The sequence below is a fragment of the Passer domesticus genome, chromosome 7 (genome assembly GCF_036417665.1).
Source record: "Passer domesticus isolate bPasDom1 chromosome 7, bPasDom1.hap1, whole genome shotgun sequence".
Classification (NCBI taxonomy): Eukaryota; Metazoa; Chordata; class Aves; order Passeriformes; family Passeridae; genus Passer; species Passer domesticus.
The window spans coordinates 6699713-6760660 of NC_087480.1; the positions used below are offsets into that span (position 1 = coordinate 6699713).

Genomic DNA, 60948 nt, shown 5'->3' on the forward strand with positions numbered 1-60948 from the left:
TGCCCACTGAAACCTCCCAGTGCCCACTGAAACCTCCCAGCCAAGCAGAGCCCGGCGCTGAGCGTGGCAGAGCATTTTGAAAGAAAGGTTACACACTTCGAACAAAGATCAGGTTCCCACCAGGTTGTGGCCAGGTGTAATTTAGCCCCCTGACAAGAAGCCATCACCCCTGAGCTGAGCCATCCCTTGGGCTGCACTCAGAGCACGTAGGCACTGCAGGTCTGCCATGGAAATCCAGGTTAGCCAGCAATTCTCCTACCAGTGCCAAAGGAAATCTGGGAACTTCGTTGCTGCCCTTGTCCCCACTGACATTTTCATGACTTCCAATAAGGAGATTATGTGTGAGAGCTGGTTATTGCATGGGGGGGAAAAAAAGCAAAGTCATTTAAAATAAATTTTGTTGTGTTTGCATTTCAGAATAAATGTAAATTTGCACCAGAATTGATGTGGAATGAGACTTACAAATGTGTTGGTACAAGGCTGCACATGAGGTAGTCACAGATGATTGATACAATGACTGATACCATAATTTAGCTTTTTATGCAGTTTAAATGAGCACTCAATTCTGTACCCTTTAATCACAAAGTGGCATTTCATCTCAGGAGTAGCCAGCTGTAGTTCAATAAAAGAAAGGCTGCCCAACAGGAATAGCCAAAGTAGGCTGAGGCCTCCAAAAGAACCAAGATCAAAAACATTATTTGAAAAATGAAATATTAATATGGGCAAGATTTCCAACTAAATGTTTCCTTTGGTATTTGTTCAAGTGAATGTTATACCTCTAGTGGCAGCAGAAGTGAATTATTTAGCATAATGACGATGGAAAATTCAGGCTACAGTTAAGGAGTTTCTACATCTTGGCTATAGGTGTGTACATAGAAAAATGTGTGTCATTTTTGAAAAATGAACCTTAAATCCCCCTGTCAATAATTCACATTGCTCAGAGCCTGAAAGTGGAGCAAGAGAGGATGAGCAAGCCTTTCCAAGTTAAATATGGTGATTTGTCCAAGTAAAATGACAGAACTGAGGCTTCCACACAGAGTTGGGATGGACCCGTGGCTGGGCTGAAGTGACGGGGTCTGGCCATTACCTCCCCTCAAAGGAGAGCTTGTTATAAAAATGCTAATGTGCAGTCCCTGCAGGCAGGAGGGAAGGCAAAGGGCACACTCCAGCTGTTCTGAGAGGGAGGCACACACGGCAGGCCTGGGTGAGGCTGTGACAGTGCTGGGAGTCAGGCTGTGGACACGTGTCCCCTCCCAAATGCAGCTCTGTTGACAGCACAGTCCTCCCCCAGTGTGCCCAGAGGCTGGTGAGCATTGCCCAGCAATGGGTTACCACCCCTCTGATCTGGATATACTTGTTTGAACACACCTTAACCTATTTCAGAAAAAAAAATCAGCTGGCCAGCAAGCCCTTATTACTTAAGTTGTTAGGCCATGGTTGCACACACATTTTTTCTTCCCTGCAAAGCAAGCTCCATCCATTTCTACTCCCTTTCTTTGGATTTGCTTTAGCTCTGCATTCCCCACCACAGGTCTATACACTATATTGTCTATTTCTGTAAACCTGAGTTGTTGGAGTTTTTTTAAGTTTGATTCCCCCAACACTCCTCATTCACTTAAATAAATGTTACAGTCTGTGCCAACACATCAGAGGGGTTGGAAAAAATCACCAGAAGGTTCCCTACATCATCTTTTTATTCAGAATAAATGTCTTGAGGAAACCATGATCTAACACTCCCTAACCCTCTTTTGGGTTTGGCCTTTGGTAAACGATGTGACTCTGGTTATTTTACAATCACAGAAACAAGGATCTTAACCTCTTCTTAGTGTGACCTCCTCCAGGTCCACCAAACTTGGCAGAATCTCCACAAAGGGGGTTTTGGCCTGGGCCTTCACGTAAGCAGTTCAGGCTGTTCACAAGTGATACCCTCCCATGCACAGTTTGGAACATGCCCAAGGCAGATTGCTTCTGATGCCTGGAGGCAAAGGGGTCACTGTAATACCTGATGGAGAAATAAACCCTAACCAGTGTGTGTGCAAATCAGGCACAGGTAGGATCTGCATGTCCTCTTTGAGCCAGAGCAGGTAGATTATCTGCACTCTAAGCTTCTCAGTCGTTGGTGGCAGCAAAGCCCAAATCCAGAAGCATTTTGAATTCCAGGTCAGAGATCAACTCCAGCCCGGTTGCCTCCTGGTCTCTTTGCTGCAGCATGTTTGGAACATGTCAAAAGCTGCACAAACTAAACACAAGACCATCTGCTTAGCAGCAACAGCAGCTCCTTGTCCTCGACTTCTAGCCTTAGAAAATCCCTTGTCTTGGTCCTGCTGACCACACTAAAGAACGAGTTCAGCAGGAAGGACAAGTGCTCTCCAGAGCAATTCCCAGCAGAACTCCACGAGGAAGCCTGGAGCCTGCCTTGGCGCCATGCTCCAGAAACAGAGCGTGCAGTGTGGAGAGCCCTTCAGAGAGCAGGCAGGATCAGAGAGGGAAGGACAAATGGTACCTGCAGCAGCTTTTAGCAGCAAATCCAAATATCAGGGCAGGCGTTTGCTGAGGCGATAGCAAAGCTGCTGGTGAGGCTGCCCTGCCTCCCCTCCCTTCAGCTGCACAAAGACTCAGTAAGTCACACACAGAGAAGGCTTGAGCAGTGGAGGTGCAAAATGGAGCGTATTAACTGAAGCTTTTAATAAGATTTTGATAACAATGATTTTTATGTTAATCTCTAAGGAGTTTGCTTTTGTAACATATAAGTGATAAGCATATAATCTAGTTTTAATTTAATCTCTGCAGGTGTTTCCCGATGGTAAATGTTAAATTTTTATTGCTTCCTTAGGCAGTAATAATAGGAGAAATGTCTGTAGGGCTCCCACCATCCATTTGTATGCAGATAGCATCATATTTTATAATAGCTGTAAATCTGACAGGATAGACTCTTACTGTTGAGATGATATTATAAATATGTGTCAACACTGAATAAACATCTTTGAAAGGAAAATAAAATAGAGATGTTATTAGAGGTCTAATGAAACAACCATAAGTGCTTATTTATAAGAGATGTATGCGCACATCCTTGGAAAAAAGTAGAGCCCATGCTGGGTTTGCAGCTTTCTGATGAGCAGGACATGGAGATTCTCAGCAGGGTCCTGCAGACAATGCAGAAATAGATCCTACACTTCATAAAGATGATGACTGTCTATAAACCTCTAAATGTTTGTTCTCTCTGAGGTTTCAAAATGATTATAAATACCACGGTGTCTAAGACTCAATTATGGCTTCTTTCATAGAGCTTAGGAGCACAGCACGTCAGGAGCTCCCACATGAAGAACCCTGAGACACCAAGTACAAGGAAGTGAACCCTGATGCCTGTCTGAAGCGTAATGCAAACACATTTTGGGCAAAATTCACTCAGTATGAGATCTGAAAGGGACTTGATCCCTTAGATCTTACACTTAGCCTTATTCACTGAGCATGCATGAAACCTGCCCTTGTTTACACGGAGTATTTTAAACACAGCGACACTTTAGGATGTATTTTCCTCAAATAATTTTATCTGTTCTGTAGCAAATGTGGCTCTCTGGCATGCTGTGCTCACCGTGTCCATAGGCACATCCCAGGGACCCAGCAGCACAGGCAGAGAGCTGAGCCAAAAGATTCCCAAGACGGAACTGGCTTGGCTCCAGCCAGTGGAGAGCATGGGCAGAGAGAGCTTTGAGCTGTCTTTAACTTTCCTGTATAGGCATGCCCTAGAAAGGATTACAGTTTAACAGAAGTCTAGATATTTCCTCAACGGTGCTGTGATATGTGGCTCCCAAGGTCCACATCATTAGTCATAAAAACAAACAGTCTAACCTCTGAAACAAAAAATACACACCAGCTCGTCTAAGGCCCCAGGGACAGGCAATGGGAATACAGCTCGCTGCCACTGGAGGGGGGAAATTTGAAAACCTGCCACATAAGCAAGTCAAAAAAAACCAAAACACTTTTGCTGGTGAATTAAAGTTACAACAAAAGCTTGGGCAATTTAGGTTAAACAATCCTTGCTTCTTTTGTAAGTCAGAGCATGTATGCTGCTTTAAGGTGCTAGTTTAAATGCAGTATTATTTCTTCTGCTGGTCTTTAAGAGTGAAAAAAATATTTGTTATGGAGACATTTTAATTAATTGGTAGTAATTAGAAAGAAAACTCCAATCATTTTCTACAGAAAGACAAAGTGAGTACAAATGGAAAGGCAGACAAGTCACTCCCTTTCCTGAGTTAATTCAAAGCCAAAGAGGATCTGCCACATTGTGCCATGGAGAAGGGAACTGTCAAAAAAAACCAACCATCACATTAAGAATATTGATTAGTAAGAACTAAATGCATTACGAGCTATAGGTAAGACTCAGATATGTAAAGTGTTTAGCTCTCTCCTATCTGCTCGCTTGTTGTTTTCACATCAGATTTTGTAAACATACAATTTAATCTGTGTGACTTCTTCAGACTGAGGATTCATTAAAGGAGGCCCCTCATGAAGTGTTTGCAGTCAGCCTCTGCAAGTGCACAGTGCCAATGCTCCAGGCCCACTGGGCTGGTGGTGAATACAGAACCCAAGCGTGGTTGGGTTCTGTATTCTGTTAGAAATTCTACACCATGTCCTTATGCCATGACAGATAAAGTGGAATATTTTGCTAATCAAGTGTGCAAAATTACAGGAATCAGGCATAATGCTGAGTTTCTCACAACTTAGAAAAACCTTTTCCGTGATAAATGAGTTGTGAATCTCCCATATGAAGTATTTAAACAGATGGATAATCACCACAGCAACCAAAACCACCAAAGTCATTCAGGAGCATTTCATCTCTGCACACTCCACTGTCAGGTTCCATGCTATAAGGAGGCAGTGTTTTATGTAACAGAAGACTAGCCAATGTTTTTAGCTACCTCACAGCAGTTTCTAAGGTAGGTAAAAAATCAGAGGACCAATTACAAGCTGCAGGAACAGCATTGTTTTGCACCTTGGTTCATGCTCAAGGGTCCTCCCAAGGGCACATCCCTGCACAGCGGTCAGGGACGCGGCTTTGGGCTCGCCGGGACAGAACATTCTCATTTAATTGCAGTTAAAACTGGGCTTTTAAAAATCACAAACCAACCTGGACACTAGTGATCGATGGTGGGAGAGGAAGGACGCCGGCCCGATTCCTGATTTTCAACAGGTGAATGCAAACCTTAGCAAATGTGTGACAGAAAAAAGCTGGATCCTGGGAAGCTTACAGAGCTTCCCTGCTTTTAGAGAGTCTGAACTTCCTTTGTAAATGGACTGGATGAACTGGAAAATACCAATTTCTCTAATTAATGTGCTTTTAAGTCTAGCCATTTGAGATTATGTTTTTATTTGATCATTCTTTTGTTATTAATTTGAATATCTCTGAAGCATGTTTATGTCTGCTGCTTCTTCTGAGACAGATTTCCAAAATGAGGAGCACTCTCCACTGAGTTAGTACTCAGTAAAATCATAACAATTTTCTGAAATCCTGAAAGGCTGAAGTCTGATAATATTTTTAAAAACAAGAATTCCAGTTTATTTTTAAACATTAAAAATCTGAATTGATTTACACTCATCAAGAAACAAAATATTTCGTCAGTTTTCACTGCATACATTTTCAGAAATTCTGACAAGATTACAGTTTCTCTATAAAATAATTTAACAATATAATGTAATTTGTGGCTGACAGACTGAACTTCTTAATGAACATTAGATCTGCAGAAAAAGGTGAGTGCTACAACACACACCTTGCCTAAGTTGGAAAATATATTTTTTAGATTTTATTTAATGTCTTCCATGATTTTAAATATGTTACTTCCTGTTCTGGATTGTTTCATTGTGTTATTGTGAAACACTCCTGGCTGCTGTGTTTATTTCACCGCGGATGTGTGTTCATTTCACTGAGGGGTAAAGCTTGGTAATGGGTAAAAGATTTTGCAATCCTGTACTGGGTGGCTCAATATAAACCTTAATTATCCACCTGACTTGCAACAAAAACATTTTGCTGTACTGAAGATCCTGAAGGTTAGGATGATACTGGGGGGTGATTACACTTGGATTTCTTTGTATTATACAGGGGGGATGTTGGGGGGAAAAACCAAGGGAAGATGATATAGTGGATAACGCAAAGTAGGAGCTGAAGTCCACAAACAGCCTAACTGAATGAAAGCGCATGAAGTGAATAAGAGGAATAAAGAACAAAGGTAACAGCACTGGAGTGTTTACAGGGACAGTGTGTCCCGTTTAAGCAGGCGGTCACGGATGCTCGGCTCTAACCCTTCTGTTCCGGGGGTGACGCTCGCCCACCCTTCAGCGGGAGCCGGCGGTGAGCCCGAGCTGCTCAGCTTCCCGCAGGGCAGAGCACACGAGCGGGGCCAGACCCGGAGAACCGCGCGATGAGGCGAAGCCTTATTAAAAACACCTCCCCGCAGGTGAGGGGCGCCGGGCCGGCGCTGCCCGGGGAGCCGCCGGTGCCGCGGCGCTGCCGGGCGGGGGAAGCAGCGCGGTACGGAGACCTCCCGAGCCCGGAGCGCCGCGGGGCCGAGGCCGCCGGAGCTCCGCGGGCCGGGGCAGCCCCGACATGGCGGCGGGGGCGGGCGGCGGGCGGGGCGGTGACGCGGCGGCGGCCGGTCGGTCCCAGCAGCCCCAGCGCTGCCCGCAGTGACGGGCGGACAAAGGGGCGCCGCGCCAGCCCGCACCAGCGGCCCCGGGCGGGTGAGTCGGGGCGGGGGGCGACAGCGGGCACGGGGCGGGCGGGCGCAGCGGCAGCCGCGGCCCGGCCTGGCCCGTCCCGGGCCGCGCGGCCCCGCGGGCCGGGCCCGCCGCCCCTGCCTCCGCAGGCCCTGCGGGACGGGCAGCGGGGCGGCGGCCGCGCTCTGAGGCCGCGGCCCGGCGCCGCTGCCCCGCGGGGCCGGGGCTCGCTGCGGGGCCGGGGGTCGCTCCGAGGGGCGGCGGGGCCGGGCCGGGGGCGGCGGGGCCGGGCCGGCTGCGGGAGGCGCCGTTATCGCGCAGCTGCCTCAGCCCGTATCGCTGCTGCTCCTCGCCGGAGAACAAAGAGGATCAATTAAGAGTGTGCAATTACCGCCGTGCCCTGCCGGCAGCAGGCACGGCTCGGAACGCCTTTCCTGCCGCCGCTCTCCCAGGGAGGAGTGCTCCCCTCTGTTAATCCCAGGCGGTTTGGGGCCGCGCAGCGCTAATGAGCACAACACGCGTTTAAAAATCAGCCGGTTTAGTGCATTAAACACGAACTTAGAGTGGGGAAATAGAGACTAAAGCACATGTGCCCTTGAACGTCTTGTCTAGGATACTTGCGAGCCTGTAGCAGAATGGATCAGAAGCAATGCACAGCTGTTACTTAATGTTTCACCGCTTTTCATGCCTTTTAGTTGCATTTGAATATATCCTTTTGTTAGTCACCTTTTCAGCATTTAAAACAATAATGTGTTCCTAATAAACTTTGCTGTCAGTGTCAGCATGATTTATGCGTGTGGTCATCCATGCTATTAGTTAATGCTCTGAGACTGTTTCATTTTACAGCATCCTGGAGACAGTTACTGGTGACATTTCTCATCATCCTGTGAAGGGCTAAACAGTAGCAGTTTTGCAAAGTCTCAGAGCAGTTCTGCGGGTTCAAAGGGGACCTTCCGCCTACTGAAATACTTTGTAGAACGTGTGTGCCTTCATAGATCAGCAAATTGAGGTGAGGTTAACCAACTTGCTCAAGGTCATGGAGTGTCAGTGACAGAGTTAGCAATAATGGAATCCGGCCATCCTGGCTGCTGGCTCTGTGCTCGCATCACTGGGTGACGCTCCCAAATAATTGCAGGTAGTTTAAACATTGGTTTGCGTAAGTGCACGTTGAGGCCTTCAAAACATTTTGGAGAAACAAAATGTTTATGGTGCGCATCAGATCCCGTGCTGCATTTGTATGTAGCTTAAAGTGATTGCTCAGCTTGGCATAGGAGGGAGTTTCGAAGAAGATTTTGTGGTTTATTTGGTAAATATGTGCTCAAAAAGCATTAGTTTTACTGGGTATATAGTGTAGAAAGACTTGTGTAGGTTTAGGGGGTAGATCATGAGATGTAACAAAAGTAGATTACACTGTAATTAGGCAACTTTTAAAGCAGCAGTGTGGAGGCATGACTGTAAAGAGGTTTTCTTCTGAATGAAGTGTTTACCCGATGACATTCTGTAGAGTTATTTGCAGTTGTTATGAAGAAAAACAACCAACAAATGCTCTGGGAAGCCATGGTGATGAGGCTGTTGGAAGTTAAAATGGGAACAAAAAAGTTCCTCAGTTGATTTATTTATTGAACAGATACTTGTTAAGTAAAAACAAATCACAATGGATGTTATTTCTGACCCTGGAGAGAAGTTACGTTTCACTTTATGTTTTGCTCTGTCAAGTTAAATTTATGAAGAAAGGGATTTCAAAGGAAACACTGGCAGATCTGTGCTATTGTGACACCAGCAGTATATATTTAGTAACTTTACAGAGGAAAGATCCCTATTGTGCTGAAAAAATACCAGTGACAATTGTTTGTCAGGACTTCAAAGGGCGCTGGGAAGTGAGCTGGCACTGTTCAGGTGTTGCAGCTGGCCCTGGTGAGTGTTACCTGTGACAGATCCCTGCTCCTGGGGGAATTCCATCCTGGGAGAAGCCCATCTGTGCCCTGCAGATCACAGGCCTGAGACCACAGATCCTGGGTTGGGACAGATTTGGTGTACTTATCTTGATGTGCTGCAAGTAATCGTGGTAACTGTTGACCACAAAATGTAGTGGTGGTGGTGCAGTGGAGATGCAGAAGGGCAGCAGCTGAGTTTCTGTTCATGAACTGTCTGGGGTACATGACTTTATTCTCACCATTAGAGCTGCTGTGGGGTTAATCTGGGCAAAAAAATTGTGGTGATGCAAACTTCCTCTGTAAAAGTGTTGGCAGTTTCTCACTGATGGGAAAGGTGTGCTGTTTTCAGGAGTATCACTACTAAACCATCACATCTCCCTGTCATATCTGTGGTTTATCCATCAGTCTTTGGGAAAAGTGCTTTTACTGCTGTCACCTGGTGAGATGTCCCAGCAAGGTGACTTGTGAGCTAAAACTATTGTCTCAAAAAGGATGCTGGTTTGCTTGCTTAGGAATACAGAAATTTATACCCTGAATGACAGTGCTGTGTCAGCAGATGTGTCTGCTATAGGTCAGCCAGACGTTACTTTTGCAAGTTTGGGCGGTAGCTCCTCATCCAGCCAAGTTAAATAGGAAAAGGAAGCAATAATGGGATATTCTTTTTTAAGACTGGTGCCTTTCCACATGCAGGTTGTGGAATCCTGGGAGGTTTGCACGCTGTTTTCCACAGATGTGTAACAAAAATGAGCCTGTTGGTAGGCATAGTGATCCATACCTCCTCTGATCCTGGGAATTGTGGGGTTGTGGACACTGAACACTTGCCACGGACTGAGCTGAAGAAACTGAAGATGTAGAATGAAGCCAGGAATTAGAATGAAACCATGTGCAGCGTTAAAATAAAAAAACTAGAGCATCAAAACAATACTGATTATTATAAATAATACTTGAAAATTTTATTAAGCATAGTCCATTAAGTTGTGTAGCAGTAACTTGCTGTTGGCTTAATTGTAGCTTAAAACATTTATTTGAAAAAAAATCCCTATTGTTAAAGGTCAAAATTTGCTTGTATTTCTGTTTCATATGATGTGCAGAGTGTAGATAGATATGAGAACCAAAAATTCCAACATATTCTTACTGCATACTGCATTGAGCTAACTTTGGTAAAAGACATTTAAATAAATTATTCTTAATCTTCTGCCTATGACAAGCATCAAAAGGTATTTTGTATTCCTGTGTGCTGGCAGTTTTTCCACATTAGCTTTTCATATAGTCTTAGTATGTTTGACTAGAGCAATGAAACTCACTTTGCAATAGTGCATGAAGTTGTTCAAGAAATAATACACTTGCTGTACAAAGTCATTCCAGAGTTTGTTGATTCTTCTGAAACAAAAGGGATTCACCATAATTCCAAGAAGCATTCAGAACCCAAATTGCCACTTAGCCATTTCTTTTTCTAGACTCTTCTTAATAAGGTAACAGAACATCAGCTTGGAACACTGTCATTGGGGATTTGTTTTCAGAATATTATTAGTAGCATTTCAGTGAAGTGGAAACAAACCTGTGCTCTGAAAAGGAACTGGATCATGGGGAAAGACATTCCAGTGAGATCCATGAACTTGAATTCTATGGGATAATCTGCTATTTTAATAAATAAATAAAATTGAAAGGTTAGTTTGTAAGTAAGAATCAGAACCTGTAAAGCTGATGGTGTGACAGATATACTTTTGTAAACACATGAACGTGTGTCATGTTTCAAGTATGGAATATGTATCTGGTGCTTGGAAGTGTGATCGTTGTGAAGTTTAGAATGCGGAAACAAGCGTTTGTTTTTGATTGTTCATAATGTTTGGGTTATTTGCTGCTAGAAATTTCAGAAGCTAAAGTCTTTAAGGTGCAACTATCCAGTGTATTGAGCTGGAGAACAGGTAAAATGTACCTTATTTTAAAAAGCTCTGTGGGAAGTGGAAATGACATCTAATGAGTCAGTAGGAAGTTTTGTTGTTTCAATATTTTTTGCTGTAAAGTTAGACCTCAAAGGACACCTTCAGTTTGATAATTAATCTATAGAAGCTGCAGTAAAATATGACCTTCTTTGGGGGAGGAGAAAGACTTTGTTCTCTCTGTCATGTGTTGAGTCAATGGTATGTGTGCTGAGGAGTCTGGCCTTAATTTTATTTTATGAATTACATTTGGGATTGTTTCTTGGTTGGGTCATTGGTCCTGGTTTTAGTTCTGGAATGTCACTCAAAATAAAACAGAACTGTGGGGGGGTGGCAGAGGGAAAATTGTGATGATTGTAGTTTGGTTAGAGGTAGTGCTGGAGAAACCTGTCATCTCTTAATAAAATAGTGAATCCCAAATCTGTTTGCTGTTACTCATTGTCATTTTTCCATTCATTACCTGTAACTGCAGTTGGAACAGGGAGTTTGTTTTAAACAAGGCATGCAGGTGTTCCCCATTCCATTGTTCTGAATCCCTGGGATTTGACATACCTGGGTGCCTAGGTGAGGAGATTCCTGACGTGTTATACCTCATCCAGGGAGGTCATCCCCACGGAAAGGTTCCTGCCCAAACAGTGACTCCTGCTGCCTCAGTGTCCTTGTGTTTCCTCCTTTCTGCCCTCGTGTTTCTGATGTGTTGCTGTCCTGAGGCAAGGATGGGATTTCTTTCTGCTGTCATTGTTTGGTTTGTGTTGCAAAGACCCAGCATAAGCAGCCCTAGTCATGGGCTGGGCCCCCAAATGCCACTGGAGAGGTGCTTATCCATTTATTTTGTAGCAGCTTGTTAAATAGATGGAAACCCAGTGCAAGTATTTTTTCTATTTCAGTATTTTTGAAGTAGCATAAGTAGAGCATAATCAAGCATCATGTTTTATATTTTGCACCTTTATTAACTGCCTCAGTTTAGTATAGACTTATGGAAATAATCTTCTTGCCTTTTCTCTTTTTTTTCCCCTTTTTTTCCTTTAGAATTGCCAAAATGCTTTGGAATTCTTAAACGATTCAAAAGCTGAAGTCTCTGAGGATACAAAAGCATAAGAACACAAGAAGCAGCAAGGAGGATTCAGTGCCAATGCAGCAACAAAAAAGACAGCCAGAGTTAGTGGAAGGAAATCTTCCTGTTTTTGTTTTTCCTACAGAACTTATATTTTATGCAGATGACCAGTCAACACACAAGCAGGTGTTGACTCTATATAACCCCTATGAGTTTGCCTTAAAATTCAAAGGTGGGTTTCTTAGGTTAAGTTCTATTTAAGGGCTAGTTGATGATCTTGAACAGTCCAATTATAATTCGTGTAACAAATCATATCTGTGACAAAACCAAACTCGTCTCTACATGTATCTGTTGATGAAGCTGGTGATGTATTAGTTCATGATTTGTTACCACTCCTGTCCTTCTCCTTGCAGTTCTTTGTACAACTCCAAATAAATATTCGGTGGTGGATGCTACAGGTGCAGTGAAGCCTCAGTGCTGTGTTGATATGTAAGTAGAAGTTGGTTGGGCTATTTCCTGATATACAACATTGTATTACCTTAATTTCTTTTATTATTTAAGAGGTTGTAAATGACAGCATGCATGTTATAATATGTAAGTTGGATAAAGATATGTTTTCCTAATCTCCTGTATATACTTGTGGTTCTGATTTTTGCTGTTCTTTCCCTCCAGAGCAGAGGTATTACAATATTGGAGATATATCCTTCTTGAATTTTGCCTTTGGGCATAAATGATATGCCAGTAAATGCATCTTGTAATGTAGTTTGTAAACCAGGAGCGAGAGTAATATGAGCCTTCTCTGAGCACCTTTTTGTTAGAAATAACAAGAAAAGCAAAACCCCCAGGGTTGAAATTTGTTTGTGAGAAATGCTTGTTTGCAGATTGGGAAAATGGAAATGCGTGCAGTTCTACTGGGCACATTTTTCTGGGCTGTGTTTACAAAGGTAGTTTTGCCTGCCTTTCACTCTGACCACCCATCTCATTCTCAGGTCTCTGTGTCTGCTCTTTTTCTCTCCTGTCAGGTGTCAGCCCAGTAACTCAGAGCAGAAGGAGGCTGCCTAAGTGACCACTGTAATGTACAGGGTCTGTGGGCTGCTGAAAGCTGAAACAGAGTAGGTGTAAAAGCTAAAACAGACCAACCCTTTTTATCTTCTATTTGCCTCATTACTTCTGTGCTGATGTACAGATACAGCTGAAGAAAATCTGGAGTACCTCAAAGAGCAGACTGAACTTTTTGAATAGACATTTTCCAAACTAAAACACCACATGGAATCTCTGTCTAACAAATGGCCATATAGAGAAATCCTTTGTCAGATAAATAATAACTGTTCTAGGGGAATGGTTATTCCTATAGACTGTTTTCCTTAGGTGCAATTTGAAAAATTCCAAGGACTCACTAAATAGAAAGAAAGTTTAGAACATGAAAGTGGAAGGTTTCAGTAAGCAGGGACAACAATGCTAAAAATGGAACTAAACAGGTCAGACTATACCAGTGTACCAGTGAGCTAATCCATTCTTCAGAAGACATTTACACAAGCTTGATTACATTTGGTTAAACAAATGTGTTTTATTAAATAAAGGAAAATAAGACAGACACATGTTCCAAGGGGATTTTTCTGTGTAGCAAACCCCCCCATCCCATTCCAGTGGTTGCTGTCTAAGGACAGTGTTTACTGCTAGGATATGAGCAGTACTATGCAAGTGTGGCCATTTGCCAGATAAACAGATATTCTACAGAGCTTCCAATTATGCAATGATCTCTAAAAAGAAACAGGAGAATGTGTCTGTTTATAAGGGTCTGCAGAAAATATCTCCTTGCTTGGCAGCAGATACATGTTCTCCTAGCACAGTGTTATGTAAAGATTCTGTTTAGGTTGGTAGTTGGTACCATGGTACTAGGAGTAGGAGCACCAATTTAAAAGGAAGTGTTAAAGGAAGAAATCAGAGTTGATCTGCTGTGTTGATATGCTGAGAGCTGGATGAATTAGGGTTGTGGGGGTGAAAAGGTTTTGTTTTAGTGAAGGCAGTTGCCCAGCCAACACTCCACTTGCTGGAAGCCTGTCATAGGCACCCTCCTTTGCCTCTGAAGTGACGTAAAACATCACTGCAGCCTCTTGCTGAGGGGATGACTTGGTCTCTGTTTCTGTGCTGAATAGTCTATTCAAACCAGATACCAGTTGCAAGCACTGGCTACGTGCTAATGCTTGTAAGATATCTTGGTGTGGTATAGGTCCTTTAAATAAGGACTGAAAAATAAAAATCCATTTCTTGCAGCATTTTAATGTAATTGGTTTCTTGAAGCAATTTTAAGGCTACTGTTATGTGTTACTAAGGGTACAGTAATTTTTTTCCCCTCATGAGATGGCAACCTTCTTCTTTGTATGTATGTTCTTCAGATCAGCTGCTGTTATCTTGGAAACTTGGAATAACCTTTAACAAAAAACATCTGGAAAAATAGTTGAAATCCTTATTTACCCTAAGAGCTGATACCACTTCAAAACCTAAATGTTGTAGCTTTTCAATGCTAGATATGTATTCTCATGATGAATCACAAATGCAGGGAGGAGGCAGTTGAGCACAGCACTGCTCAGAGGTCTGTTTTGCTGTTGATCAGTGCTATTTTAAAGCTGTGCTTTTTATAGGTTCCAAACATGCTCTCAGTGGTGGGTTTCTGATTTTGAAAATCCCTAGCTGACTCTTGTCTATAGAGGGAATGAGTTTTGCTTCTGAGAAAGTAGAAGTGTAAAGCTTTGAGCCTGGTTTCCTCCAGGAGCTGGACTGTTGCTTGCCAAACACCTGTCCAACTCCTTTCCTTCCCTGGCCACTCCAGTCCCCTCAATCCTTCTAAAATCACTGGCCAGCATCAAACAGCTTTGATACAGGAGGAGGCATCTTTCAGATAATTGATGTTTCATCAATTGGCAGCAGGACCTCAGATTGAGGCAAAGATGGGCTTGAGATAAAGACTTAACTGTCCTGTTTGGCCAGGAGCATTTTTATTTGAGAATTAAGCAAACATAAGGAGGGGAGAGAGGAGGTAAGATCTGGGCTTCCAGAACATTGAGTGGTGGAAGAGGCCTGGATTATTCCAGTTTATCTGGAGGAGGGGGACAGAGGGCAGACTTAGTGATATATAGAATGTAATTCTACAACAGGCATGCTTCTTACTAGTTCATCTGTTTGAAAATGTTGTTTTTCTGCAGTGTGATTCGTCACAGAGACGTTCGGGCTTCTTACTATGGTGTCATAGATAAATTCCGTCTCCAAGTGTCTGAGCAGAGCCAGAGGAAAGCATTAGGGAAAAAGGAGATTATTGCTACTCTGCTTCCATCTGCAAAGGAACAACAACAACAAAAGGAAGAGGAGGAAAAACGAATAAAAGAACACCTGGCTGAAAGTGTCTTTTTTGAGCAGACTTTGTGTCAACCAGGTAGCTGAAATCTTTTTCCCCTCCTCTGTTCTGAATCGGTTTTGAATAGCTCAAGTGACTAGACTTAAAACATTTTTAAAATATAAACAGAAATACATTTTTAAATATTTCATTTTGCTTGCCTGTAAGACTGCTGTCTTTATCACTTGAGGATGACAGTATTCAAGAACCCAACCTGTGACTCTTCTGTTGATGCTGTCTTGATCAATCAAGACCTTTGCTGCCCTGTGTTTGCATGTCATACCTTGGAGAGTGCATCCACTGTTCCTCTGGAGCAGGAGTTCTCATACAGACAATGGGAATTTATCTGTGAAAGGATGCTAGTTATTTTTTTCCCTTGGGCTCTTTCAAAACATATGCCCCTTGTGAGTTTGTTCCAAACCCTTAATCCCCCATTTCCTGATGAGCAGGAAATATTGCCAGAACATCTTCTGAAGTGCTCCTTGTTCTGTGCCCTGTCCTTTGTCTGTCCCACAAGAACAGAAGAGCACAGTTGGTGGCTGAAAACTCTGTGTGTTTCATACACACAGTGAGGAAGTGAATCAACAGGCTTGAAAACCTGGGCCACACAGTTAAATTGAAGGGATAAGTGTCAAGTTGTACCTGAAATGAATCTAAACTGATTCTTGATGGTCTACATTCTTCTTTTACTGATTCATACTGAAATGTTCTTGTCACTTATATTTTTCAGGACAACAAAAACCAATACCAGAAAATAGATGAACCTCTTTGACAGTATTCATGCTGTTAAAATGAATGTTTCACTGTTTATACTGAGTTTGTTGCTGGTGAAACACTTTTTATTTAAAAAAACCCCTCATAATAGATATTAGTAGGATACACAGTTAAAGCAAACCTACGAAGGTCTCTGGGGTCACAGGACAAAATGTTCCTGTGATAGTTGATCCAGGACAGAGGGCCTGAGCCATCCCAAACAATCTGATACTGGTCTTATTCCAAATGCTGTTTCTCTGCTCAAAAACCTCATTGACTATGGTATATTGCAGTAAAAGAAGAAGCAGTAAACAAAGAACTGCAGTTTACATGTAACCTGCAACCTGGAAACAAGAGATTTATGGAATTAAAATAGAGCACATATTGCTAGTCACTGAGGGTAGGAGAAGTTGATAAAAACATTGGCTATTTTCCAGTGGGTCTTAAGGATTTGGTTAGAGGTATTCAGCTAACATGGTAACAGCTCTTTTCAAAGATGACACAGTGGGCCTTTGAGTAGGTTCCAGCTATTAAAGTGCAGGACAATAAAGACTATGAAGGACTCTTTATTGTCTGTGGTTTGCATTTTCTTATTCTGATCATACTGGACTGTCAGAGCCGTTCACTCGCACAGTTTTTAAAGTAAGATTCAAATTTTCCTGATTTGTGGCATCTAAACTGACTGGCTCAGGTGTAGCCCTTGAACCCTGTAAAGAATGAAAGGGAGCTCATCTGGCCCAAGAACCTGTGCTCCTGCAGCAGGTTTTGTTCAGGAGGTGTGAGCAGTTACCTGCCTGTGCAGGTCTTTTGGGTGCTCTGACTGATTGATTACTGATCACCGAAGGAACATATCAAGGACTGGAGTCAGGATGCACAGGGAAACCTGAAGCACTGCTGAGACATCCAGCTGTCCTGAGTGTGTATATATAGCACTGGGCCTGGCAGGCTCTGTTCCTCCAGAAGGGAGTGGTTTGGGAAGTCATGTGAAAACAAGTTCCAGCATCAGAACAGGGAGCAGCCTCCCCCACTGCAGAATGCAGAAGGTTTAGAAGGGTGGGTTTAAGACTTGTCTTCCACCCCCTGCAAACCCCAGAGCAAAAAGGAAAATCCGAGGATATTTCAGCTCCTGTGTACTGCAGACATTTTTCCAAAATATTTAATGTTTATATTATTTAGATCTTCCTTACAATTGGTGCTGTTTTGCTGTTTCAGAAAACAGAACTGCCTCGTCGGGACCTAGTTTACTCACAGTCTTCCTTGGAGTGGTGTGTGTCGCAGCACTAATGCTACCTACATTGGGGGAAATGGAATCCCTGGTGCCTCTCTACCTCCACTTAAGTGTGAATCAAAAGTTAGTAGCTGCTTATGTTTTAGGTAAGTACTTTGGATTTTGTAAACATTTTCCTGCAAAATCTATGAGTTTGGAAAACTTCACCTGTCTTTGCCAGCGGCCTCAGGAAACTGGATGGAAACAAAGCACCACATTAGGTTTTGTTCTGCATCTCAGCTTACATCTTAATTTGTAGCCATGGTGATAGCAGGGTAAATTAGTTATTGTAAGTGTTTTAGACCAGATTTGAGTTGATACCTATTGTACACAGGCCCCTACATGCTAATTTCAGCTTTATTTGATGATGGGCCAGCAACAGTCATCTGCCACCACACCTGAACGGAATGTGCTGTTTCTTACTCCTGCATTGCAATAGTTACTCTATTGCAGAATGTAAAATGTGTTACTGTGTTTTTCTCCAGCCCCCTGTGAGCTGTTTTTTAAGGCTTGAGTCTCAGTACCTGTTTCATAAGGAGTTGATATGTGTAGCAGTAAGTTATAAACCCTGTCTGAGACCATTACCATCCACAGTTCTTCCTGATTGGTAACTTGCTCCTGCATTAGCTAGTATAGATGAGTTGCACATTTCATTTGTTATGACTATTTCTCTATAACTATTTCAGATTTGAAGAACAGTCACACTAAACTCAGTTCTCCTCTCCCACTACCTGGCAGAAATGAGGATTTAAAGGAAAAGAGCTAGGCAGCTCCAAACTGATAGCTAGAGGTGAGGTAGTGATGGGGAAAGGTGCAAGTTCTGATGGTTCATGCACACTCTGCTGACTCACAAAGGTCCATCTGCTGAAGTGGTTTGAAATCTCACTTGTGGCTCTTTGCCCAAGCTGATGCTGATAGATTCTCAGATCAGGACCTTGCAGTAATCCTCACTTTGTTTTTATCTCTGCTTTTGAAAATTACTCCATGTCCTGCTGGTGTCAGCCAGAGTTTTAAGCCTTTTGACTTTATACATTTGCAAGAGCTGAACCTTTTTCTAGATTCCCTATGAAGTTTTGTGAGGTTTTGACTTCTTTGCTGGCAGTGCTTTTAGTGCTCATGGACAGATTCTTTTGTGTGTGACTCTTGCTCATGTAGAAAGTCCATTGCTCTTGAGAAGTTGAAACCACTTTGTTCCATAAGAAGTACAACTGGATTGTGGAGCATTTAATTAGAAAGGGTTGTTATACCACACCAACAGGACTGTGTGATATTTGAGAAGTATCTGATTTACAGAACTGAGTTAAACCCTTTGTTGTCTGCAAGCCCCTGTACAAGTGGTGCAGGCTGTTCTCCAGAAGCCTCTGCTGTTGCTCTGAGATGATGGAATTGATCCAAGCTGAGGATCCAGCAGCTGTGGAGCACTGATTGTCTGAACCAGTACAGACCTCAATAAATAGCTGAGCTGTAGCTCCTCTTTAAGGGGTGAATTGCTGATCTGATGGAAGGCAGTGTTGCAGCTCTGTTCTGTTGTGCTTCTGCCTTCACCATCTTCATAAAGTAGCCAAGTTCCATCAGTATGGAGTGGCAGGAGATAAAATAGTCTCAGAAATGTCTTTATGCATGGTGAGATCTGTAGGTTTTAGCTGAGCTTTCTGCAGTGAAAAGTAGTTACAGTGACATCATCTGAGCCTGCAAGAAAGTGAGATTGCTCAAGAACTGATAAATTGTTATTTTGATCTTACATAAGGGTGTAATTCAGGGAGCCCCTATGTTCTTCCATCTGCCTCACCTTGTGCAATATAACCCATGGCTAAGACCTGCAGATTTGCACTTTTTCCTGTATCAGCACATAATTAAAATGAACTTTTCAGTGTGTCATGAGCAGGTTTATTAGCCCCTGTTTCCTGTTTTCATCTGGTTTTAATTCTTTTTAACCTCTATCAGAGCAGGCCTTTTTTTCCTCCCTCTTTAAAGGTCACAACAAAGAGTCTGTTGAAAGCTCCCTCTGCAAACTGACAAGGAAGCTTAACATCTTTGTCTAAAACTGGTCTTTGATCAGTTATTATTCACAGAGCAGAAAAAAGCCTTGGAGCCTTCAACTGATCTGCCTTACTGGTGATTCAGCATTGGAATGACACTGCCCATAACTGGCCCCTGTGAGGAATGGGGTTTGGGTGCTAGTGTTACACTTACCCAAGTCAAAAGTTCAGTGTTAAGATTTTCCAGTAGAGAGGTCAATAGTTGTTTGAAATATTGCTGTCTTCTTTGACATTCAGTTATTAGATGCACCACACATCACTGCTGATTTTTGGCTATGTCAAAATTTGGAGCGATACTTCTAATATTTAAATGTGTATCTAAATGCATTCTGCATGCATTTGTGTACTCCTGCCATATTTTCTGGCCTGTGACAGGGTAAACTCTATTTTAAATGTTCTATTTTGAGTGAAATAGAAGTGTTTAGTTCTTAATTCTTGTCTTTCAGGTCTCATCACCATGGTTATTTTGAGAACATGAGCAATGAGTTCATAGGATGTCAAACACCTTACTGTATATTCACATCATGAATGTGGACTGCCTTTTACTCCCATTTGGCTCATTAAGATGCTAGCAAAACTGTTCAGTGATTTAAGATACCTTCAGAAATGTAATATATTTTAACTGTGTATAATAAATGAAAGACTCAAAGCACTTGGCGGTGCTTCTGTAACAGACAGCTATGAAATGTTCAGTGATACCTGTGAAAATAATTTGAAAAAACTTTTATATCTATGCCTACTGTAAAAAATCCTTATTAAAACAACATTTGTTATTTTTAGTCTATGTTCACATCAGTGCGTGATCACTATAAAAGCAAACTGTCTTCTGTAAAAACGCTCATTTGGTTTGTGGTTGTACCTGCTGAGGCTGGCACATAACACTTCTGTATATACATACCAGAGGGGTGAGTCGTGACTGATCATTGAAGAAAATGAAAAATCCCTTCAGTGGAACTATGAAATAAACCATGAATTTTAGGTGAAGAAGTAATTCTCAAATTTCTTACTTCATCATTACCAATATATCGTTGAGTGCTCATTTTCTTACCTGGGGAAATAATTTCTTGCAGCAGTCATTTTGTACCACAATTACTGCACAATAAAACCAAGTTCTGTAATCAGATCCTTCATTTCTTAGGGATGCATGGAAGTGGCATTAATGGAAGCTGAACTCATACTAATACGAAATTAATCATTTTCTCTATTTTAGAGACCAAACTAAGTGAAATAGCAAAGGCATTTCTCTACGTCCCTGCCCCCACAGCTACCACAGGGACTTCTTTGCTATCAGAAACTCCTGCTTAAATGCCAGTTTCATATTTGAGGTGAACATTAATCTTGTTTCATACAACAAGTATTTCCCTTTATTTGACATTTCATTGTCGAGATGTTAATTCTAAAAGGGCAGCTATTACTGCGTTGGATTCATACAGACAAATCTTTGTTTGTAAGAAGTCTATAGAGTATGCTCTGATATGAATAATAAAGTTTGGAAATCAAACCTTTCCCCCTGCATGTTTTGGGTTACTTTGCTGTTTATGCATGGAAATACAAAAAATCCATGCAAAGAAGTGTTTCTTAAAAAAAGAGAGAAAGAGAAGTTGAAAAAAGTTGTTAACTACTATATTTTTTCTTCTACAATGCTACTCCGGTTTGATTCTCGGAAGAGCTGGGGTTGTGTCATCCATCGATCAGCATCAGGTGATAAAGTCAAACATTAACATTCACTGAGAAAAAATCCAAAAAGGGTTCCCAGCTGGTTTACAAGTCTGTGTGCCAGGGCCTGCTGGAGGCACAGCACTTCCCTCCAACACTGAGCTCGTGGCTGGGTCAGTGTTTTCCTGCCACTGCAGGGCTGTTCTTGTAGCTTCACTGCTCCTCAGTACCTACACTGAGATTTTCACCAGGTGGTTTAACCTGCTGCTGCCTGGGGAAAGGTGAGGGAGTGGAGCAGAAGTTACAGAGATAAAAGGGCCACGTGGTACTTTATCTTAGCACCCAACAGCCAGGCTAAATGTTTTGTTGTGCCCAAGCTGATTAAAAAAGCCCAACACAAACCCTTTTTTCCCCTATGTCCTGGAATTCTGGTCATGGACAGGGATCATGCTTTGCCAGGCAGGTGCAGAAGTGCCAATCTCACCTGTGGGAACCCAGAGTCACTGAGTGACTGTAACCAGCTCTGACACCTGCAGCTGCCTCAGTCCTGCAGGACAGTGCATGCGTGGGGAGGGGAAATCACAGGACACACATGCCAACAGTTGTTTTCAAGAAATCTGAAGGGAAATGATTGGTTTAGAAAAACACCTTGACCAAAGAAATCAGAACAAAAAGTTATTGTCAATGAAAAAGGCTAAGAACATTGGACCTTTTCTTTGTCAAGGCAATGGAGGAGCAATACAGAGAAAAAAAAATGAAATGTGCAGAGTAACTCAGCAGATGTAGATAAAACTGGTTCTTGGGTGAAATCAGGATGACAAGTGTGAATTTTGACTTCCTTTTCCTCCAGGGAGGTTGCAGCACACTGCAGAATCACAGATTTATCCCAGTTATGAAAACAAGACCTGGGGACTGTTTCACTTCAGCACTGAGGGAGAACATATCAAATTATGTTCCAGCATAATCACAGCAGGGCACCAGTGAAATGTTACCAGGTGGATACACAAGATCTTGAAGCTATATCCTGATTTTACGTATATTTATGTGCATGCACATACCTCTAGTACTTATCCTAGAGTTTCAGAAAACACTGAACACCTTTGGAAATAAGACCTGGGACACTGAATATACCTCTTAGAAACACCAGGAAAAACAGTTAAGTGTTCACGTCATTTCCCATTCCTGACTGCTAACACAAACAAACAGTCATTTCCTTGCAATGGGCAAGTGTTTTCAGCAGACAGTTGGGAGAGCTTTGAGATCATCCAGCAGAAACAATCCTGGTGTTTACCCACGCCTGCCGTGGCACGGAGGAGCCGCGCTGGCAGAGGAAGTGGGAACGCTTTGGGGAGCGTCACTCCCATGGCTTGGTACATGATCTTCTCTAGGTGTCTGCACTTGTCTGGCTCAGAAAATCCTCAGGTGATCGTGTTTCTCCGGAGGAGTGAATCACAGAGTGCTTGAAACTTCAGCAGACCCGGTGCACTGTTGCAGAGCTCCAGGGACAGGAGGGGCTGCCAGGGAATTGGTTCATTGCTCCAGCTGATAATGGAGCCCCGGGGAGCTGAAACAAATCAGCCCCTGCAAAGGGAAAAGCTGAGCTGCTGCTGCTGCTGCCATGTCTCAAGACATGCCCCAGGAAGACAATGGGACATTGCTGTCAGATGGGAACAGTCACTGCTCCTCTTGAAACAGCTCCACAGGGATGTTTGCAGCAGCTCCAAGAGGAGCCCATGCACAGAACGGTGCCTTCAACAACAACAACAACAACAAAAAAAAAAGCAGAGAAATCCTGCAATCAGCTAATTAAGAACTGTCAAAGCCAATCATATGTTATTTCATCTTATGCTAATATGTACAAGGATCTGATGACCAACAAGTCTAAACTGGAAAGAGGCTGTCAAATAGGTTTGGCAATAAATCATTGCATTTTAGTCCTTATTTGTCAATGTGCACTTAATATACCTGGCTTTCCTTATAACAGCTTTCCTTATAAATACCAACTTCCATTGCCCCTTTCCTTTGTCAGAAGTGTGACTCTCACATTTCAAACTTACACTCAAAGCAACATCAGTTTTAAGGATCAGGTCTTAAAAAAGCTCTTGAACAGGAGGCCTTAAAAAACCCCCAAACCTTGATTCATCTCTGCCAGGTGGGTTTTGAGTTGTTGGGCTGGAGCAGCTCAGGAGCTTTGCCCTCTGACCTTGCATGAGCCCCTCTGGGCAGAGAGAAGGGAACACACTGTCCTGCAAAGCATGCAGGGCTGAGCAGTGCTGCTGCTGACCCTGCTGCCAGCCGTGTGCAGATAGAGGGGCCGAGGGGCAAACAGGGTCCCTCCTGTGTCCCTGGGAAATGGGGCACCCACCTGCTTGCTGCAGGGTGGGGAAGGCACCATCTCCCACTGGAGCTGGAGGAGAAACAGCCGAAGCTAACAGTGCTGGGGTCCCTTTCCTGCAGGCATAGTGTGCTGCCTGAGGAAATTAAATTAACACTGAAACCACTGAAGGAAAGTGAAGTTCACTGCTGCCAGCAGCCCTTCAGTCACTCGTTCCTGCCCCACAGGAGCTGAGGATCGGGAAACCATCGCCAGGCAGACAGCGAGAGCCATTTCCAGATAACGACCGCAGTGAAAGGAGCCTGGAGAGCAAGTGCACCCTCCCCAAAGGAGAGCTGGGGAATGAACAGCAGGCACACGCAGCATCTCAGTAAAGCCAGGAAGGGCTTTACTCACTTCTGGGTGTATCTTTGTCTTCAGAAGCTCTCCACTGAACGCTAACGAGCTGTTGGATAATGAGCTGCAGCTAATGCACATCAGCTCTAGGAAATCTGCAAAGCTGTATGGCCACGCTGACGATGTAATGTGGGATTACATGCACGTTGGTTTTCAAAACAGCAGAGACTGCAAAGAAATAATTAAGCAAGAGCACAGCCATGATTACAGCTATGGGTGTCTCCTCAGTGTGAGGAGAAAGGCTGGTAAGGTATAGCTGAGTAACAGGCACCCTGTAATGGAACTTAAATACATGTTTCCAGTTTAAAAAGAGAAAAAAAATTAGCCATAAAATTTTCAATAGCAAAATATGATTTACAGTAACAAAATGAGTGTTCTCTAGAAAACGGCACAGGTATGAACATGAAGGCATTAGAGGAACATTTGCTTTAACAAACAAAAAACCACCATCAAGAGACAGAACTGCAGCAGGGAGAAAACCCTGTTCCATCAACATCACCAAACCCATTAGCGCCTTTCCCTCAGGAATGTGCCAGGAATCTCCACAATCCAAACCGACTGCTGAAGTGAATGCACTTTAAATGAAAGGATGTTGATGTATTTTTAGCTGGAAGTTTCTTGCAGCGATTTCAGTGCAAGCTGTATTTAAAGTGGCTTGAGAGACAACACAGTACCTGATTTCTGTGCCACAAACCCTGACGTGCGCTGTGCACATCATGGGTTTGATTTTTCTCCATACAAGGACAAAAAGTAACCAGGAGAGCCACATTTCCAAAGATTAGTCCCTGCAGCAAAACCTGCTTCCTCTTGAGCAGCTCTTCCTACCTGGGTTGACATTCAGCAAAATTCCAAACATTTTACTTACAATTATTTGTCATGGAAGGAAGTCTTAAAATAGCAAGCATTTTCTAAGGTTCTTACAAAGCAAATAAAAGAATGAGAAACCAAACTAACAGAAGAATTAAAAATTTGATAAATGCCAGATTTGTCTGAGGAATCTTTGTGGCACTGGGGAAGTCTCACCAGTTCCTTGAGAGACACAGGGGAGCCAGCACCAAGGGGTGTGGAGGCTTTGTTTGGTTTTGGTTTGAATGCACCCAACTCCTCCCTCTTCTGAGATTTCTGAGCCAGCTACTGAAAGTCAAACAAGGTTATTCTCCTGCAGCTTATTTTTTTTCACCTCCTGTCTCATGCTTCTACCACAAAGCCCCAGTGATGGAAACGGTCTCAGCATGTGTGTGGGGTCTGGGTCTTTGGGAGGAAAAGAATCTCCTGAGCAAGGCCTGGGCTGGATGGCAACTGCTCTCAAGTTTATCAAACAAGGATGCTCCCACCAGATACACAGAAATGGGAAGGCTTCACTGGTATTGGTAAAGCAATCACTCCTAGAAAATGAACCCGAGGTGACAATTTTTACGCCCTGTTATTGAAAAGGATTCTTGCCAAGCACTCCTCTCTGTGTCAGTAAGGTTTTAATTACTCTGCTGTAGCTGTAAACATTCAGTTGCATGTACAAATATTTTAACTTGTTGCTTCCAGGAGAAGAGGGATCAACTTCAACTCCATCTGCCTGTTGGTGATGAGAAAGGTTGCTTAAAAGAGGATAGGAAGAGCTCACACAGTTTAATTATGACTCCTGAAGCTCTCTATTTTAAGTAAATGAATTATGACTCCAGCATATGCAAGAATACAACAGCATAAAGTGAACATTTCTGAAATGATGACTGCTAAGGGAGGCACAGGCTGTTCTCGGGCTCAGGGAGTGCTGGAGGTCCCTGCAGTCACTTCACCAGCAAATAATTGCACAATAGCAGGGCTGGACTGACAAACAGCACTGATACTGGAACCACAGCACGCATCTATAAATGGAAATATCTCTGTCTCACCAGGCTTTGGAGACTTGTTTTGTTTCTATGGGTTGGTGATAATTTACATTCAAGTTTTCTGAAAAAAAGGTGAGAAGTAAGAATTTAGGATCAAGTTCTTACCCTGATTTCAGGAGGACCCTGGGCAGTTGCTCAGCTGAGCACTCAGGTCACCTGCCTCGCTGGCAACACACAGATCCTGCAAGTCAATCTAGCTCAGGCAGAGGCTCATTTTTCCTGGCATTTGTACCTCTCTTCCAGAGGGAAGTATCTATCCCTCTGCTAAATGCAGCAACCACTGCAGGGTTCATTCCAAAAATACAGCCCCCTGAGCACTGGCACGGTTACCGACGTTCCCTCAGCAACTGTCACTCTGCGGAAGGAGGAAGGAAGGAAGGAAGGAAGGAAGGAAGGAAGGAAGGAAGGAAGGAAGGAAGGAAGGAAGGAAGGAAGGAAGGAAGGAAGGAAGGAAGGAAGGAAGGAAGGAAGGAAGGAAGGAAGGAAGGAAGGAAGGAAGGAAGGAAGGAAGGAAGGAAGGAAGGAAGGAAGGAAGGAAGGAAGGAAGGAAGGAAGGAAGGAAGGAAGGAAGGAAGGAAGGAAGGAAGGAAGGAAGGAAGGAAGGAAGGAAGGAAGGAAGGAAGGAAGGAAGGAAGGAAGGAAGGAAGGAAGGAAGGAAGGAAGGAAGGAAGGAAGGAAGGAAGGAAGGAAGGAAGGAAGGAAGGAAGGAAGGAAGGAAGGAAGGAAGGAAGGAAGGAAGGAAGGAAGGAAGGAAGGAAGGAAGGAAGGAAGGAAGGAAGGAAGGAAGGAAGGAAGGAAGGAAGGAAGGAAGGAAGGAAGGAAGGAAGGAAGGAAGGAAGGAAGGAAGGAAGGAAGGAAGGAAGGAAGGAAGGAAGGAAGGAAGGAAGGAAGGAAGGAAGGAAGGAAGGAAGGAAGGAAACACCCATGTTTGTCAGGGAAGACACAGGGATCTGATTTAACTGCCAACAAATCCTGCAGGATAATTTTCAACCAGACCAAGCAAGTGCCAAACCCAAGTGTGATTTTTGGAAGGTGCCATTCGTGGCAGAATCCCAGAGAGAAGCAGAGGCAAGATTAAAAGCATGAGTTACTAGACAAGTACAGGGTTGATTACGTGTCTTGTATAACACCCTGATTCCCTGTATCCAGATACATATTCTGGAGTATAATTAATTCCAGAATTTTTCATTTCAGTGGAAAAAACCTTTGTATGTGTCACAGGACTCCAGGGAGTGAAACTGCAGCTTCTTGGTGACATGGGGATAAAACACTGAGATGCTTTCCCACAATTTCAATGCAGTTTCTGTTCTGCAAAAGCAGGGGAAGGAACAGATACAGATAAGTAACTATTTCACTCTCCTCCAACAGCATTAATTGACCTGGAGAGGTTGTGGATTCCCCATGACTGGAACTGTTCAAGGCTGGGTTGGACAGGGCTTGGAGCAACCTGGTCTGGTGGAAGGTGTCCCTGTCCCTGGCAGGGGGTGGAATGAGAAGGTTTTAAGGTCTCTCCCAACACAACCCATTCCATAATTCTATTATTAACTGCCCTATTAAAGCAAACCACAAAGACTCCCCACTTCTTCCCAAGAGTTAAGACCTTCAGTACTTCCCACCAGCAGGCAGAAGCTTCTGTCTTCTTTATTTCACTACAACTTCCTCTAGGTATAGAGACACATATAACTCGTATTCAAAAGTGTTTGGGTTTATTCTTCTTTATTCCTAGAGTTGTCACAGACCTGCAAGACAGCATTGCACAAGGAAAACAAGGTAAGTCTGCTGCAGATTTTCATACCTGCTTGCATGTTAGCTAGACTGTGTGGAAGTAAATTACAATAGATATTCTGATTTTAAAAGAAACCATTTAATCCCAGATGGAAACAAGACTATGGTTATCTAAAAAAGTGCAGAAACAGCAAAACACATTTATTTTTCCATTTATTGGCACTTATTTGAAAAATAGCATAAATATTCAACAGAAAAGAGACAAGTTGACCCACACTCAGCTATTAAACCCCCCCTATACTGATGTGTCTTCTAGCAAAGACTGGAAGAGACACCAGGAGGTTCCTTCTTAAGAAATAAGCAAGATTAAAAAAAAAAGGAAAGAGTCTTGCTGTCACCAGAGAAGAGTGGTGGCACAGCAACTCTTTGGCACAAACCTGAAACTGCAAAGCCAAACTTTGCCTCAGCAGAGAGAGCAAACAGAGCCCAGCACTCCCGTGTGCCTCTGCTCAGGGACAAAGGGCAGCTGGACTCAGGGAGGGACTGCAACCAGCAGGGTGATTATTACAATAATTTAAGAGGAATGATACCAGAAGTAAACCATGTCGTATGTTAACTAGAACAGAGTCAGACTATTAAATACATTCTATTTTCTCTCTACAATAAGGACACACAGAAATGGGTCACTGGCCCTCAGGTCACCAGGTCTTTGCACTCCAAGTCACCCCTTTCTCATTTTGATGGCTGCTGTCAGTCAAAGCTTCATCCATGTGAATCTTTCACAGCAGAGATCAGGGTACATTTTTCTCCTACTTGAGGAAGTTTCCATACTTTTCTCACTTTATGACACACTACAAAGATTTAGCGTTTAAAAATAAAACATTTTGCTTCATTCTTAACCTCTCTGGAGAGAAGGTTGGAAACCACATAGCACAGATGCACAGACGTGTACAAAAAGGGACTCAGCTGGGGGAGTTCAGCTGCACAGCCCCAGTGAGGGTGTCACTGCAAAATCCCAGACAGCTGTCCATAAGGGGGGTCTGCAAATTCTTCCTCCTGGTTGGGGAATTTCAGAGTTGAGATCAGGATGTCTCAACACACTGACTTTTCAAGCATCTCAGATTACCAGATTCCAGGCTTCCAATCAGCATCTGAAGTTTTCAACAGCAGAAATTACTTGATGTCATTGCTTGAGGAAGCAACATCAGGAAATTAAACACAGATTAAATATGTTTGATGGCCTGAAGCTGTAAAAAGGCATTCAAGATTCCTCACCATGTCTGTCATATATGAGGACAAATACTGATTTAAAATAATGCATTTCTGAAGTACTAAATACTACAATCTCAAGATTTAATGCATTGTTCCAAATATTGTCACTATTTTTCCCTATTAAAAGACCTTTAACAGAGCATCTACCACTCCTATACATCATCTAAATGGGGAAGAAAAAGAAACAAATGCCATATAAAAACCCCAGAAGAATGTTCCACACCTGATTTAGATTTAGTCACAACAGCAGTCATGATCATGAATGAAATCCAACATATAAATCTGACAATTTACCAACTCATTATTTTCTGACATCCACTGGAACACAAAATTGATTAAGAGCCAATCATAATAGAACACAATAATATTAATAATAATCAATTTCCCCCCTTCAATATTCTCCCTTTCATATGAAGACGAAAAAATATAAAGATCTAACACTCTGGGAATAGAAACAATTAGGAAGCTGTTTCATTGGTTTTAGGCTGAGGACAAACGTGAGTTATCTGCTCCTCCACAGGCAGGGAGGACACAGGCTGCTGGCAAGCCAAGTCTTCCACAAGCAGGAGACATGTCCAGTGTTTGTAACTCATGCCAAGGAGATCACATCCACTGCACACCAGCAGCCTGACCGACGTGAGCACCCAACGTGCCTGCAGCCCAAATGCTTCTGTATTGTAGTAAATATCATACAAATCACTAGAAAGGTGAATTCCTCCTCAAGGAACTATTCTGGAAGTTTTCTAGAAGTAATGGCATTGCTGGAAGTTCCTATGAGGAACAGAATGGGTTACACACAACAGAAAGTCGGGGCGATATCCGCCTGCATCCCGGTGTCCACCAGCAGATCCTGCTCCTCAGTTCATTGGTAACTTGGCCATGAGATCCACTGGCAAAAACGGGGATCTGGAGTCAGAGAGTGACACTGGAGAGTCTGAGCTGGTGCCAACTTCAGCTGGGGAGTCACAGGAGGAGCCTGCACTGCTCCTGTTGTCATCCAGGGCGTGCGAGGACAGACTGAAAACAGAGGAACACCAGGGCTGAGGCACTGGCTCAGGAAAGTGCCCAAAACCAGCCCAAATCACCACAAAGCCATTCTCAACACAAACATGCAGCTCTGAAGGAGCAGCAAGCCCTGTGATCTGAAATACCCCTGCAGCTACACACATAGCCACTGCCAGACCCACACAGGACACTGCCCATTTTCTCCTCTGCTCACCCAAAATGGGGCACAGATCAGAAGTTCCAGACCAAACAATCCACTCCACTTTTACTCCATCCTCAAAGCCCTGGGCCAGCACAACAGCCAGAGGCCTTTTTGCCAAGAGAGCCAATGATAAATTGTCCATCTTCCATTGCACTACATATTTCACAGGACACAAATTCAAAACCACAGCTGATCTATCATCAGTGATAGCAGCAAAGTGATTTTTAAAAAAAATTTACCATCTCCTACACCAAGAGGCAGTAATTGAACCCACACTGCTATCCTACTGTAAACAAGGTGTGCAAAAAAGATATGTTATTAAAATACCTTTAAAACATGTATTTTGCTATTGCTACTCAAAGCTTCTGCGTGACTTGTACATCAGCTGAGAGGCAAAATACAGAAATACAGTGAACAACCCTTGACAGTTGTGTGGGCACACCCCATGTATGATTAACCTTTTGACTAAAACACTAGATCAAAATCCCTTGCTATTACCAATCACTACAATTTTTAACAAAGTATTTTTTATCTCCTCCCAGCTCCTCTGACCCTACAGGGAGGGTCAGACAGACTCATGTTCCTCTGAGACTAAGAACAAGGGAAAAGAAGAAAAACCCAATTCATCCAAAAAGCATCAGCATTCACATTTGATTGCAATTTGAATCAGACTCCAAAAGCTATCATCCATAAGGTGTCTTTTCCTAAACATGCTCATAATCCATGTTATCAGCCAGGCCTGGAAACTGCAGAATTCTAGGGAACATTGCTGCCTGTTCACTGTGATAATTTCAGTGCTGTAACACTATGAGATACCTCTATTTTAAAAAGACAAAAACAAGCACAAAAAACTTCAAGCATTCTCACTGCTAGAAAAAAAGATTTGTAATGTTTCTGCTGAAAGGGACAATAAAGAGCACAGATTTACCATGCCCCAAGGTCCCCCTGATGTGCAGCCTCGGGGGTTAGCATGGTGGTGGATCCTTGGAATAATCTTTTCGGGTGATCTTCCATCTCTGTCACACCTTTGGGAAGAGATACCAAGTGGTAACAATTACAACTCACTTAAACTAAAACCTATTTTCAATGTACTTCTACAGAGCAAACAGAATAGAGGTTCAAACTTACAATATTTCATATGTAGAACATAGAATTTAGATGCTGAAATTTTAAAGACTATTTTCTGGTGCCATTTTGTCCAAGCTTCAGTACAGTTTAGTAAATAATTAACTAAAGCTAAGATACCAGATATTTATTCTTCAATAGTGAAGAATAATCCTTTTGTTTCAGATTATCCAGCTATCACTTCACTAACCAGATCCAACAGGGTAGAGAAGCTGAAAATACAGAAAAGGAACAAGCTCCAGAATTATCACAAAACTTTTCCATTGACATTGATTTCCAAACACTCTGGAAGAGGAGAGGATAGATATATGCTTAAAAAGGCTATGACAGAACTCAGATGAAAGTGTTTTAAAAGTTGTCTCAGAGCCAGAGATGTTCTGTAACAAAGGTGAAGCTTGAAGATATAAAAATAGGTGCAATAAGATTTCCAGAAGTTAAACTTGAAGAAAAATTCACAAAGACAGAAGAACATTTCCTAATAAAGCTGTAAGGTGCCTACCAGGCCTGTGCACCAGCTTTGGGTTTTGAAGAGTTATTTTAAATGTACAGTACCTGTGTGCTACAGTTAACCAGGAGTTTCAAAGTGTTCTGTTTAAGTTAAATATACCAACAGTTGTATTTATTGTTTTGTTAAGCAGGTTACATCAGATTTTTTTTCACATCTACATGCCCACAGCAATGGGGAGGAATTAGAACAAAACAATTATTAGCTTTATGGAATTAAAAGCTTTATGGAATAGTAAAATCTAATGTAATGATTTATCTGTTTCATTATGTGCAATATGTACTATTTCTAGTTTCTTTTTGAACTATCAGCCAACTGGACAGAATTATGAAGAAAGCTATATGAATTATTATATAACTAACAAGTTGGCCCGTTGTATTTGCCAAACACAAATACTGTACCTTTTCTTTTGATGGACCCAAGAACACTTGGTCGAATGCAGTTAATTGGGCTCTGGCTTCTCCTGCTAAAAGAAGACAAAAGCTGCACTGAGATCACCATTGAAAGAGAAAGGTTGGAAAAAGAATCAAAAATATTCAGAAAACAGACTACAGGGTGGAAACCACTAAGAAAATAGGCATTAAAACTGCTTATCCAAAACAAGCTCTTTTTTCCCCCTCTGAAGATAGGCCAGGAAGCACAGAACTGAGCAGGAAATGTTTAATTACATTATTTCACAACTGGGGCAGTCTAAAACTCTCATCCAGGCACTGACTGCATCTCAGTTGACAGGCTGAACTGTGAGGGCCTAGTAAAATTTAATTGTATGCCCACATCACTCAAAGGAGTAACCAACCCTAAATCTGTTTGTGTTTTCTTTCCCTCAGAATTCAATTACCAAATATGTGAATGAGAGCAACATAGCGACTGCACTGGGAAGACAGATGCCACAATGCAGCCCATTTCCCAATGCTATGACATGAGGATTTTGACAAATGTTTTACAACACTGTAAAATCGAAAGTCTACATGAGTATATGAAATTGTGTTTGTGCTCAGAAATCAATTATGGATGCAACAAATTCTGTATTTCAAATGCCTACTATAAACAAGCTTCATCAATTTTGTATCATTGCTATGATCTGGTGACTTACCTTGAAAATCTCCTTGTTGGACTTGGGCTGGGACTTGGAGGCAACCCACTGCTGCTCACCAGACTTTGCAAAGATGGTGAGAAACATTGCTGAGAGGAAAAGAGTTGTGTTATCAGAAATACTGTATCATTCCCATGTAACAATTGATGCTGAACTGCAGAGAAATAAACCCAGTATCAAATTCAGCAACCAGCCGTTAGCTATACTGAGACATCACTTTTTGCTACTGAGAAAAAAAAATTAAAACTGGACAGATTCCATTTTCATGCAGACTTATTTCACTGTACTCTGGTTAAACAGACTTATTTGTTTTTTATTAACCACAGCCTAACAGCTGAACACTCCACAGAAATTCACATCCACAACATGAGCAGCTGGTATTTTCTGGTTTGGGGTTTTAGGGGTTTTATTTACTCTCTAGTTTCTTGTTTGCAGCTGAGGTAGGAAGGAGCAGGTGGCCTAATCTTTTGCTACTAATTTGGTTGAATTTATTTAGCTCTACTTAAGATAAAACCATTATTACCACATTTTGCTCACCTTTCCTATTCCTCGAGTAGGTGAAGGAGCTGGAGAAACTGGAACAAAGTCTACTTGCTTTGGTGATAGTGATTTTTCAAAATCATTGTCACTCTGTAAACAGTACACATTTTAATTAATCTTATGAGCAGGTACCTTAACAAGAAAAGGGCTGATTGGTGTGAAATCCCAAAGTTATCCTCCATCATTTCAACAATTATTAGGCAGCCATTTATGAGCTTATGCTTAACAAAAACAGAAAAGCCTTAAACGTTACATGGAGAGTATCAGAACATGGAAGAAAATTTGAATAGGCAGACATCATGCAATTTCCTTTTGACACAGCAGCCCAAGGAACCCACAGGTACCTTGAACAGTTGATAATTCTGTGCCTTGTTAGTGTGATAAATTGCTGATCAAAAGCAGTACTATACTAACAACTTAACTGTAGGTCAAACTATCAAAGGAAATGTTGACATGAGAGAGTCTCTAGTGTCCTGATACTGATGATAGAAACACAAATTAAAGCATGAATGCATTACCAGGCTCAAGCTCTCCTCCCATGAGTGGCTCATCTGCATTGCTACTTGCACTTCTCTATAAAGAAGAAAAGAAATGTATTGTCCTGGGCCCACAGATGGCTGCAGTGACTGTTCTGCTTTGCTTTAGAGCTCACCTTTCACGAACGGTTTCCCTGTTCAGCAAATTCATTCCTTCCTCCTAAAAGATTAGCACATAAAGAAGTAAGGTCAAAAAAACCCCCACTTTGTTGCAGCAAATCAGAAAAGCTGTGGTTTCACTTCACTTTGGCACGTGGAAAATTTAATTCAACTCGGTTAAGCAACAATAACCTCAAGTTCTCAGCCATGGAAAGCCATTATTTCACAACTGGGGCAGTATAAAACTCGCATCCAGGAGGAGGAGAGGATGGGAAAGATGTAGCAGGAGAGACCATCACATAAGAAGTGCTTATGTGAGCTGCTTGTTTCCCAAGCAGCTTTATTTCCATTACTAACCAAGAAGTAAACTGAATAATGATAGTATGAACCAGAAATTCTGCACATGCCAGAGTGTCTTTATGCAGTCTTGAGTAATTCCATTTTACAAAGGGGATGCTAGCACAGATAAACCTCAAAAACTTGGCTGGATTCTTACCTGACTCCATGGATTAGTGACTAACTAGACACTTGTCAGCATCTCATTTGCAATACACTGCATTGCACACAATAAATTCAGGAGTCAGTGAGGTTTTTTTTCTAAAAAAACCTCCATAAAATATTATTAAAAGGGATCAAATATATAAAATTAAACTAAACATTAACACCAAGTATAAACATGACTGAATCTCCTCTTAGGCAGACACTATTCCTTAAAATTAACTGAATGCTACCCAGTTTGTTCAGTGAATGAGTAGGTTCTCTAATTCAAGAGTAAAAGTTCAAGTAAACATCTTCACAATCCTCACCATAAGTAGGAAGAGCCTAACTTCTTCACCTGTGTGACAATTTGCTCAGATTTGAAAGAGGTCAGAAGTGAATCACACAGGTTCTCAGTGACTATACAGGACATGGAATTAATTCCAACTAGTGAATCTAATGCTCAAACACAAATTAGGAAATTACACTCTTTGCTTCAATAAATGGACAAAACATGAATGCAGAAGGATTTTCCAGAAGACTGAATTATCAAATTTTACTTCAGGTAATAGAGCAGAGCCACAACAGTTCATTCCTTTGCTCTCAGCATATTTCTCATTATATCTCCCTGCTCACTGCAGGGGGGTTGGACCAGATGACCTTTAAAGGTCTCTTTCAACCCAAACTGATTTATGATTCTGTGATATTTACATATTAATCCTAAGCGTTTTTGTATTGATAAAAAGAGCTGTACAATGGACCCGAGTGCTTCAGAGTCTACTCAAGCCAGTAAATTATTTACATAATGAAAGCAAGAAGTTATTTTCTTCAGGATTACTGTGCAACTACCTTAAATAACCGAGGTAGGAAGCAGAAGTGCCTTCTACCACTCAGGCACCATATCCTAAAAATGCCGCCTGAAGCATTAAATTGTTTTCTTAACTTTTGACCCTGTAAAAATCAAGCCTGTCCATTGAAAACTAGCCAGCTAAAAAAAATTTTAAAAAAATTAAGAATCTTCAAGCCAGTTTTATAACCATTCTACTGTCAAAAAGTGGAGATATAAAATGAAGGAGACACAAGAGTTGGAGCTTGTTGATTTTAAAGCTGGAGTCTTCAGCGTGCAGTGTTCTGGCTGGGAGCAGAGCTATTTGAGCCTGCTCAGATATTCCCCACACCACCCCCCTTCCCGAGTGTTTGCTCTGCTGCCCTTCCCCCTCCGTTCCTGCTGTGACAGCACAAGTACAGGGATCTGGATAAGAAAATTATACAGATGAAAAATAGCCCAGCCAGAAGAGTACAGACTATTTTTCAGCCAGTGTGCTTCCTTATCCTGCTCATTTTCTGGCTGCACAAGAGTCTTGTGCCAACACAAGTTAAGGAACACTTTGTTATTGGCCCCGAATATTTATGCTGGCACTGCTGCCAAAAACTTGGTGAAACTTTACCCTAAGGGTTTACATTAAAGGTTTCCTTTCTAAAATGTCCATTTTAAGAATCCTCTCTCTGCTCAAATCTTCTCCTTGCTATAAGATGCATTTTGCTTCATGAAACGTGGAACTGGGCAGGCAGTTTGAAAATAAAATCTACAGCCAGTTGAAGGACATTAAACATCGACTGCAAAAAACCCCAGCCACCTATAAAAAAGGATTTTAGAGGAATCTGTGCTTACTTGTTTGATTTGATGGAGACGGCTGCTAGGAATACGGATAGGAGATGATGGCACAAACTGCAAAACAAAGTCACATACAATTGAAAGTACAGCAGAAGGGAGGGAAATGTTAGTAAACTAGTGCTGCCCCAAACTAAAAAGAAACTAATTTAAAAAACCCCTGTATAATTTATAATATTCTCAGTGTATACATAACCTACATTACTTACTTGCAAGAAGGTTGCATTCTTGCATGTTAACATGCATTCTTGCATGTTAATATGTATTTCCACATTATACAGCTTTGTAAGCTCACAGATGCTAATTGGTATCAGCCTGGCTTCCATTCCATTTCCAGGCAACTAGAACTGACAGCTTTCCCCACAGAATGGAGCTGCTTTTCACTAGCACACCACCCCTAGTATGTATGTTGGCATATATATTTTCCTTTATGTGACTCAGAATATTTATTTTCATTTAAGTGGTCCAGAAAGCTCCCCAATAGATCCTTTAAAATACAAAGCCAAAACAACAAATTGTACAAAAAGTTCCTGGATTGTTGTCTGCTTATAAATGAGTACTTTGACAGGTGAAAAAAATCAGCTATTAGAAGGCTAACAAAGAGTTAAACACTTTCTTTATGGTTTCTCAAGAGCTTCACCAATCTGGGTGAAATCAGAGAAGACGTCACTAAAAATGGTCTTCTGTTAATGTTGACAGTTTTGCATCAAGATCTCTCTGGAATGCTATGATCTAAAACTGCACACCCAAAACTGAGTAATTTAAAGTGATTATTTTCCCAAAATATAATTTTCTTTCATAAATTTCCCACCCCTCACATTGTCAGCCCTCAGTTTATTTATGTAATAGCCATTCTTCAGGGAACAAAAATTCTAAACTGAAGCCTTGAATAGAGGTTTAACTTCTCTGTAAGATGACAATCCTTCCAGAAAATAAGGTGTCTTTTCAAAATGGATGTAATGGATGTGTTCAGCAAGTAAGGCTTGCATTATTATAGGTGTTTTTATACTTCATTCATTATAAGGCTCCATCTGCTTCACAAAACATTACTAGAGCTCTTCATCATGCTGAAGCTGGAGAAGTAACAAACATTCAGTTAACTCTTACTGCACCATCTTCTACTCAGTGCCACAGAGAACACAAGGATTTTGCTGCCTGGCAGGGTAAGTTAACACAGACTATTAATGCTTCACACATCCAGAACCCTCCTTCTGAAAAAACAAACATGAAGACATCACACCCTGCTTCTCACAAAAGAATTCTGCCTATCAGGCTCACACAGAGGATGACTAACATTTGTGCCAGAATTTAGTCATCATAATATAGAATACTGAAGTCTAGCAACTATAATATCTTGATTTGCTAATTTTAAGGTCCAGTTTAGGTCAGCTTTACTATTATACTGGGTTCCCAAAAATCCTGTGCACTTAATAAAAATTCCTCCAAGCTGCACCAGCCAATGCAGACCTTGAGTTGACCTTGATTCTCAGACATAGAAAAAGATTTGGACAATAGTGCATTCCTGCCTATTCACTCTGTCATTCCACAGTAGAAATGCATTTGTTCCACTCATTATATTCTAATTTTATGACTGTGATCCACATACTTTAAGGTTTGACATTATTAATAGAATATGTAAAAAAACAGTGGCTTGCAGTATAAAACAAAAAATATAAAAAGACAATTAAGTGTTCCTCTGCAGGGTCTGATGCACTAACACAACTCTGAGGATCCTACATCTTATTTCCAACAAGTCATCATCCTTGATCTGCCAGTGTGTAAAACTCACTTTTGCTCTGTTTGCAGCCTTTGGTTTAATTCTTGCGAAAAGAAACATCTGTCACTTTCAAAGGCTACTTGCTAAACTGAACCCATATATTAAAATTATGCTACCCAAATCCCCATTGCTTTAAGAGAGCAAAAAGCTTAATAAAAACATTACAAACTATTATGCTATGACCTTCCCCCCTACCCCAGTGTGTCAGACATTGTGCTCCAGTGCAGGTGAAGTTTCAGCAGTGCCAGGTTGGCAGGAGCCACTGCCCAGGTGAGCAGGGACTGCCCCAGTGCCTCTGCCCTGCCCTGCAGTGCCCTCTGCCTCCTGCAGCACAGACACTTGAACCCAGCCAGGAAGCTACCCAGCTTAAAAAAAAAATAGAAAAAATTTAACATCAGCTTCTGCTGAAATAGCACCTAAACATCTAACCACAGACCCAACTGCCCCGCTTAAGTAACAAAACAAAAACCCCAGCCGTGCAAAACAAATCAAAAAAACACCAAAACATTTACTCACTGGTATCTGCTGGGAGAAAATAAACTGCAGATACTGCAGAGCCTGGTTACCCTTCCTTGGCAATTACAAGCAGTGTCAGAGAACTGCAGATCAAGCCCCAGCCCAAATGGCACCACTGCCCTTGCAGTCATCACTATAAACCAGCTGAAGTCTGACACTTGGAGAAGCTACTCCAAAATCAGATTGTGGAATTCAGCTGAGCAACTGGGACAGCACTGAAAATGGAGTTGATAGTGTATGACCTCCAGTTACCAGAGATTTTAGTAACTCCTGCTATTCCCCTGACAGGGAACACCACACAGATTAGACAAACACTAATCAACTTTTTTTTCACAAAGTTTAAAAGAACATACAATTTAAGCTGTACTTGAAATGCTTGTAATAAAGAAGTTTCAGTTACTGAATCTTTTAACCCTCTTACAGTTTACACTGCAGTAAAACTTGGATTACTTTTCTTAAATACAAAGAAGGGGGTTTTGAAATACACTTTATCACCTTCTTATGTAAAATTTAATTTACAGAAGTAGATGTGATCTAACTCCTTAGAATATCTCTAACATCATAAAACTAAATGTACTTGTTAGCTATAGGAAGAATACCAGGGAAGGTTGCTTAGGGTCCTTGATGCTGAAAGCTTAATTCTGTCACAAAATCATTTATCTGTGGATGATCCTGGTTTAAGACCACAGAAGGACGAGAATCTCCAAGATCCTTTCCAATTCCATCCCCCCTGCCATATTCAACAGAACCATAACCCAGATCATAACTCAAAGGAGCATTTAAAGCAGACAAGGCACTGATCTAGCAGTCAGTGGGGAACTTGATTTTCAGTGTAAGTAAAATTTCATGTATTTTGTCAGGATCTGGTCAGTTGGGAGTGAAGAAGAAGGACACTTTTTAATAACATTAGTGTGAGGGGAAGGGTTAGGAACATCATCCCATGAAGATGGAAACACTGGTTAAGGCCAGGAGACTGCAACATTTATGAGGGGCAGGCAGAAGAGCAGCCCATCAGTGAATTAGCTCCTGCTTCCCAGCAAGTTCTGGGCAAGGCATCCTGAATTAGCACTTCTTAGCCCAACATCTGAGGATCTTCAGGAGTAAATACAATAAACTGAGCTTTTGCCTTTGTTCTTTTCTCCTCTTGCCTGACCACAAGCCCAAACAGATTTACACTAAGCTGCTATCCTAAAATTATGAAGAAAGAGACTTGATTAAGAAATCTTGAGCATAACACTTTCTTTCAGTTTTTTTCATCCCAGCAGGAGAAAGATTGGTGGAAAAGCCTTTCTTATATACAACTATTCTGGTTTTGCTCAGATGCAACCTTGCTGAAGTATTTATCTGTACTTTTTTTCTTAAGCACCAGAAATAATTTAAGACATTGATTACTGTTAACAGTACAGTTATATAAGTAGTTTTCTTAGGCAGTTACCTTTCTCACTCTACCTTGGAACATCTATTTTACAAGCAAAGTTATGATCACAATGAAATACAGGCATTTTCCAAGCCCAATGATCTATCAGTAACATTTCGTTACAGCTACAGCATATTAATGTCACAGTGTAGAGCCCCGTTTCTGAAAGCCACGTGGTATTAGTCTCACAGACTGCAATCTAATTGTGTTTATTCCTGTTTGCAGGCTCTGCCTGGCACCTGTGGGCTGGGTGAGGGAGTGTCCTTACCAGGCTGTGCCGATTCATGACCGTGGTGCTGTTCCTGCGGGTGCGCAGGACGCCGGCCTGGAACACCTGGCAGTTATCGCTGCGGAGGGAGAGGAACACTCGTCAGATGCAAAAGCCATTTCCTTCCCAGCAAAAAGCACTGTCAGAATCCGTGTATTTAGTGCAGTACAACAAAGCACCTCTTCGTATCAGCTCAGCTCCAAGTGCTGTGACAGCTCTCCTGTCGAGACAAAGCACTCCAGAGACAGGCAGGTAAGAACTCTTTTAGCTTGTTGGCAGAGAGTGCAAATCAACTCGTTCATCCTCCAATTCCCAGCTACTTCAATTAATGATTTCAATTAATCATTCTGTGTCTTCAGAATAATTGAAGAATTGTTTAGACTGTGGGGATTTATTATGTTTGGAATGGCTGCTGCTTGTAAATTGCCTCAAATGTCATTCAACAGAACAAATGTATAAATGGCTGGTAAGCAGTAACTGAAACAAGCTTCAATCCCACAGATAAAACAGAATTAAAAATTACAGCATCTTGATAAATCTTATCACTACCAACATTTAATATCTTCTGAACATTTTTCCAGCAAAAGTTAAATTAAACTCACAGTAAACCCAGTTTTTAAGGCCCCACAGCAATGTATCCATTGAAATGGTACAGGATTATTTATCTGACACAAAACGAATTTCTTTCTCAAGGCAATTTTAGTTCTATTGATTCCTAAAGCAAGTTTTACTGGTCGTGTCATCATCAATGTTATCAACAGCCAATGATCAGCACTTAATGAATGTGACTGCAGAAATAAACTTTTTTTCTAGCAACCATAAAAAAATGTTGAGCTACAACCCTACAGTCCCCATGCCCAAAAATCAATGAGGAACTGCAAAGGTGAACAAATCCAAATGCGATACTGCAATAAGATTCAATTACAAGAATTCACATTGTATCTTTTTGTTTCAGCTGCTAACTTGGGATGAACAAAAGCCCCCCAAAATACAATTTATTTAAAACTAACCTGACCCACAGCACTACCTTGCCATAAGGACTGATAATCCTACTGCACTTTCATGACACACCATTGTCAGAATCCCCTAGTTTAAAACACACCAGTTAGACACATAAGTTTTGGACAGCTTTTATGTAGCTGTAAATATAAAACAAATACAATTTATACTGTAAAAGCCAACAGCAATTGGCATAGGCATTGTACTTTCTGCCAAGAAAAATGCATAGACTCTCCTTCTCCAAAATGTCGAGTACATGGGACCAGACATAATTTCCAATTTTCCAAGAAGTTTCACTCAGCTCACACCCACAAGAGATCAAACAGCTGCCATTTGACAGAGGTGGAAGAGGAGAAACTGAAGGGATCCATGACATGATGTTTAGAGATGAGTTTTGGCAGAGGCCACAATTCTTTTCAGTGTAAGTGTACTGGTTGGCATGCAAACACAAGACAAACAGCACATCCTGAAATCCAGGGTCTGAGTCAAGAAAGCAGGTTGGAACAATCCTGTCCCACAGCCTGAGTCCAGTACTCAGTGCTAACTGGCAGAGAGGGAGAGAAAAAAGACCTACCAATAATCCTATCTTTAATCTCCCTTGCAAAAACACCAGAACTGGGCAGATCTCAGACTAACTTTTCACAGAAAACTACAGTTCCCATTAAAAATCAATTTTATTTGGCATAAAAACAAGAGTTAAAAGTTCTGTGAAATGTAACTTTTATGATCTAAAATATTCCACTTATAACTGTTCTCTGGATCTACTGCAACTCATTTTCCAAGTTCCTAACTAAAAAATGAAGAACTCAAAACAGGAGGCAGAGGAGAAAAAGCAAGCTGTGTAAGAGCAAGAGCTTTTGTTTCAGTTTACCCAACAAAGCCATTCTGGGAAAAACTGAAGTTTCTTGCCAAGAGCTGCAATCTTGCAAAAACAGTATTCTGGTGGAAAATTCCAAACTAACAGGCAAACCACTGAACCACCTCAGATTAGTTCAATGGCATTTCAGTTTTATTTGTGTGAACACCTAACCCATAGGACGTGCACAGTGCCAAGGCAGGAGCTCAGGCTTACCCTTCTATCTGCCCAAACCCTGAACTAAATAATTTGCTCGAGGCTTTCTTTAAGAGTCAAGGGTCTTACAATTTCCAGTTTACAAAAGGCTGAGATTTAAAAAATGTCTTGTCTCAGTTACACAATTAGTTTACCTACTCAGAAACCTCCCAGGGGAGAGCTGCCATACACAACCCTTCCATACTGCATCAAAAAGTAAAATGGGAGTTGTTCCATTGTGATTATGAAAAGAATTAAAATTACATTCACTTAGCATTAAATCACAATAGAACAGGCAAGAAGTAGTATTTCATCTGAACTGTCAGACATTGTTAACAATTTTGGTAAAAGATGTATGTGAGATTTGCTAATCTCTTGATAGCCAGTTCCTTACAGAAACAGAAAGGGGAAAAAAATCAATCCAGCAGGAAGTACTTATCATTTAATATACTACAGTTTATGAAACTTATTGTCAATATCCTTTCCCCAAATGCAGACATACTACTAACAGCAGCAGCAGCACATGGACCACCTTACAGCTGGATGGAAGTCACAGCATGTAGCAGATGGGGCATCCCCCAAGCTCTCAACAGCCCTTTGGGTTATAAACTTACCCAAACAAAACTGTACAAGGAACCCTACCTGTCTGAAAGCTTTCACCTGCCCTTGCCTGCCACTGCCACTTTCTGTCCTGTGGGCTGAGGAGAGCCAGACCTGGCAAACACCCAAGCCTGCTGCAAACAGAGCTGCCACAGGCTGGTGGCACCATCCAGGCACAACTGTCTGCACAGCACACGGTACTTATCCCAGTAATGCACACCACAGAAATTAGAACCACCAGGAAAATTCCTGGCCACCTGACACACCGCTTTACACTAAATGTAAAACTTCGTCAAGGTCCCGTGAAATGCCCCTTCCTGACCAAATCTGCCTGGTTGTTCCGAAAGCATTTGCTGTTGTAATCATACACAGAGCAGTGATTTATTTTGTTCAGACCTGATCCATTACGGAAATCATCGCGATTGTTACTCGATGCATAAGAACAGCCACAACTCTCTGACGTTGCGGACGGTGTTCCGCAACACACAGCAGCCCTCGCTGAAAACAAAGCGTTTCAGCAAAGCCAAAGCCCGTCTTCCCGGGCTTCCTCGCACCCCTCCATAGGTTGGTATGTTCCCTAAATCCCTCCCAGCCTGGGACAGCGCTCAGGATCCCACTTTTCCCCGCGGCGCCGCGGAGCATCCCCGGAGCCCCCGCACGGCCGGGCCGGGCCGGGAGCCCCCCGGGCCCCTCACCTGAGCCCGTGGATGAGCGGGGCGCTGTTCGACCGCCTCAGGCCGCCGCCGTCGCCCGGGGCCGCGGCGCTCCCCGGCGGCAGCTCCAGGTCCAGCTCCATCTTCTCCTGAGCCATCGCGGCGGCTCCGGCTCCTCCCGCTCCGCCCATCCGCGGCCTCAAGCCGCCGCTGCCCCGGCCCTGCCGAGCCCGCGGGCGGGGGGGCTGCCGCAGCAGCGAGGCCGCATGCCGGGGCTCCGGAGGCGGCCCGAGCCCGCTGTTGCCGCTGAGTCCCGCAGCCCCCGCGGGCCCCGGGCCGCTCTCCCCGCCCGGCCCCAGCGCAGGCGAGCCCGGGCGCAGGGCGCAGGCGCAGCGCTCGGGCCGCGGCCGCTCGGGCACGGCTCCGTGAGGGGACCGGCGTGAGGGGAGCGGGGCGTGCTGCTCCCGCAGAGCTCTGCGGCCGAGGGACGCCGCGCTGATCGGCACGCAGCGAAAACGCCGCCTCCGAGCTCGCACCGAGCTGTGCCCGCTCGCAGGAACGGCAGCGGGTGGTTCTGTGCAGGCCCGGGCGGCTCCGGGAATAAAGGATAAAACCAAACGTTTTCAGAATGCTTTAACAGCTACGTGTGGCCCTAGTTTATACCTAGAGGAGGTTGTGGTGAAATGGGTTGGAAGGGCAGTGCCACACTGGCTGGTGGGCAGCGCTGAGGCTCCTAACTCTTGGGAAGAAGTGGGAAATCTGGTTTGCCTTAACAGGGCATTAACCACAGAACCATGGAATGGTTCGGATTGGAAGGGACCTTAAAAACCATTTTGATCCATCCCCCTGCCATGGGAAGGGACATCTTCCACTATCCCAGGTGGCTCCAAGCCCTGTCCAGCCCAGCCTTGGACACTTCAGGGATGGAGCAGCCACAAGTTCTCTGGGCACCCTGTGCCTCACAGGGGAGAACTTCCTCCTAATATCCAGTCTAAACCCACTCACTTTTGATCTTAAGCCATTCCCCCTTGTCCTGTCAATCCAGGCCCTTGCAAATCATCTCTCTCCATCAATTTCCTTCAGGGACCTGAAGGCCACAGCTAGGTCTCCCCAAAGCTTCTCTTCTCCAGTTTGAACAATCCCAATTGTCTCAGCCTTTCCTCATAAAAAAGGTGCTCCATCTCTTCACCTGTTCATACTGAGAGTTTCAGCAGTCTTTAGGAACAGAAATAACCAGAGAAAGAGGGTAGATTATAGAAAGCTAAACATTTTTTTTCATGGGCTCCATGCTTACTAATTTATCTAAGGCTGATGGCATTTTGTGGCTGTGTTTATTTCACCCACAAGGTGAAATATTTTCCTGACACTATTAAATATCTCCCACATCATCACCCACTTCATATCACTGTACTCGTGTATCTCATTCTCCCAGTCTCTGTTGCCCCACTATGAATATCCATCCTTCACCCTCCCAAGGCTCTTTCTGACATATTCTCTCCTTTCCTAACCCCTCTTGCCATGGTGCTGTTTATCTAACTCAACAACTTGTGATTTCCTCATTTCCATAGTTCTGTTCCACAGCACAGCTTTCCCTCATTACCCTCCTCAGCCCTTTGAGGGTCACCCCGACACTCTCCACTTTCCTTTGGACATATATTCCCATTAAAGTTCTCTTGGCTACAGTAAATCCTGGTCAGACAGCAGGATGATGTGCCTGGCACTGGCAAATTTGAGAACATGGAGCAGATGTTTTTGTGCTCTCAGCCACATTTTGGATATTGTTGGCTTTTTCCCTAACAGTATCCTGGTGCATGGCATTTGAAGCTGTTTGCTGCCCTTGGTGGCAAGGACATAATATAATAACTCCACAATAAAAATAAAAATAAATAGCAAGATCCACATAGTTTAGTGCTGCAGTCAGATCCTGCAGGTGGCTTTTGTATTAAGAAAACCAGCACATTTGTGAGTAGATTTCCATTCAGAGCTAGAAGTTTTGCTAGGAACTTTCACCTGAATTGCCTTTTAGGCAATTCTAGCCATGGAAAATGAAGGTATGGAAGCTGTTCCAAGCTGTGAAATGTTTGTGCTGAAGCACCAGACAAGGATTTTGGTGCAGGTTCTGTAAAAGTGTTGCATTGCTTTTAGAGAATGGCAGCAGCAAAAGGTGATTTACAGTATATTCCCTTCACAGCTGCAGATCCTAATTTTCCAATGAATCAGACTGTCATAATTATTAGAAATTAAGCAAAATTATTTACATATTTGCATTCTCAGTCTTTGCAGGAGATGGCAATTCTGTAGCACCTCACAGAGGGTGTCATTATGGGCTGTGAGAGGCTATAGTGTAAGGGGCACGGGACTGTGAAAGGTATTTCTCCTCTGCAGTAATACAAGATAAGGATTTTTTTCCTCTGGGTTTTTCAATATAAATACATATTAAAAATCCTGTAAATATTTTAAATGGAATCTTGTGGGCCTTTTAACTCAATTCCATGCATCTTTGTGCATGTCAGCACAAAGTTCTTTATTAATAGTATCACTTTAGTGAAAGAAATGTAAGCATCAACAACAGTTGATGAGACACAGAGTCCCCAAACACAGAAAAATTGAATATGTTCAAGTCAGTCTTGATTAACAAAAAATGCAAGAAGGTACCAAAATAAATATTAAGGTACAGAAACAAGAGTTCTAATCAGTTATCTAGAAGCATCGACCCTCAATTGTTTAAGAGAATAATTCACCTAGGTGTGTTCCCAACTAAGGTAGTTGAAATGTTGAAAAATCCTGACTTTTCTATCTTAACAGTTTCAACACCTAGCACTCTGGCAAAATAACTGTTTTATCCCGGGAGAAAATTAAGACCTTTTAAAATATGGTGCTGGGAAAGACCCTGAAGCCCCCCATATGAAAGAGACAAATATGTATGATGAAACAGTTGCTGCAGAAAAATACGGTAAAATAAGCACAAACTTTGATGCTTTGATCACTTAGAGTGGGTTTGCCCAAGTCAGTCCAAACCTGAACACTGTCACGATCTAGGATCAGGTCTCATAATGAGTTTTACAGCAGATTACTGAAAGCCCAGCCCACTCTCATTGCAACCAAAGCCCTGGTACGTGTTTCGGCAGCTAGGGAAGGCTGGGGGGAACACTGGGAGAGCCTGCGGGGCTCAGGCCGGAGAGGGCCTAGTTTTGAAGGAGGTTGTAAGATCTTTTCCCCCCTGAGACGGGAAACAGGCGCCGGGTTTGTGCCGGGGCGGGACTCGAACCCGGATCCTCCTCCAGGTCACGGCAAGGCCACGCCCCCGCGGCGCGCGCGTCCTAGCGACCGTTGCGGCGTTTCAAACACACACGCACTCCTCCCGCAGCCAATCAGCGCCCGCACCGGCCCCGGGCGCTGTCGGGAGCTCTCCCGCCGCCGAAGCAGTGCCGGGGTGCGGAGCCATCGCGCATGCGCCGTGCGGGGCGGGCGGCGGTGCCTGCGCCCCGATCCCCGCGCAGGCGCAGTGCGCGGCGGCGGGCGCGGAGCGCGGTGGGCGCCGAGGGAGCAGCGGGAGCGGCGGGAGCGCTCCCACCGGCACCGCGGGCACCGGCACCGCCTGCAGCCGCTGGAGGATCGGCCGCCCCCGGGCCGCCCCCCGGGATGCGGCGCTGCTGCGGCCGCCCCCCCCGCCGGGCTCGGCGCGCCCCCGGGCTGAGCCCGCGGCGCCGCCCGCGGGGCCTGTAGGGCCGGGGCGGCGGCGGCCCCGGGAGCCGCGGCGGCCGCCGGCAGTGGATGGGCGCCGCGGCGGGGCGGACGAGCCCGAGCCGCCGCGATGGCTCAGGAGAAGATGGAGCTGGACCTGGAGCTGCCGCCGGGGAGCGCCGCGGCCCCGGGCGACGGCGGCGGCCTGAGGCGGTCGAACAGCGCCCCGCTCATCCACGGGCTCAGGTGAGGGGCCCGGGGCCGCCGCTCATCGAGCCCCGGGGTGCCCGGGACCCGGCCCGGCCCCGCGCTCCCTCTGCGGCCTGTGCGTCGTGTCCCGCGGCGCCGCCAGTGCCCCCCGTCCCCCTCGGCTCCCGGCAGTGCTCCCCTTCAAATAAAATGATGCTTTCAGCGCTCTGGAGGCTGCAGCGCGTGTCGCAGCGCTGCGGAGCTTTAAGTAAAGCGCGCCCACAAAAGCTGTTCACCAAACTTTGTTTTCTCCCCCTGCAGTGACAACTCCCAGGTGTTTCAGCCTTACGTGTTGCGGACTCGCAGGAACAGCACAACAGTTATGAGCCGCCATGGAATGGTGAGGAATCTTAAGCATGCCATGTTTGCACACAACAGGGAATAATTGGAGCAGAGAAATGAAGTTAAACTTGATTTTTATTTGCACTAAGTATCCTAGCAAGCTTCCAAGCTGCAGAATAAGCATTTTTTTCACCTCTAACTGCAACATGTAATGCAATAATACTGGTGTGTTGACTGTCCCCAAGAAGACAAGAGTGGCTGGTGTTTTATGTGACTCCCCATATTAAGTCCAGTTTTAAAGTTAATTTAAGCCTGTGTTAGAAGAGTGGAATGCTATCAGAATTAAGTGTCTTGAAAGGGTGTTTTTGTTCTGAAAATGGACAGTGTCACAGTTCTTTGTTGACCTGTTTGACATGGAGCTCTTTTTGCAAAGGCAGAACACTGGACCTCAGAAAATCACTGGAAGAAGGGGAATTTATTTGTTGCCCTCTGTTATAAGTCTGGTAGTGTACACTACTGCAGTTGTTTAACTTTCCAGAGATGTTGCATTTCTTTTTTTCTACCCTCTCCTTGTCAGGTGAGGGGTTTATGTGCTCCTTCCACTGAAATTTTTCTGTCTTGTCTGAGGATAGTGAAGATTAAATATTGCTTTTCTCAAAACCTTAAATTCCTGGCATAAGTTTCCTCTATGTCTTCTGTTCAGGAAAGGTGTCAGGGATTTTTAATTCAAAGTCTTCTGTTGTGAGACTTGTTAATAATCCAGAATTTTGGAGCACGTCAGTAGGTGTGACATTGGACTCATCCCCTCCTGGGCGGGAACTGTTGGCCCATTTTTATGTGGGGTTGGAGTTCCAGAGAAATTAGATACATAAAATTGCACAGAACTGAAAACTTGCAGAAGTTAAGCTTTAGGGAGTGTTGTTCAGGACTGAGCTGAAGCACTGAGATTCCTCCTTTACAATAGCCAGCAGGTTGAGTAGGGTGTCTGCAGGAGTTTGTCATATCCTGGGCAGCGGGAATTGTGCAACAATCACAGTTTCATTTGTAGCATCTCCCTTGCCTGAATGGCATCTGTAGCTGTTTGTGTGCTTGAGATGCTGAGCAGTGTCTGCCTGCAAGTCAGATCCGTGCCACTTGCTGAGTGATAGAAGGAATTTGTGAGTGGTAAAACAAGTCTTTTCTCTTGAAGGTCAGTGTTTACTTTTTTGCAACATTGTTTGAGTCATCCACGTGTAGTTGTGCAGCTCATTTTGAACTCCCTGAGAATGCAGTTGATGGTAAATGGTGTGTGTGCAAGCAGTTGTGTGTGATTTAATCATTGTGGCTGTCACTTTTTTCCCCAGTTTTTGTCATCATCTCCTATTCGTATTCCTAGCAGCCGACTTCATCAGATCAGAAGGGTAAGTGGAGTTTTTATCTGTGTATTCAGTATCAGAATGAAAAGTACTCTGTGATATTGAAGTACTTGCACAGTGAGGGTTTCTTTCCTCCTATTTCAAGTACTAATGAAAACTGAATATTTCTTAAGAGTCAATTTCAACAAGGAAGAGGCCTTGCAAGGCTTATTGTTGTGTTTGAGCTACCTTGCATTTTAGAAATATTTCATTTAAGAGAAGCAGTGAGCTGGACTGGTGGCTGTCCTGTCTTTCTGTGTAGTGGTTCTGCTGTTCATATTTCAATCCTGATGGCAAATAATGGAATCACAAGTGTTATTTCAAGTACCTGTGATGAATCAAATGTTTTGGGAAAACTTATGAAATTTATCTCTTGCAGGAGGAAGGAGTGGATTTAATGAACAGAGAAGCAGCACATGAAAGGTGAGTGTTATTGAAAGAAGGTGATAAAATAGCCAGAGTTATCCTTTTTGTAGCTACTGATGGGGTTTTTTGTATTCTAGGGAAGTGCAGACAGCAATGCAGATAAGCCAGTCATGGGAGGAAAGCTTGAGCCTGGTAATCTTTTTATAGATGTTTCCTATTTAATTCCACTTTTACACTCAAATGATAAATTTAAGGGAAAGAGAGGAATTAACTGTGAAAATAATTTAAGAACAATTTAAGCCCATCTGCTTTAGCTGCTTTGTGCATTTGACCCAATGACTTTCCATTAGAAGGTTGTGCCTTGGATTTCAGGGTAATGTCCTGTGCAGTGTTAAGTCTGAACCTTGTATTCACAGAGCGACAATGACTTGGACAAGTCTGAGAAATCTTTTTCCCCAAAGAGAATAGACTTCGTTCCAGTTTCACCTGCACCTTCACCTACAAGAGGAATAGGAAAGGTAGGATAAGTGAAATACCAGGCTGAGACAATATTTCAGAATTGTGGACCAAGCTAAGCTGTCAAGATCTGTAACTTCACAAATTGTTCCATAATTAAAAAAAACCCTGAACAACACAATCAAGCAAGCACCAAAAAAGCCAAATCCATATTTTGTTGGTTTCTTAGAATCAAAAGGTTGCCATATGGGAGCCTGCAAAGTTGAAGCAGTGAAACACTGGATGTTTTCAGTTACTGCTGTTTGTGCAGTGTTGGGTGGGTTGGGGTTGTAGGGAGGCTGGAAGAGGTCATGAAAACAGTCACAGGCAGCATCTCCAGGTGCAGAAGTGGGGGGATTTTGGGGAAGAAGCACCAAAATTAGACTGCAGATCTGTATGGTGAGAGATGAAAATACGTTATCTCTGAAGAAGGACTTGGGTGTGTTGAACTTGTACTGAAAAGTGGTGGCAGATGCCAGAGAAAGAGATGGATGTGAGACAAACTACTTTTCCAGTGAGGGTTGGAAAACTGCAGTGTAGCAGAGAGAAGCTGGCACCTGGGCTTGAAGATGAGCTGCTTGACCTTGTTTGCACCCTCTTGTGTGATTCTGCTTTTGTACAAAAAAGGAGCAGTCTGTGGGCTCCTTCCAGACTGGTGCCTGTAACAGCCACGTGTGAGTGCTGGTGAATGTGTTCCTGGGAAAACACTGGTGCTGCAGCTGGTTCTGCACCTTTGGAATTCTCACTGTAAAGCACTAGCAGATAACTTGACAGAAAGATTTTTGTGTTTAGCTAGAAGCATTCATGGGCTAAGCCATGAGAATCACAGAGCTAAATATTGTATTTTACTCTGGAATATTGTCAGTTTTCAGGTCAGATGTATTTTAAGTAAACTCAGCTTGTTTATTTAAAAAGCCCCTTGAAAGAAATAAGTCCTGAGTACTGTACTGCTGTTTCTAAATGTAACAAAGAACAGAAACAATTCTCTTATTTAGAGAACAGCGTCTATTTCAATTTTACTTCTCTTGTAGGTTTCAATTTTAGCTTAATCTGAGCAGAATTGCATGGGCCAGTATGTTTTTTAAGTTAAATTCTAATACTTGTAAGATTATATTTGATAATCTGCATAATCTGTTGCTAGCTTTTCTTTAAGAATAAAAAGGGAATAGAAGGGGGGGTGTTTGTTTTGGAGGGTGGAGTGTAACATCTGAGCATTTTAAAGGAAATTCTAAACTGTCTTCATTTGAACTTTCTTCCTGCAGCAATGTTTTTCACCATCATTGCAGATGTTTGTGAGCAGTAATGGATTACCCCCAAGCCCTATTCCCAGTCCAACAAGGCGATTCTGCAAGTAAGCAATGAGTGTCTGTCATGCTAACACTGGAATTTAAGACAAAGATTAATTCAAGTTGATGTTAAGGCATTAAAAGAGACTTCAGTTTTACAACTGCCAAAGAACTGCCACATAAAAATGCTCTGAAAGTTCAGCTTTTACCAATGGCAGCTTTATGTGTGTGCTCTTACAAAGCATGTGTCAACTTTAAACTGAACTTGGTAACTTGAGGGAAAGTCCTCAGGTATTTCAAATTAACTTTGTCAGCAGATTAGTTTTATATAAATACACTGCAAAATTTAGAGAAGGATTGAAATGAGGATGTGATTCACTAAGGGAAGGAGAAAACCTTAGAAAATCTTCTACAGCTTTTTGTGGCAGATAATCTGCTCTAATAGGCAGCCCTTATTTGTTATCTATGTATTTAGATTCCATAAGAATCCCAGTTGTGCAGGAATAACTTTGAAGAATGCTTCATATGCTGTGGTTGTGTTGATTTGATGCAAATTGGAACCTTTACAGGCCTGACTCTCAGTATTCTCTCTTCAGCAGGAGGAGTCAAAGTCCAATCAACTGTATCAGGCCCAGTGTTCTTGGCCCCATTAAAAGAAAAGGTATGTGTATTTACCTTACCAGATGTCTTAATATGGATGTAGTTTCCTAGCTGGGAAATATTTTGTTATCCTGTAAATATAATGCACTTGTATCCACAGTGAACTGGAATTTGCCAGGCATAACTCAAAAATACAATGTAAAGTAGCTAATCCAAAACACAGGAATGAAAAACTTAAAAAACAGCTACTGCTTGACAGAGGCAAACTTTGTTATACATCAAATTAAATGTCAGAGCTTGCAAATGTTCATAACATTCCTCCAAGTACCACTGAACAGTGCACACCCTTCAGATCATCTTAGGAATGTTGCTTATCATGCAGTATCTTCTAAACTTAGTACTGAATGTTTGTTTTCACTCTGAAAGTTCAGAAGGTGAGTGTTTAGAGAAATAGAATAGATCAGTGCCCTCTCCTCCTGAAGGGGGAAAATGCATTCTTTCCTGTTCCATGTTGGAGATTTTCAAGTAACATCCTCAAACAAATCTCCACAATAGAACTGTAAAAACGAGATATTCTTAAAGTGTGCCTTTAGCTGTGCTTACCCTTTCTGCTTTTTTTTGTTGGTTTTTTTTTTTTTTTTTTTTTTTTGTTTTGTTTTGTTTTTTTTAACTTAGGTATTCTTAACTGCACCAAAAATGTCCTTTTATTGTACAAGACTTACATTTAGGCTTTGAGAAAAGTTACTGGTTTTGTTTTGCTTTTTTTTTTTTAGTACTGCTTGTCCTGTCAGATAAAGAACACTGTCTAACTGATACTGACTTGACAGAGGAGAGAGACAAGTTTTCTCATAGGTGTTAGTTCTATCTTGGCTTTAATTTTCTTGAACAAAATTTATTAAGCTAAATGATCAGTAAGGAGTAAATATCCACACTTATACTTTATACAAATTGTAAAAGCAGTGCAGTAGAGAGACAAGGCCTTTCCTCACCAAATCCATGTGGCTCCCATGGAGCATCTTTTACGAAGTGGAGATGTGAGTTTTCCTTTTCTTCCTTGAAATATCAAGGAATTTTCAAAATGCTGCTTAAGTTTGAAACATCTAATCCTTGTAAATGAACTTACTTTCTTTTCCTAAATATATGGTCCTTGTTTTTTTTCTGCATTTCAGCCATAGATTTACAGTAGAAAGAAAGCCATGAACTGAAGAATTTTCACTGCCATAGGGGATTTATACTGGTGGACTCTGCAATGTATTGTATCAGTGCAGATTTGTCTCTGTGAAATTTAAGGGGCAGAAGTGTTACCTAAGTTGGTGTTTTGTTCATTTTTCTGCAAGACCAAATATTTTATAAATGTTTTTTGCCCATTCTGCTTGCTAGAACCAATTATTCCCTGCCTTAAGATAGGAATGTATCCCTGTGGGCTGAAGGAAATTAAACTTTTAGAAGTTACCAGTGTTCTATAAAATGTAGCAGTGTGATTCTGTTGCAGAATGTATAGAGTGGTTTGGTACAATGTTCAGCTTCTGTCAAGTTTTTGAGCTGACTCTGCAACTACTGCAAAGTGTAGGTGAAAGCCAGAAAAATTGTTACCATTTCATGCTTTTTTTTCCCAAAGTAAAAATGAAAATATACTGTAGGTGAGAGGGTTTGGGTTTTTTCAATTTATTTTCAAATTCATGATATTTTCAAACGTGTGTTGAGCAGCTATTAGTGAGCCAGCTCATTCTCACTGCAGATTATACTAAACAGATTACATGAATTCTCCCCATCATATTTAATCTCTTAATGTCTGTAGATGGTTACAGGTACAAAGATAGTCTGATCCATGATGAGTAAGTGGAAGTGCTCCCACATGACAGATTTATTCCATCCAGCTTCCCTGTAAAAATGTACCCATGCATCAGAATTCATTGTACAGGGGAGGGTGAAACTGAACCCAGCTGTCATTCTTATTTTCATAATCACGAACAATTTTAAACTTCATATTTTGACTTAAATCAGTTACCAGCTGTTTACTTAAAATTAATTCATGGTAATTAGTTTGCTTTAGGTTATTTTGTCAGATTGCAGTACAAGTAGCAAGTTTTATGTCTTTGAGATCATTGTAGCCCCTCAGATGCTGCTGAAGTTTTAGCTAAGGATGGACTGGATGGTCTAACAAGAGCTGTCATCAAATTGATGTCTTAGCCTTGGCTGGCTGAATTAGAGAACTGTTGTTACAAATGCAACAGTTGGAGTGTTGTAGGTCAAACCTCTCTTTTACAGCAGACAAATATTAAATGGATATTGCAGAGACTCAAGTGAGTTTGATTATTTGCACTGTTTTCTTTAGGTGAAATGGAAACTGAAAGTCAGCCAAAGAGACTTTTCCAAGGAACAACCAACATGCTTTCTCCAGATGTTACACATCTGACAGATCTCAGTTCATGGTAAAATATTTCATGTGCCCTGAAATGCCAAAACAGGGAATGTGCATTTATCACAAGCTTTCTATTTTTTTTTCCCCAGGAAAAAAGTACTTTTTGTGTATCTTGTGGATGTGTATTAATGGAAGCTGTCCTGTGGTAGTGTCCTGTGACAATGGTCATTCTCCTTTGATCAGTTCTTGAACAGACTCTAGCCCAGATTTTGGGTATCAAAGCATTTACACAGAATATAATTGTTACAAATCCCTGTTGGTTCATAAACAAAGTTACTTTGGTTCATTGTTACAATATGTTGTAGGCACTGGTAATATAGTTCTATAGCACTTCACTGAATACTTGGAGGTGTGTGGGTACTTAATTGTTCTTGTCCCTAAGTTCATGATTTTTAGACTTCTCTTTCTTTATTATAATCATAAAATTTTTTATTTTATTGTGTTTTATTGGGTTTTATTGTGTTGAGTCAGATACTAAGTATTCAAAAATATCAGCTGTTATTACTGTAATTTCAGTTTACCTACAGACTTGAAAGATGCCTAGATGGTTTTTTTCATCAGACTTGCCTAGATGGTTTTTTCCATGTTGCTTCCCTCTAAATTGAAAATGCATCAATTTATGTGCCCTCTGGGATATTCTATCTAGACCTCAAAATCCAAACACAGGAGTTCTGTGGGAAAAATAGGTCTCAATCTTGCTTGGAGTAGTGCTGTGTTAAAAAGCATACCAGCTAATTAATCACATCTTTGCTGCATTGCTGATTAATTTATTATTTTTCCTTTACTATAAGCTTTGTCACCTCCTTTCTATGTCTGGTTAAAATCACCTTCATCATTTATTCTGCATGTTAAAAAAATCCCAATAATTCTGCTCCTCGTCCCCATGAGGAGCATGAATATCTCTAACATGCTACAGAAAACAAGGAGTTTTCAGGGCTGCCAGTCTTGCAGTAAAGACTGAGTGGTAGTATAGGTCTCCTACAAGTCCTGTCCAAGGGGGAAGCACGTCAGCTTTGTCCAGAGCCTCGTGCCCCTGCCCTAAAGGACCTTTTCCCTTTCCCCAGCCTGTCCTCGGATATTCTCGACGGGAGCAGCAGCAGCGTTGGCTCTTCCTCTGATTCCCTGACTAAAGGCAGCATCACCACGGAGTCTCCAGTGACGTGCTCCAACTCCTGCTCCTCCTTCATTCTGATGGATGACTTCTCACCCAAGTGACTTTACCAAGTCCTGAGTCAGTGTCTGGCTGTGCTGTCCCCTTCCTGTACACTCGTACAGAGAAATGAACTCTGATCCTTGAACCATTCGTATGAGGTTTATTAAAAGGAAAAATTGTTGTTACTGTAATCTTTGGCTACTTTCCAGTGATTTTTTTTTAAATTTATCCATTTAATGGACATTGTAGACCATATTAATGTCTGGTTTTGCGAATTTATTTTTTAAACAAGATGTCTGCTGATATTATACTAACTTTTGCTTTCAGGAACTTGCATACACTTTTTGATTCCAGGAATAGGTATCTACCTATTAGTGTTGCAATTTTTAGGAATGTACTTCTATCATTATCATGGTCGCTATGTCTAGGGAAATAACTTGGTTTGGAAGGATTTAAAAATACTAATTTATTCTCTGGCACTTCTATTATTGAGTAAAATTACTCTTGCTTTTTTTTTTTTTTCAGTCACTAGCCTCAGATTTCTTTATGGAAGGGAGAAAAAAATATTTTATTTCCTTAGTGCTGCTAGTCATTTTTATGAATTCATTTACAGAAGACCACATTGAGTGTGGAAATCTCACTCTATTACATTAAACTAAAAACCCCACAGCAAAATAACTAATGACTGTCACTTTTGCCATCAGTGAAGAAATAATAATACTCTGCAAACAATTAAATGAGCTGCATAGTTCTCTTCCCAGAATATTTGTCCTACAGATTGTATGAAATAAGGTCATTATTCAGCAAGATTTGGCCAGGAAAAATTAATCCACACCTCTATTGAAGACATACAGTGCAGATAACTAAGTTAATTAAACTACTGTGTAGGAGAACCATGTATGGCACCATCGATGTCTCCTGTGGCATTGAGGTCATAAGTATTTTTGTGCCTTAGGGGACATTGTTACAAAATTATGGAATGTAAACCAGAGGGGTGGGTGGGGAAAGTCCTTTGTGTACAGCTTGTTTATAGAGTGCTTACCCAAATCTGTTGGGGGTGCTGCTTCCCTTTGTGTTCCTTTCTGAGGTGTGGAGGTGCTGGGGCAGCCCCAGCTCTGAGGGGCAGCCGAGGTGAGACCCTTGGCAGCTGCTCGGGGCAGAGTTTGTCCCTTTCTTGGTCATGAGCAGAGCAAACAGCTCAGCAAATGTTGGATTCCTAAGGAAAGGCTTTGGATTGGATTCAAGCTCTGCAAATTGCTTGGTGAAGGAGTTCCCTTTGAGCTATGAGTAGTCTTGATACAGTACCTTGGTCAGTCTGAGGTAGGAACAGATATTTTACTTTTTAAAGACTATAACGGGGCAAAATAAATCCGTTTGTAATCTACTGTGTTATGCTATTTATTATTTATAACTCTGTAAAAAGTCTGTGGTGATGAATTATAGTATTTTTTTATGATTGAATAAGTTTTTTATGTTCAGTAATTGCTGGCTGGTTTGTATTTAATACGCAACATTGTCTGCCAGAATCATAAGCTTCCATTTTTGAATGTTTGTAACATAAATGCTTTTGTTACCTAAAAGTACAACTTGTGATCTTTCTGAAAGAAAATAGCACTGAATTTAAAGTAAGATTATGTGCTTTAGATGTGAGCACAATCTCTGGCAATACTGTCTGGCTAAAAGGGAGGGGGAGAACTGTAGTTTTTTCTGTTCTGAAGAAGCCGTTGGGTATCCAGAAGACATGTACATACCAGATTATTTTTAAAAGTGTTTCCATTAAATTGTAAGAAGTACCAGAATGGGCCAACAGTGGCACTATTATTTGTATGATCATTTCCACCTGTGGAACATTAGTTCCCCACTTCAAATAAATGTGCATATTGTAAAATATTGTCCATTGGTGCCATTTTTAAATGAGCTCAACAGTATTGAATGTTCATTTTGTTTGTGTATGCACAGTGCTATTTCTTGAATTTTCGATGTCTTAAGTCACTTAATTATTTTTTTATTCATGCCTGTATCTTCTCTGCCTTCTTGGTGCTTACAGAAGGCTGCTTTTCCATTTGCAAAATATTGATAAAGAGTCTGTGATAAAATCCAAGCCCTTACCTGTGCCCTCCTTCCCTTCTGCCGTGCTTTCACTGGTACTGTGATGTGGAATCCGAGGGGTGGCAGGAGGGGGAAACCTATTGCATGCTTTCTTAAACCTGAGAAGAGCATAGCTATTGCTTCATTTTGGCTGATTTACCTGTACAATTGATGTATTCCAGATCTGTTTGTTAGTGGAGAGTCCTGTCTGAGTGCTGGCCTCTGTAAACATTGGAATGTAAGCTGCATAAAGCGAGCGCACAAGCAGTCACTCTGTTACCAGCAGTGTTTTGTAGTGTTCTGGCTGTTCCCCACTCTTGGAAGGTCTTGTGAAAGACTTTGCTCTTTTATAAAATATATCCGTAATGCCCACACTCGCTGTGTCTGTTGTTTCAGAGCCAAGGGATGTCGCTGTGCAACAGGCCCAGGTTCTCTTTCACACTCCCAGCACAACTTGTTCATTTTGAAACCAAGTTTTGAAACCATTCTGATTTGCTGATTATTGATTCTTGCAGTTCACTGCGTTTGAGTTGCCACTGCTTAGAGGGTTCATTGATACTGCAGTATACTCTAAAATTGACTTTTAAAAATTGCATTTCTGGATTTGTTACCCGCCTTGTCTGAGGGAATGGCACACCAGTTGGGAAAGAAGGCAGCTGGTGCTGGTAGTCAGCTTTAATGTATAACTATTGACATTTAAAATTTTTTTTAATGACTTCACCAGACTTATGGCTGCTGAATTGCCATGATGAGTGTCTGAGAATTCCTGCCTTTCTCCCACTTCCTTCTTTTTAAAAGGGATCATCAGTGCATATCTTCTGCTGAGACTCACAGTGATGAGTTACCTTTAATGTTGCAATAGTTGAGAACCAAGTTAAAATACCTGTGTAATTAAAGCGGCATTTTAGATGGACTCATTTTAATATGTTAATTAGCACAGCATTACAGCAATGGTCTTTGCACAGCTCATTGACCAGCCCTGCCTTTAGATCATATCCAGAGCACTCTGAATCCTCATTTCATGGGTTTAAAATGCTGGAAGGATTTTACCAATGGGTTAGAAAAATGTGTGTGTCAGCTGTGGAACTCTGTATGTTTTGATAATATCAAGTGTTCTGCATCAGGAAATGGATCACAGTGTGCATGTTTCATTCTCCTTCATTGAATTTCAAATTGGGGGATCATGGGCCCAAAAGCCTGTATTTAAGGGGCTGTTTTTCTGACTGTATGTGATTAAATACTTTCTCCTACAATGGAAGTAATTAAACTGTCAGTGGGTGAGGATGTAAATCTGAGTCCTGCAGACTTTATTGGAAAAATCATTCTTGAAAGGCTCAAGGAACTCTATACTGCATAAAAACACTGAAGTGGGATTTTTTAAAAATTATTTTGTAATTCATGATAAAAATAGAGAACTCATTTTAACAATTCCAAATGCTAAAAAACATTTTAAATGTAAGGCTTTAGCTTGGCATGTTTCTCTAGGCAGGTCCATGTTGGGGGCTGTTTGCAGAGGTGGAACTTGAGCAGGCTCAGGCAGATTTGGAACTGAGGTCCTGGTGCACAAACACAATAGACTGGCCCAGGGAAATGATTTTGTGCAAATATTCACATTCTTATCTGTAGACCCTGCTAATACATTGTGTCACAACAAAGATGAGAACTTGTTTTTCCTGGAAGGAATTTCATCAGCATATAATTTTCTTGGTAACTTCATAATAAAAAAGCTTTGCATTAACATGAGTTCAAGAATTTAATGAAGTCATAGTCCTGTTGAATTTGCTTTTTTTTTTTTTTTGGAGTAAAGGCCAAGGAATATTTTTGGACCTATACAAACTGCCCCTTGTATTCCAAGGCTATTGCCTGAATGGCAGCTGTCCATAGGAGATGGGAAGATCTTTGCCTATCATTGAATATTTTAGTCTCTCTTGAGGCTTGTTAATTAATCCTTAGCAAATTCAGATTAAGATGGGTCACTGGAGGTACCAGAAGACCCAGTGAGAAGGAAGTAGTGATGTGCTCCCCTAATGATCAGTTAAGAGTTTTAGCCTTGAGTTAATCTTACCCAGATAATTTTCAAAGGAAAAATACATTTTTCAGAAAACTGAGACTTTTCATGGGGGTCTGCCTTGTTCAGACTTAGAGGAAAAGGTTCTTTGTAGGCAAGTCTAGGGCTGTTTTGCTTAATCCACTCCAAAAAGAGGGAGCTGTGCTTGCCCATCAGAACTGGAGTAGCATTCTCTCAGCAGGTTGTGGGGAGGGCAGGGGTTTGGTGTTTGGGTTTCCTTAAGGGCTGGTTATATCATTCCCAACAAGGATCTTTGCCATCAAGCTAAAATCAGAAGTAGATTTTTTTTAGGGCAAGTCTGTTTTCTGAGGGAGTACTTTTGCTGCAGAGCTGGTTTAAGGCTGGCAGCTGGGGTTTGCTTCCTGCTGCAGGGACAGGGCTGCTGCTCCTACAAATGCAAAGGCACAGAATGCAAAGGCACAGAAGCCACTGCAAAGGGTCCCTGCAGCTCCAGGCTATCCTTTATCCCTTCAGAGTGGACTGGGCACTTGGCGGAAGTCTCTTGTTTCAATCCAAACCCTTTTTGCATTCAAGCTGCTTTTTATTACTTGCTCTTAGATCTTAAAGCCCTTTGGTTTGAGTCTTGCCTCTGATTATCATGCCAGGGCCAGCATTTTCTTTTTAAACCTGGAGCAATTTGGTTTGTTGTTCTTGCATTATGAAGTTTGGAGATGGGGAGGAGGTGGGTTCTTGCTATTAACAAACAATGCATGTTAGCTTGGATGATCACAAAAGATTGTGGGGATTTAAAAGAAATGAGACCTGAAAACACAGAACAAAGAAATGCCTATTTTTAGTGAACCAATTTGGCTGGTTTGATACCATGCTCTTTTTCTAAACACAGGCAATAGTCTTTTGAGCATATTTTTAGTAGCAGCAACAAAACCCAATGTGCTTCCACCTCCAAAGTCTTCCTACTGTAAAGTAAGACTTTATTACTGAAAGACCACAAGTTTTGTTCATCTCTAACCAACCAGGCCAGGTCTCTCTTGGTCTCTGCTAAGTTTGCAGTAACAGTCCCTGTGATTCAACAGGACAGTGACACCAGGCTGCCAAGCAGTTCCTCTCTCTCCAAAAAGCATCATCTTAGACTGTACAAGAGTTCAAAAACTCTCCCATTTCCTTAGCTTATTTCTGAGGGCCATAAAAATTTATTACCTTTCATACAAACACAATTATTATTTAGTCTTAATTACTACAATTTGCCTATCTCACTGAATAGCTGTGGTAAAATTCCCAGTGGTCTCTTGCCTGTCTCTCATCTTGGGGTATAGCAGAGTTTGGTATTTTTGGTTATTTTTCAGCTAATGTGATATTTTCTGGAAGAATTATACATAGTGTTTTGATTCTGCAACGTGTTTGAATATAGTTTATGCAAAAGTCCTATTTGACAACATGAGTTAAATGAATCTTGGAGACAATGACGTGAGATTATTTTTTTCAGAAGATGAGTAGCTTAACCCCTCCATGACCTAATGAAACCTCTTACATTCTGGCACCACTTTTGAACTGCCACCAAAGTTGAGTAAGTTGGCAGAAGCTCCCAGCTATTACTTGTGTTTGGATAGTTTATAACACAGATTACGAAAACCCTATTGTGCTAGAACAAAAATATTTTCCTTCCCCCAAATAATTTGCAATTTAAATTTATCATGAGAACTGTAATCGTTTATCAATGCAATGTGTGCTCAGCAATGTTTTCAGTATGCAAAAGTTAGGGCTTGTGATAGGCAGGTAAGAAGCAGGTGATATAAAAACTGTGGGCCCAAGTAAAAGAAAGAACGCAATGGAAGTTAACTAATCCAGCATCTAAATATAAATGTTGGATCTAGCCTCTGACAAAGATCTACAAGCCCCTAAAATTCTGGAAAAATTAATCTACTACCATGAACTTAACAGCTCTCTTTCAACCCTAGTTAATGTCAACACTTCCCTATTTATGACCAGAACCTCCAAGAATTTGGAAGAAA

General features: G+C 42.2%; 3 protein-coding genes and 1 non-coding gene across 9 annotated transcripts; 3 read left to right on the forward strand and 1 right to left on the reverse strand.

Annotated features, from left to right (window-relative positions):
* Positions 1 to 6320: 6320 nt before the first annotated feature.
* Positions 6321 to 20595, forward strand: MOSPD1 (motile sperm domain containing 1). 4 transcript variants are annotated; one of them, XM_064426641.1, is made up of 7 exons: positions 6321 to 6452; positions 11615 to 11871; positions 12053 to 12128; positions 14843 to 15069; positions 16996 to 17157; positions 17737 to 17840; positions 19536 to 20595. In XM_064426641.1, the coding sequence occupies exons 2-6, from the start codon at positions 11718 to 11720 to the stop codon at positions 17814 to 17816; spliced, it is 699 nt and encodes a 232-aa protein (XP_064282711.1). In that variant the 5' UTR covers positions 6321 to 6452; positions 11615 to 11717; the 3' UTR covers positions 17817 to 17840; positions 19536 to 20595. The 4 variants fall into 4 exon arrangements, with proteins under 4 accessions (XP_064282711.1, XP_064282709.1, XP_064282712.1 ...); XM_064426639.1 differs by lacking the exon at positions 6321 to 6452 and adding an exon at positions 6607 to 6735; XM_064426640.1 differs by lacking the exon at positions 6321 to 6452 and adding an exon at positions 7548 to 7720.
* An 8279-nt stretch (positions 20596 to 28874) lies between these two features.
* LOC135304343 (P2R1A-PPP2R2A-interacting phosphatase regulator 1) lies at positions 28875 to 43369 on the reverse strand. 2 transcript variants are annotated; one of them, XM_064426644.1, is made up of 10 exons: positions 42934 to 43369; positions 39589 to 39667; positions 35611 to 35667; positions 33479 to 33522; positions 33345 to 33399; positions 32824 to 32916; positions 32287 to 32375; positions 31595 to 31659; positions 30492 to 30588; positions 28875 to 29373 (listed from the first exon to the last, which is right to left on the reverse strand). In XM_064426644.1, exons 1-10 carry the CDS (start codon positions 43080 to 43082, stop codon positions 29214 to 29216), a joined length of 888 nt encoding a protein of 295 aa, XP_064282714.1. In that variant the 5' UTR covers positions 43083 to 43369; the 3' UTR covers positions 28875 to 29213. The 2 variants fall into 2 exon arrangements, with proteins under 2 accessions (XP_064282714.1, XP_064282713.1); XM_064426643.1 differs by having other exon boundaries at positions 29069 to 29373; positions 31595 to 31656; positions 42934 to 43224.
* Positions 43370 to 46393: 3024 nt separating this feature from the next.
* Positions 46394 to 55013, forward strand: PABIR2 (PABIR family member 2). Of its 2 annotated transcripts, none has more exons than XM_064426645.1 (10): positions 46394 to 46821; positions 47086 to 47164; positions 48450 to 48506; positions 48880 to 48923; positions 49004 to 49058; positions 49283 to 49384; positions 50624 to 50712; positions 51244 to 51308; positions 53583 to 53679; positions 54734 to 55013. In XM_064426645.1, exons 1-10 carry the CDS (start codon positions 46706 to 46708, stop codon positions 54882 to 54884), a joined length of 855 nt encoding a protein of 284 aa, XP_064282715.1. In that variant the 5' UTR covers positions 46394 to 46705; the 3' UTR covers positions 54885 to 55013. The 2 variants fall into 2 exon arrangements, with proteins under 2 accessions (XP_064282715.1, XP_064282716.1); XM_064426646.1 differs by having other exon boundaries at positions 51247 to 51308.
* On the forward strand, positions 54511 to 54655 carry LOC135305548 (small nucleolar RNA U109). The gene has a single exon (XR_010366667.1). It is a non-coding gene; the product is annotated as a small nucleolar RNA U109 (small nucleolar RNA).
* Positions 55014 to 60948: the final 5935 nt, after the last annotated feature.

What these genes read in the sequence shown, in the direction of transcription:
- MOSPD1 (XM_064426641.1), top strand. Translation starts at nt 11,718, where the DNA reads ATGCAGCAACAAAAAAGACAGCCAGAGTTAGTGGAAGGAAATCTTCCT. An exon ending in GTTTGCCTTAAAATTCAAAG is followed by an intron (nt 11,872 to 12,052) that starts GTGGGTTTCTTA and finishes TTCTCCTTGCAG; the next exon opens with TTCTTTGTACAACTCCAAAT. An exon ending in AGTAGCTGCTTATGTTTTAG is followed by an intron (nt 17,158 to 17,736) that starts GTAAGTACTTTG and finishes TAACTATTTCAG; the next exon opens with ATTTGAAGAACAGTCACACT.
- LOC135304343 (XM_064426644.1), bottom strand. Translation starts at nt 43,082, where the DNA reads ATGGGCGGAGCGGGAGGAGCCGGAGCCGCCGCGATGGCTCAGGAGAAG. An exon ending in TCATGAATCGGCACAGCCTG is followed by an intron (nt 35,668 to 39,588) that starts GTAAGGACACTC and finishes TTTGTTTTGCAG; the next exon opens with TTTGTGCCATCATCTCCTAT. An exon ending in CAGGGGGACCTTGGGGCATG is followed by an intron (nt 29,374 to 30,491) that starts GTAAATCTGTGC and finishes CTCTGTTTTCAG; the next exon opens with TCTGTCCTCGCACGCCCTGG.
- PABIR2 (XM_064426645.1), top strand. Translation starts at nt 46,706, where the DNA reads ATGGCTCAGGAGAAGATGGAGCTGGACCTGGAGCTGCCGCCGGGGAGC. An exon ending in TTATGAGCCGCCATGGAATG is followed by an intron (nt 47,165 to 48,449) that starts GTGAGGAATCTT and finishes TTTTTTCCCCAG; the next exon opens with TTTTTGTCATCATCTCCTAT. An exon ending in CTACAAGAGGAATAGGAAAG is followed by an intron (nt 49,385 to 50,623) that starts GTAGGATAAGTG and finishes TTCTTCCTGCAG; the next exon opens with CAATGTTTTTCACCATCATT.